We start from the raw sequence: 68156 nt of genomic DNA, 5'->3' as shown, positions 1-68156 counted from the left end.
AGCCCTCGGGCTCCTGCTGGGGGCCAGGGTGGAGGTGGGGGAAAGCCCTTGCCCTGGGCAAGGCTGAAGGCAGCAGCCGAGAACTTGCCCCCTGAGTGAGGACCCCTAGAAGTGGTGAGTAGATGTGAGTCCCAGGCAGGTCCCTCAGCGCCCCCTCAGTCCGTCTCTTCACCCCCTGATGGCTGGGAGGATAAACGGAGTAAGGCATACGGCATCTGGCAGCCAGGCCGTTCAGGAAGTGCCGGAAGGTGAAGATGATGGAGGCGCCGCCGTCTGGGAGGAATGTTCCAGACCCACTTGCCCCCAGACCGGTCCAGCCCTGCCCAGTTAGAGGGTTTAGCTGCATCCGGATTACTGACTCGGGAGGGTGGCCACTGAAATGGGGGGCCCAGGCTTCTGACCAAGCAGCCCCTGAAGTGTGGGGTGTCCTCGCCAGCCCCGCTAGGCTCCACAGGCCCCTCACAGACTCAGACGCCCCTCCCCTCCCCCCCCCCCTTTGCTGTCACCACACTGGGGGTTTCCTCCTCTGTGAGGTGGCTCCTTCTCGGGTCTCAGCTGAAATGTCCTCTCTTTGGGAGGCCCACCCTGGCCCCTGGCATCCTCTGTTGGCCCGTTTTCTCATTTGTCCTCTGTCCCTTCCCCGGACTGGGCTCTAGGGGAGGACCTCATTTATGCATCTTGTTCCCTGCTGCACCCCCAGCTCCAAACCAGGACTGATCTTGCTCTCTCCACCCACCTCAGGCAGGGCAGAGGCACCAGCGACCTGTGAGCCTCACATCCCCCCCCCCCCCCCCCCCGCCCCCCCTCCCCCCTCACCGCCCCAGCCCCTGGGTGCCTTCCCTCCCCGCAGGGCCCAGCCCCGAGCAGGGCAGCTACGTCTCTTGATTCTTCATCCAGCAAATCCATGATTATATGTGGCCCTGTTGACGGGGACACAGTCAGATCCCTGTGCCTGAAATTCCACCTTAGTGCTCATCCCTTTGGCTTGTCCCAGACATTCACTGAATGTCTGGGCCGGGCCCCATGCTGGGCTCCGGGAACACAGGGTCAGCCTGACTTGGAGAATCACAGTGTGGGAATGGAATGAACAGGGCCGGGGACAAGGCCAGTCGCTGCTGAAGTTTACTGTGACAGGGCAGAAGCAGGGGTTGGGAGAGACATGATCTCCGGCTCGGTGGCCGCCAGTCACGCTTGGGTGGCTGCCACCCTCTCCTCCCACCTCTGCCCCAGCAGCCCCGGCACCCCTGCTGGGACGCGTCCACATACCCTCTCTGGACCACGGAGGGGATGCAGGCAAGAGGCACGGCCAGCTCCTGGCATGGCTGTTCCCCAAGGCCCCGGCTGTGAGTGTGGCCATCAAGAGCCCTTGCAGCCCTTCTGAGATGGACGTCCACCTCTGCCCGGCTGGGGGTTTTAGACCTTTTTTTAGTATAGAAGTTTTTCTGCAAACGAAATCTTAGGAGAAACTCTAATGTATGAAATTGAAAAGCTGAGAGAGCATCTTCTTGATTGTTTCTGGCGGGCTGTCCCTGGCTTCGTTACTTCTCCCCGTCGTCATCTGGTCCCAGGAGCACCCTGGGGATTCCCCAGAACCTGGTTTGGGGACACCTGTTCTCAGTGCCCACAGAGCCCTTTCTGTGGGATGTTGGTCTGTGTCTGCATTGAGCCCCCTCTTCCCCTCCCCAAAGCCACCCACGAGGAGTCCCTGCTTCCTCCTCAGATGCCGCAGTCTCCCTCCTGTGGCAAACATTCACCCGCCCCTCACCAGATATTGTTTCATCCCTACCAGGTGGTCGCTCTCTCAGGCAGTGTTCCAAACACTTTAAATACATGAAATCCTCACCGCAGCCCTGTGACCTGAACACGGTGGCCCCACCTTGCTGCCTCTGCACAATGAGGCCCAGCCCCCTGCACCCTTAGGTGCCCCCCCTCCCCGGGCTTGGGCTCAGCTCCTCTGTGGCTCTGCTCCTCCCCTTCCTCCTTCCCAGACTTTCCCAGGTCCCACCTCCAGCCCACGTCTTCCCCTGAGGCTGGGACCCTCCTCCTGCTCCCTCCCTCTGTCACCCCAGCTGCTCACCGCTCACCGCTCAGCGCCACTCCCCACCCTGGCCCTAGGTCCCAGGCTGGATGCCCCAGGCTGCCTCCTCGCCTCCTGTACCCTCCCCTCTGCTCCTGCTGCCTCCTCCCAAGCCCAGCCCCACCATTCCCCCAGGGCTGGTGCGGTCAGCCCAGCCCCCTGCCCCGTCCTCCCCAGTCCTCCCCAGTCCCGTCTAAACCTGCGCGCTCCAATTCCATAGCAGCTAGCACATGTGGCTACTAGACTAAAATTCAAATTAAGTTAAATTATAAATTAGTTCCTCCGTCTCCCAGTCAATTTCAAGTGCTCGGTAGCCACGTGGGGCTAGCGGCTGGTGTGTTGGACAGCATAGCCTGGCTGTTTCCACTGTCACGGAGAGTGCTGCTGGGTCGCTCTGGAAGCCGCTACTGGTCACCCTCGGGCACAGGGGTTGCTCCGCTCAGAGCCTTCAGGGGTCTGGGGCTCAGGCCAATGGCACCACCCCCCGTAAGTGGAGGCCGCGTGGGTGTGCACAGGTGAGCAGAGGAATGCTCTGCAAGTTGCTTTGCCCTCTGAGCTTCGGTTTCCTCATCTGTAAAGTGAGGATAATAAGTCCTACCTCCAAGGGTGGCTGGGAGGGTCAAGTGTATGTAAAACATATGCCGACAGCTGGTGCATATCTAAGCGTGTGATGAGTGGTGGCCATGACCTTAACATGAATAAGGCAAGGTAGGGCCAGATGTCAGGAGGCAGGGGTCACAACAGCCATGAGCCTGAGTGCGGGACAGTGGGAGCCACTGCAGGCTTCTGAGCCGTTGGCTGACGCCTGAGCATGACTAATCTGTTTAGCCTCCAGCACTGTCCAATAGAGTATTCTGAGCTGGTGGAAATGTTCTTTGTCTTCACTACCCATGGGCCTCTGGGGACCAGACACTGATGTCCTCGGTGGGCCAATGACCAGTGGGGAAAGAGGAGAAGGCCCCGGGGAGCTGAGGGCAGGTCCCAGCCTTGGGAACCACTTTCTCAGGCACATGCTAACAGCCACTCTGTGGGAAAGTTCTCAGGCGTCTGGCAGGGGGCTGGAATCAGGCCGAGTGGGAAGGGGGTTGGAGCAAGGAGAGAGGGCCAGGGCACACGGGCTGGTTGTGGGGGAGGGGGACGGGTGGGATTCACCATGGAAAGGGCTCCTGAGCGTGAGCATTGGGCTGAAGCTTCAGCCAGCCCCCTGCCCTGGAGCTAAGCCAGCAAGAAAGAGTAGGGCCCAGATTCTTGTGCCCAGGGGAGTGGCCTGGGCACCCCATCTGGCTGGTCCAAGAATGGCTCCCAGTGTAGCTGTGCCTCTCTTTTGGGCCTTTTTTCTTATCTGTGGATGGGAGCAGCAGCAGTTCTCCCACCCGCCTCATGGTGAACAGGGTTTGCCAGGACTTTCCAGTTCCTGGGCAGCTGGGGTCCTTGGCCAGGGCTGGCCCTTTGAGCCGACTTCTCTCTGGGGAGTGCTGGGGAGTAGAAGTCCTGGGGACTGGGGATCAGGGTACATCAGACCCTCCCTTAGCTAAGCTGTTCGTGGGTAGCCTCAGACTGAACCCCCAAATATGCAGCCCCACTGGGCCCCAGGTCTACCTGTCGGCAGGTGCAGCATGCTTGGGGAATCTTGGTTCCCATCTGCTTCATTCCCACAAGCCCTGTGTGGCTGAGCGAGTAGCTTAACCTTGAAGCGTCCATTTCCTCGTTTATAAAATGGAGACTCACATACCTTCCTGCAGGGTGGGCCCCAGGAAGGGCCCCCAATTTCTCCAGCTGTTGCAAGGGCAGCGCCTGGCACACTGCAGGGTCTTGGGAAATGTCCACCAGTAGCCTGGATGATGCGCTGGCTGTGGGGTGACCCCCGCATGTAGGCTTGACCCTTATGGAGCTCTGCCTGATGGATAGGAGCTGAAGGAATGAATAAAATGATGAAAGCTAAAGAAATAAACAGAGCGTCAGTTGTTTCTCGCATCTTGCCAGAATTCTGGAATTTGTCGGACTCCGTAGCTGCCTCCTCTGCCCGTCTCTCCGTGTAGGATCGTGGAACCTCACATTAGAAGGACTCTTTTTTTGCCTCGGAGTCTTCTGATTCCTCAGGCGCTGCCTTGCTCTGCCTAACCCCAAGGAAGGACCCGGAAGCAGTTGCAGAAGCTCCAGGGAGGCTGATTTAGGTCAATAGGAGGAAGAATTTCTACCAGCCCAACGTGCTTGGAATGGGTGGCTCTAAGAATTGGACAAGCAGAGGCCAGATGGGCACTTGGCAGGAGCACTGGCCTGGGGTGAGGGTTTGGACAATATTCTTACTCCGGGGCCCTTCAGACCCCGGGACAGGAGTCTGGAACCTCTGTGGGGCTCCAGGTTCCCTGGGCTCCGAAAGCCAGATGAGTCACTGAGATTGCCCGGTAGGGTGTTGGGTGCCAGTCAGTAGTAAGCAGCCTTCCAACTGGCTCAGTCCTTTAACAAAGCCAGCCAGGAGCAAGCCTGGCGTGTTTAGTCATGTCATCTGCATTTGGTTGCCTGGCAGGAAAGGCAAATGGAAGGAAAGAAACAGGCATTTTTAGAGCATCTACCAAGTGCTGGGCTCCATGCAGGATGCTTTGATACCACGGCTCATCCAGATCTCCCGACAGGACTGCAAGGGAGAGGATATCTTCCTTCTACGGCTAAGACTGAGGCTCAGAGAGGCTAAGTAACTTGCCTGAGGGCACACAGTAAATTACAGCACTGGGGTTCAAGCCAAATCTTCCTGATTTCCAGTGACAATGAAGGTCAATGTTCACTGAGCACCTACTTGATGCATAGACACAGTTACTAGTCCTTTGCATGGATTAAGTCATTTGTTATACCTCCATTTTACAGAGAAGGGGAACTGAGGCCGGGAAAGGTAGGATAACTTGCCAAGGTCAGGGGCAGTGTTCAGATCTGACGTCACAACCACTGTGCCTACCCTGTGTCTTAGGCAGAGTTTGCTGCCAAGATACACCTCCTGCCTCCCTCATGGAGATGGGCAGAGCCCTTGGGTCACATAGGGTAAGACTGGAATGGGGTGGAGGTGAGCACAGGGAGGCGGACTTCAGCTCAAAATCAAGATGCCCTTTCTTTCTTTTTTTTTTTTAAGATTAATCTATTTATTTGACAGAGAGAGACACAGCGAAGAGGGAACACAAGCGGGGGGAGTGGGAGAGGGAGAAGCAGGCTTCCTGCGGAGCAGGGAGCCCGATGCGGGGCTCGAATGTGGGGTGCATTCAGAGGTGCTCCCAGGTGGGGTTTGTAGATGGGCCATTTCCTGCCCAAGAGTGGAGATGAAGTGAGCTGTGCAACCTCCCAAGATTTCCCCTCATGGCATTTCCAGAGCGTCCTGAGCACCTACTAGGTGCTCTTTGCTGCTGGACGCAGAACACAGCTGATCCCTTCACCCAGTGTAGGAGTTGAGTGCCCCGTGGCTGCTGCAGAACTGAGGACACTGGGGATCAGGTGTCATGAGGCAGGCAGGGAAGGGGGCCAGAGAATGGTGGGCAGGGGAAGTGGCCATTAAGACATGAGCCACTGAACCACGGAGGAGGCTGGCAGGGGCCAATGAGAGGCTGGTGGAGGCCATTCCCAGGGCTGAACTAGGACCGTGGTCAGCGCAGGCAAGCTCAGGACCATGGAGAGCTCCACAGGAGCCTCCCGTCACTCCGATGACAGCTGTCAGGGTATGTCTGCATCCATGAGGCTACTGTCAGCCTGGCCAGGCCCACAGTCATAGCCTGTGGTCTCCAGGGAGCACCTGTCCTCTCTGCCCAAGAGCCACCCCCCAGACAGCCTGAGCCCTGACCCTGAGATTATGGATGGGTTGTGGGGTTTGGGCTCATCTGCTTTCTTCCCTTACCCAGTCAACCTTCTAAGCAGAGCCCAGAGAAAGAGGGCGCAAGGAGGAGAAGGAAAGAGTAGGAAGAGGAGGGAAGGAAGAAAACCTGCCCAAGGGCACCTTCTGGGGCATGGCCACAGCCACAAGTCAGCACAAGAAGAGGAGGCCCAGGGTGGGCTGATCCTGCCACCATCCTGGGTCAGGGTCAGCCTTAGCCTGCCCCATCCCTGATTATCTGTTACCAGGAAGCACCCAGCACCCCACCCCCACCTTCACGCAGGAGACCCAGGCCCCTGGGTGTGTGTATGTTGGGTGGGGGTGCTGGGGAGGCTCTTAGAGAGCCTGAAATTCCTCCTTTCCCCGGCTCCCCAGGAAGCAGGGCGCCCTTCCCCAGCCCCTCCACCATCCGGCTCAGTTTCTACCTAGGCTTCACTTGCTGAGCCCCTGCTCTGCTCCTTGCTCCTCTGAGACGGGACAGCACCCATCAAGGCCCAGGCTTTGCCAGGGGCTCACCTCCAAGCTTTTACTCTTGCCGTGCCCCCACCCAAAGGTTCTCTCTGCCAGGCTGGGATATAGCAACAGGAGTAAGAAGAGTTATAGTGTATTTCGTACTCACTATGCGCCAGGCACTTTATATGGATTATTGAACCCTCATTTTATAGATGAAAAAAAGGAGGAAAGTTGTGAACTTGCCCAAGGCTACACAGGAGATGGCAGAGCCAGGATTTGGAGTCTTGTTCCAGAGTCTGTGTGTATGGAAGTGATGGTGAGCACATTGAGGAGGCCCAGGGCAATGCAGGGTGCTTTTGTTGAGCACCTTCTGTGTACAGCTCCCTGCCCCAGGTTGCTGGTAGCCCAGCTGGGGAGACAGAGGTCAGGGAAGGTGAGCTCAGCATGGTGAGCATTGGCAACAGGGCAGGGCTATGGACTGGTCTCTCTGATTTGGTGTCTCATATAAAATAGGCAGGACAGGAATGATTATATCCATTTTATAGATGGGGGAGTTGAAGCTCAGAGAGGCCAAGCACTCTTGAGACTCAGGTTGACAGTGGCTATATAAACCCAGAGGCTGATGCAGGGAGTCAGGAGGAGGGTTGGCAGAACTCAGTATGGTTCTTTCAGGTCCTGACCCGGGGCAGAAGCCACTTGGTTTCAAGAGAGGCCGGCCCTGACACAAAGCAAGCACTGGAGAAATATCCAGTGAATTTTACGGAAATGAGTAAGGGCCTAAGTATGGCCTCTGAGCTGCCTAAGGTCATCCTCAGCAGCAGGAGGGACCCAGACAGGGGTTTTGTCCTTAGGGAACTGCCTGCCTAGTAGGCCTTAGAGGGCAGTGGGCCAGCCCATTAGAGACCCCAAGTCCTTCCTCAGCTAACTTGCTTCTCCAGGCAGGTCCTGGCCACTGCACCCCACCTGGGGTCCTGAGTTCCCAGAGGGGCTCAAGCTAATGCATGCCAGCCAGCAGGAGTAGGGAGTGGAGAATGGTGAGCTGGACAATGCTCCCCAACCCAGCTCCTCCTCCCAGAGCCCACAGGGGGACGTCAGATCCAAAGCATTGCTCACCCCACCCCCATCTACCCTGTGAAGCTTCTAGACCAAGCATACTGTGGAAAGGACATGAGATTTGGATCCAGAGACCAAAGTCAACAGCCAGGCTCTGCCATTAGCCGGCGAAGCGACTGGCCACGCCCCTCACTCAGCCTCAGTGTTTGCATCTGCTGGGAGGGATGCTGCTTGAGGGTGAGAGCGAGGACCTGCTGTCAAAGCCCAGCTCTGTTGTTCACCCATCTCCGTGAAGGCTGTTGAGAGGTGGCCCCCACCCCAGTCAAAGGCTTCTCCGTCCTTCTCGGTCCAGACTCCTTGCTCACACTTCACACCCAGGTCTTCAGCAAATCCAACAGAACCTAAGCGCTTTCTTCACGGCTCTCACCGTGGTTCAAGCCGCCCCCATCACACCTGGATGGTGCTGAGGTCTCCTCACCACGCTCCCTGCTCCACCCTGCAGCCAACCGTGTCCTCTCAACAGAGCAGCCCGAGTGAGTCTGTGCAGACCAAAGTCAGGTCATGTTCCTCCTCTGCCCAGAATCCTCCTGTGAAAGCCACATTTCCTGCTGTGACCCCAGGCGCCGTGTGATCTGGGCCCATCCTGTCCGCCTCCCTCCTGAGCACCAGCTGTTCCTTCTTCCCAGAACCTTCTTCCCCTGCCCCCTCGTCTTTGTCAAGTCTCCGTCTTCTCAGTTAAGCCTGCACTGGGCACCCTGTTTGTCACCGAGCCCACTCTACCTCCTTGCCTTTACCCAGCTTTTTCTCTGGAGCATGACTCTTTCTAATGTGCAGTATTACTTGACTCATTTATTTCTAATTTATTGCAGTCCCTTGTCCTGTTCACCCCCGGGTACACTGCACGGAGGTGGGGTCCTCGTTTGCCTTGTCTCCTGGGCTCCCAGGGCCTAGCACAGTGCCTGGCACACAGCGGGCTCTTGATAAGTAGTTGCTTCGTGAGTGGGTGATATGGGTCAGGTGGGCACCCTGTGGGGTATTGTGTGGGTCAAATGTGATGGTGGCTCTTCCATCCCCTGGCTTGTCTTCACTGGTCACCAGTAGACTCTTCATGGGTGTCACCCTACTTGGGTTGAATGTGGCAGATGGAAGGGGCTCAGGACAGATTTACCACTGGACCCCACAGAGTCTGACCCTTACTAATTGTGTGACACTGGGTAAGTTATGTCATTTTCTGGCCTCGGTGTCCTCATCTGTAAGATGGGTATGACAACGGTGCCTGCTTCGTGTTGAGAAGATTCAATAAGGTCTAGTGTGGAATGTGCTTGGGACAGTCACTGGTTTGTGAGCGTCAAAGACCATCAGCTTTGCTGTGATACCTGATGGGTTCTCGACGAAGCTTTATAACGGAGGTAGAAATTCTGCCAGCTGGGGCCTAATTTGGTTCCGCGGATTTAGCCCACAGCTGGGCCACCTGGAGCGCTCATCTCAGCTGTAAGGAGGGAGGGAGGTGCTGGCACGGGAACAGAACTGTCCTAATGGCCTTTGGGAAAAGCCTTGTCATCTTTCTGAATCTCCGTTTCCCCATCTGTAAAATGGGTGGTTACAGTAACCTCCCAGGGTACATGAGATTTGCATGAGACCTCAGGAGCCCATGCTTTATTTATTTAGTTTCCTATTTAGATGCCACTCAGTGGGGAAAAAAATATTTCAAGCATTTATTAAAGAAATACATGAAGATAAGATAAAAAGGGATCGGGGAGTAAGAGTGAAGGAGGAGTAAGAGTGAAGCTGAAAGTGAAGGTGTCCCAGAAAATCTGGTCTGTGAGGCACTGACTTGCTCCAGGCCGACCACCGTGTGCTTCGGCATTTTCTAAGCAGCCCAAGTAATGAAATTAGCCACACACACTTCTTTGATTCTCTGCAGCAAGCCAGGCTGGAGCCTCATCAAGGGGCCTCACTCTGAAAGCCCCAGTGAAAGGGGGATCCCAAGCACTGGTGAGTCTGTCCTCCGAAGGGCACATCTGGCCAGGTGTGACCAGGTCCTGAAAGCCAGCCTGGCCGGGGAGCCGAGGGGCAGCTGGACCAGGGTGACCCTGGCGAGGCTATAGGGGCCCTTCGCGCCCAGCAGGGCCACTGCTGCTGGGGGAATGAGCGGGAGCGGCAGCCTGGCCCCGCCCTCCTCAGCTCATGGGCTAGTTCAGTCCAACAAGGGCCAGGATTGGGGTGTACTCCATAGAGGCTGATTCCAAGTGGGAAAGAAGAGCCTGCCAGAAGGATCAGGGCTGCCTTCCTAGGTCCTCAGGGCCCTCTGGCGGGTCAGTCTGGAGGCTTCTGCTGTGCTGACCTCCCATCTGCAGTGTTGCCTGATGCCTAGCCTTGCCACAGCAGGAACTCCTATCTACCGGTCTTTATTGCGCCTCACCCCTCTGCCCCACCACTCACCCTGCTGGCCTGGTCTGCCTGGTCTCACTTTGCCAGAGTAGGGCTGGGATCCCTTAGAGAGAGAGGAGCCCAGAAGACCTACTTACAAATGTTGCCAAGGAGCAGCCCCTCCCTCCCACCTTCCCAAAAGCCAGTGGAGACCAGCAGCAAACCGCCCCCGCCCTGGGACAGCTGACATTTAGCAGAGGCCAGGTCCTCCGCCCCAACTGTCCTACCCGACTGCCGGCAGTCAGCTGTGCCAGCCACCCTCGGGCAGGCTCCAGGAGGGCTGGGCATTCAAACTGGAGGAGGTGGGTCCCCTTGGACCTGATAGTGCAAGTACCCCGGCCAGGGGACTTGGCAGCCACTCCACTGTTCCTCACCACCCTGCTCAGGACTCCTCACCAACGTGAGGCTGGGAAGGGGGTGGAACAGGAGGCAAGCCACCCAGGTTCCTGCCCCAGCTTTGTAACATCAGGCGGGTCCCTGAAGCCCCCTGGGTCCTGGTTTCCTCCTCTGTAAAATTAGGAGGTTGGAGGAGGTGGTTCTTAAAATTTGTTCTAGATCAAACATTTCATGATTCTGTGCCTTATGACCACATAGCTTAGAGAAAAGTATGTTGGAATCTTCCAGCCTTGAAAGGACGGAAGTTTATTGAGCACCTGCTGCCCACCGGGGACGCTATACCCATTTCACAGGTGTAGAAACTGAGGTTTAGAATGGCGAGGAGCCTTGCTTAAGATCACAGAAGTTTGAAGCCAAGTGTGCATCTTTCCACTCTCCCCTGCTGTCCTCAGAGTTAGGAAGTGGAGGGGAGTGTATGGCAGCAAGGCACCCAAATGACCCAGAGAAGTAAGGAGAAGCCACAGAAAGGAACATTTGAAGGGAAAGAATGTTCTACGTGGAGGGACAGTGCCTCACTCATGGGGATCTATGGAAGGGAAAATGCAAACACCAGATGCCAAAGGCCAGTTTCTGTCCTAGCCCCTCCCAAGACTCGATAGATCATCCAACCATCATTGGTCCTACTTGGCCCAGTGAGTGTAGCCTCCCAGCCTGCCTGCCCACCTCCCTGGGCTCTAGGACAAAACAAGCTGGAGGATTATGGTCAGAAGTGTGTTCTTGCTCCGCAGGTTCATTCATGAGATAAATAGCACATCTGAATGAAGTATGGACGTCAGTTAATAGTAATGCGGCCATTTCAATTTTCGAGTTATGACAAATGTATCATGGTGGTGTAAGACATTAACCACGGGGGAGACCGAGCGAGGAGTGTAAGGGAACCCTCTGTACTATCTTTGCAACTTTTCCGATATTCTGCAATAGAAAGTTTACTTAAATTGTAAAAAACAATATACAAGGCTCTCCATTCCACAGCCATAAGCTAATTGCTAAATCGAACTGTGTAAATGAATAGAAAGAATGGTTATACTCATGAGTCACTCATGAATAGAGAGTGATTCATTCAAAATAACCATGGAATATTGTGTGGGATTTAAAAGGAAATGGTAGATTTATTACTACAGATACGAAAATCTCTTTATCATTGATTGAGGAAAACAACTTGATTGTACTTAATATCCAATATGATAATATTTATGAAAAATAGGAAATCAAAAACAAATACTGCATATAAAACCAGCAACACACCTCAAACAGATCAAACTGTTTATGCCTGGAGATTGGTCTAGTAAAGGGGTAATGAAGGGGAACTTTTACTTATTCTTTTAAATATGTTAGAATTAAATGTGTTTCCTTGAGACCTGTGAATTTTTTCAGTGAAAAGGAATTAAAAAGATATGTCAAGCGCATCTGGGTGGCTCAGTCGGTTAGGCATCTGCCTTTGGCTTGCATCTTGATCCTGGGGTCCTGGGGTAGAGCCCCGCATCGCGCTCCCTGCTCAGCTGGGGGTCTGCTTCTCCCTCTGCCCCCCCCCCCCCCCCGCTCATGCGCTCTCACTCTCTCTCAAATAAATAAATAAAATCGTTAAAAAAAAAAAAAAGATTTGTCAACATATCCACAAAAGAAAGAAAGAAAGAAATGAAAAGAAAAGAGAGGAAAGCACCCTGGGCAGGGCAGGGAGGGGACGGACCCACGTTGGCAGCCTGCAGCCCCCTCTGCCCCTCCCTTGGGGCAGGTTCTGCACTGCAGAGTTGAGCTTTTCCCAGGCTGCATTGTTCCTAGAGCAAAGCCTAGCGGTGAAGCCGAAGCCGTTCTGGTCAGGGGAAGCAGGCCAGGTGGAGGATCAGGCTGCAGCGGGGGTGGGTGTGGGTGGGTGTGGTGACCTGGTGCTCTCTGAGGGGAAGGGAGGAGGTCCTGAGCCAGGAGGGGAATTTCCTTGTTGCCTCGCCTTCCAGGGGTACTTGGTACAGCGAGTTGGGACTCACAGGCTGGACTCGTGGGGGCCAGGAGGTGACTTCCTGTAGGGGCGCCAGGCACTGGCCAGGACGTTCACAGACACGGTGGCTGCAAAGGCCTCCCTGGGGTCCCTCCTTTAGGAGAGGGGCCTCAGGCTGTCCTCACCCAGGTCTGCAGACCCCTGACCCGTCCACTCTATCCCTCTTCACTGCAGGATGAAGATGAGACGCTACAAGCTCTTTCTCATGTTCTGTATGGCCGGCCTGTGCCTCATCTCCTTCCTGCACTTCTTTAAGACCCTGTCCTATGTCACCTTCCCTCGAGAACTGGCCTCCCTCAGCCCGAACCTCGTGTCCAGCTTCTTCTGGAACAATGCCCCCGTCACGCCCCAGGCCAGCCCGGAGCCGGGCAGCCCCGACCTGCTGCGAACGCCGCTCTATTCCCACTCGCCCCTGCTCCAGCCGTTGTCACCAAGCAAGGCCACCGAAGAGCTCCACCGGATGGACTTCGTGCTGCCCGAGGACACCACCGAGTATTTCGTCCGCACCAAGGCGGGAGGCGTCTGCTTCAAACCAGGCACCAAGATGCTGGAGAAGCCCCTCTCGGGGCGGCCCGAGGAGAAGGCCGAGGGCGCCGACGGCTCCTCGGCCCGGGGCCCGGCCCGGCACCTACTGAGCGCCCGCGAGCGCCCAGGGGCCCGCGGCCCACGGCGCAAGTGGGTGGAGTGCGTGTGCCTCCCGGGCTGGCACGGGCCCAGCTGCGGCGTGCCCACCGTGGTGCAGTACTCCAACCTGCCCACCAAGGAGCGCCTGGTGCCCCGCGAGGTGCCGCGGCGGGTCATCAACGCCATCAACATCAACCACGAGTTCGACCTGCTGGACGTGCGCTTCCACGAGCTGGGCGACGTGGTGGACGCCTTCGTGGTGTGCGAGTCCAACTTCACGGCCTACGGGGAGCCGCGGCCGCTCAAGTTCCGCGAGATGCTCACCAACGGCACCTTCGAGTACATCCGGCACAAGGTGCTCTACGTCTTCCTGGACCACTTCCCGCTGGGCGGGCGGCAGGACGGCTGGATCGCCGACGACTACCTGCGCACCTTCCTGACACAGGACGGCGTGTCGCGCCTGCGCAACCTGCGGCCCGACGACGTCTTCATCATCGACGACGCCGACGAGATCCCCGCGCGCGACGGCGTGCTCTTCCTCAAGCTCTTTGACGGCTGGACCGAGCCGTTCGCCTTCCACATGCGCAAGTCGCTGTACGGCTTCTTCTGGAAGCAGCCGGGCACCCTGGAGGTGGTGTCGGGCTGCACGGTGGACATGCTGCAGACGGTGTACGGGCTGGACGGCATCCGCCTGCGGCGCCGTCAATACTACACCATGCCCAACTTCCGGCACTACGAGAACCGCACGGGCCACATCCTGGTGCAGTGGTCGCTCGGCAGCCCGCTGCACTTCGCCGGCTGGCACTGCTCCTGGTGCTTCACGCCCGAGGGCATCTACTTCAAGCTCGTGTCCGCCCAGAACGGCGACTTCCCCCGCTGGGGCGACTACGAGGACAAGCGGGACCTCAATTACATCCGGAGCTTGATCCGCACCGGGGGCTGGTTTGACGGCACGCAGCAGGAGTACCCGCCGGCCGACCCCAGTGAACACATGTATGCCCCCAAGTACCTGCTCAACAACTACGCGCAGTTCCGCTACCTGCTGGACAACCCCTACCAGGAGCCCAAGAGCACAGCGGCAGGTGGGCGGCGGATCAGGGGTCCCGAGGGAAGGCCACCCGCCAGGGGCAAATTGGATGTGGTTGAAGGCTAAGGCTGCGTGATCTTAGAGGGCCAGTGGCAGGGTGGGGGGCGGCGGCTGCCCCTCCTGGTATTTTCCTGCCTCCCTCTGCCCTCTGGCTGGTTCTTGAGAAGACCAGGAGTGGAGGGGTGGAGGAGTCGTCCCTACTCAGGCCCTCGTGAATCAAGGGTCAGGCCTGTGAGCTCACAAAACATCCTTCCTCATCAGGAGAGGGGAGTCCAGCCCTTCTGACCACCAAGAGCCCTGTGGCAGGGGGGAGTGCCAGCCGAGAGTGCATGATGGTTACTGGGTAGCAAGGGAGGGCGGGCAGGGTGGGGAAGGGAACCTGCAGGAGCTCCCCAGGGCCACCAGGTGGGAGCTGCGGCCCCTGCCAGGAAGAAACCTACCATTTGGCCTCCTGGGGCTTTGGACCGGCAGCGGAAAAGTGGACGTGTCAGGAGGGCCTGGGGCTCTGTAAATAGATGCTTTGGGGTCCAGGAGGAAAAGGGGACACCAAGATGGGAGGGGATGAAAAACAGCAGCCAGCTGGGAAGAACTGCAGTGTCCTCAGAAGAGCTGAGCCAGAGGGAGCTGAGAACTCTGCCCCATAGGCCACCCCTGTGCTGGATAGCACCTTTGGGGTAGGCAGGGGTCTGCGGAAGTCCAAGGAGTCTTCCTTTTGGTTCCAAACCTGGCCTTGACATTCCTTCTTTCTTTTATATTGCTGTCTTGTGGGCTGCCCACTCAGTCCTTGCAAGGCCAAGAGTCCAGTTCTCAGGGTGGGATGGGAGCCAGAGGCTGGACCATCTACCAGCCTCATAGGTCGGGCCTGGGAGGGGGCGTGGGGGAGGAGGCGGTTCCCCATTACCCCATCCCCAGCTCCCCACCGTCTCTGGTAGAGTCACCCTTGCGCCCCTTCCTGGGGCTGGCTAGAGCCAGGAAGGGCCCACGGGGCTGCCCTGGACCCAGGAGGGACTTGAAAGCTAGCTGTATGTCATCTCATTCCTCTTTGCCTCATGAGGGCAGGGGATGTATTGGTTAGATTCTAAGCTGCTCTAATTAAGAAGCCCCAAAATACAGTGGTTTAAGCAAGACAAGCTTGTTTCTAGCTTAACTGTCTAGAGAGAGATGGTCCAGATCTGGTAAGGCAGCTCTGCTTTCCTTCATATGCACCTTCCAATTCTGGATAGAGTGGTTGCTTCAGCTCCCACCATCACATGTGCATCCCAGCCCAGGGGAAGCAGAGAACGGCAAGAGAAGTACATGCCCTTTCCTTATAAGGGCATTGAGCCTGAACCGGCAAGTTCACTTCTGATCACATCTCACAGGCCAGGTCTTAGTCACATGGCCACAAGTAGCTACAAGGGAAGCTGGGAAAGGTAGTCTTCAGCCACATGCCCAGCCTCAGCCTGAGAGTTCTCTTAGTAAAGGAAGGAGGAGGGAATGGAGACAGGAGACAAGAGCGTCTCTGGCACAGAGGGAGGGGAATGGGGAGAGAGAGCGTAGGAATGACTAACGCAGTCCTAGGATCCTACTCTCACATTCAGAACTCCTAGAAGCACCTGCTCCTGCCCCCACTCACTGCCAGCCCAGGGTTGGGGGGCAGTTAGAGCCTGTAGTTGTAGGAGGGGTGATAACACCCCCCCTCCCGAGGCCCCGTAGATGTTCACCCAGTGATGCCAGGATGCAGAGCCTGCCTGTGGGACGGTACATGTTTGTGCGTGTGTGTGTGTGTGTATTTATGGGCATGTGTGCATGCTTGGTGTGTACTTGTACGTGTCTGTATTGGGGTGTCCCTGTAAATATATGCTTCTGTATGGATGTGGGGGCAGGGCCCAGGCCTCCCCTTCCCCAGGACCTGGAGCCTGTGGCCACACCTCCTTGCGGCTCCCACAAAGTAACTGAGGCAGAAAGCCCTTATGGAGCCTAGAAAGCAAGGCTAAAGGGGGTGCGGGGTCTGTCTGTCCATCCGTCTTTCAGTCCAAGGAATGAGAATCCTCCTGACTTGAGGGCTGAACATCTGAGAGCTCACTACTTCTCCAGCCCATCTTGGTCCCAACCATATCCTTCCATCCGGTCCCACCCAGCGTCGAGCCTGGACTTTCTCTGGATGTCTTATTGGGGTTTCCTGATGGGCCAGGAGAGAAGGGCGTCTCCTTTGCCACAGCTCCGTCCAAGGAAATGTCTGGCGTGGGCATGGTCTGGGGTGCTGGCCGCAGAACAGCCTCTGGTGGGCAGGCATGAAGCAGGCGGAGGGGGCTCTCTGGCCTCCACTGTCCCTCCCCAAGGGAGTCCGTGGCGTGCCCCGAGGGAACCCCTCCCTTGGAGTTATAACAGCTGCTCTCCCAGTCCCTCTTGGAGCTGAGAAGTGGCGAAAGAGGTCAGAATGTCCCTGTGGCTCTGGGCCAACTCAGGCCAGGGCCTGCCTTCCCAGCCACCTCTGCTCACCTCCTGGACCGGCGGTCTCTGGGGGCTCCTGAATCATGCCTGAGCCCTAGCCCAGGGTGGGCTTCCTCATCCCATGCCCCCGGCACACTCAGCTGCTGTGGGGACGCCCCCTCCCCAGGCTGGCGGGGGTCCCTGGCCTCCAGTTCACCAGCTCCAGGGCAGGGGAAGGAAAAGGGGGGGGAGCTCAGACCTGCCAGGCCCCACCTTCCCTCTCAGACCCAGAGCATGTTTGTGGTCACTGCCAAGGGGAGACCTGGCCATTGGGTGGAGAGGGCGGCCATCAGAGGGGTGGGGGGGCCGAGGTGTGGGGTTGAAGAGTTTCACTTACACTCACATCATACACTGGGAATTTGGGGGGGCAGGGGAGCCCTGGGCCACTCCCGCAGTATGAAAGGAAACCAAACTGTGAATGGGAGTGCGGGCACGCTGCTGGCCCTGTCACCATCACTAGGTGTCTTTCCCTGGGAACCACTGGCCCTATGACCTCCAGAATCAGGAGGCTCAGCCCACCCACAGGTCATGTCAGTTCATGGGGGCAGGTTTGCAGCGGTGGACATGGGAGAGCTTTGGGGGCAAAGGTGGCAGGCGGGGAGGGGAGACAGGACTTCTCCAAGTGGAAGGCAGGGCCCTGGGAAATGCATAATTTAAGGACGCCAATGATAATAGTACTATTTTTTTTGTAAGGGAAAATCAATATGTACATTCTGAAATCATTTTCTCTGTAAATGGTTGGATTTCATTTCACCCTTAAAGGGATGCTTAAAGGAAAAGATAATATTAATAATAAAAACAGCTACAAAGTCTGAAAGGTACGCGTGTGGGGCCAGTTTGGGGGTGCTCTGGGTCAGGGAGGGGTGCAAGGGAGTGGTTCTGGTCTTCTTAAAGACCTCCTCACTGCCAGGGCTAGGCCAGTGGGGTGCGAGCCTCCCCATGAACCGGGTGGCTGCTGGGGAGAAGGGGGACATGCAGAGCCCCTTCACGGAGGGATGCAGTCACACATGTGCGCGCGCGCGCACACACACACACACGCATACACACACGCACGCCGCCAGGGGAGCTTCCTGCCCCACCCCACCCACACCTGGTGGAAACGCCGGACAGGGGAAAGTGCTGGAAGGAGGGCCACAGGAAGAAGAAGTGGGCCCAGGACTGGCGACATTCACCCTCCCGGGTAGGCCGGTACCCCTGCTGTCTCTGCCCAGAGGGGAGACATCCCCCCAGTCCTGCTCTCGGGTCATCCAGACAAACGCTCGCGCCTCAGTGCTCTTCCCCTCTATACCTGTCACAGGTTCCCTTTTTTTTTTCTTTTAAGATTTTATTTTTTTAAAAGATTTTATTTATTCATTTGAGACACAGAGATACAGAGAGAGAGAGAGCATGAGCAGTGGGAGAGGCAGAGGGAGAGGGAGAGGGAGAGGAAGAAGCAGACTCCCCGCTGAGTCAGGAGCCCGACGTGGGGCTCGATCCCAGGACCCTGGGATCATGACCTGAGCCGAAGGCAGACGCTTAACCATCTGAGCCACCCAGGCGCCCAAGATTTTATTTTTTTAAGTAATCTCTACACCCAACATGGGGTTTGAACCTACAACCCCAAGATCAAGAGTCCCATGATCCACCTACTGAACCAGCCAGGCTCCCCCATCACAGGTTCAAAGGTCACACAGCTACTGGCTGGCAGAAGAGGGACCGCACCTGGAGCTCCAGCACTGGTCCTGTCACCGGCCCTTTGGGGGCAGGTGAGGATGGCAGCGTCTCTCCTGTGGACTTGTGCTCTGATGGCGCCTGGGGCCGTGGAAGGTGAGGGGGCTTCCTGGAGGCTTTCTCTGGGCCCGTGGATGATGGTATTGTCCTGGGGAAGGAACCCTCTGGGTATTTTCTAAGGAAAGTCTCAGAGATGGTGGGAGTGGGCACACTTTGAACTCTGCCTCCGTCCCCTGTGGGGTGGCTGGGCAGCCACCCCGTTAGATGGGGAGACCGAGGCTGGAGACAGGGAGGAGAGCCAGTGTTGGTGGCTATAGCAGGGGCTAATGTCCCCTGAGCACCCACATGCGTGACTCAGACACTTGGACTCTGGCCACACTCCCAAAGCCCAGGAAGGCACCTGCTGCAGGTGCTTGGGGTAGGTGGGGTGGGGAGTCAGGTCCAGGTCAGGCCTGAGCAGGTGGGCACATCCTTGCAGTGACTGCCCATGTGCAACTGGGCAGAAGAACCCAACCATTCAGTTGAGCCCGGATCGAAATATGGAACTGTCGGCAAATAATTTGCTGTTTTATCTATTAAATTTCAGGATGGTTTGTGTTGAAGCAATAAATATTTGATGGCAGGCTCCGTGGCCTTGGAGGGGATGCATATTCCCTCCAGATTCAATCTCCTGTCTACAAAATTGGTCCATAGAAAGCTTTCAGAACTTAACATCCAGAGGATAACATAAAATACAGGGACATGCTCCGCAGCCTGGAAAGCCCCATCAGGTCGGGGAGACAAGGGCAGCAATCAGTGAGGCACTCGTGTGGTTGCTTTCCGGGTTGGGGCTTGAGCTGTGGGCAATTAAAACCCCCACATCCTCAAGGCCCGTCATCCTGGAGCCCACTGGAAGTCCCCACCCAGGCACCCCAAATCATGGAACGTCCACAAATCTCTGGTTACAGTTCAAAGCAGTGAAAAGCCTTGCCTGGGGCCAGCCCCCTGGGCAGCATCCTTGGCCCCTCATGTGCCGTTCTAGTGAATTCCCAGACGCTCAGTTACAGCAGGAAATCACTCCTTTAAATTACAATAATTGTTAAAGTTTTATGTTTTAGTTTACTCTATCAAATATTTATTGCTTCAACACAAATCACCCTGAAATTTAATAGATAAAACAGCAAATTATTTGCCGACATTTCCATATTTCGATCCGGGCTCAACTGAATGGTTGGGTTCTTCTGCCCAGTTGCACGAGGGCAGTCACTGCAAGGATGTGCCCACCTGCTCAGGCCTGACCTGGATTACTGGTGACAAAGGAAGGGATAAGGCACAAAAGAATGAGGCGGTCAACCAGTCAATGACTGCGCACCAGACAAGGGGGACATTAACACACACAGGCCCCCCCTGGCCTCACGGACCCACTGAGGTGAGACTCTGAGAAGGACCTCACGTCACCTCTGAGGTCTCCCGCCAAAAAAAACGTGACTTGAACCTAATCTCAAGGAAGCATCACACAAACTCAAGTTGAGGTACAATCTGCCCCCAAACCTGACCTCCCCCGTGCTCCTGATTTCCTGTAACCCTGTCCTTTGGCAGAAAAAGTCCAACCCCACATTGGTACCACAAACCACCTTTCAAATACCTATCCTAGACTGCTGAAAGCTTCTAGAGACAAACCATCAACAGTGGCACCAGTCATTGCCACTGTGGCCTTGGCATGTGGTTTGGTGGTTCCCATCATCGCAGCCGACCACCGCGGTGTGTGAGCCTAGCCAAGACCAGGAGAGCTTCCTCGCCGAGTTCAGCCTAAACATTAATCCAGTCTTGTGAGCTCAATTGCTCTGGCCACTGGGGTGGTTTGTTACACAGCCTAATTGTGGCCATAAGATGACTGACACAGTTTGCTTTCGGCTAATGACAGAAAAGCCAACCCAAATGAGTAAAGCAGAGAAGAAATTTATCGGCTTGCTAACAGGTTACTTTAGTCACAGCAAAGGCTTCAGGTACAGCTTGAGGTGGAGCTCACTGTCATGTTGTCATCCAGCTCTCTCTGTGGCTCAGCTCAGCTCCACTTCCTATCTCGTGTTGTCTCCGTTCCCAGACAGCCTTAATCCTCATGCCTGCAAGATGGCTGCAGCAGCTCCAGGCCTCACAGCATCTCATCTTGTGAACTTAGCACAGAAGAAACAGAGCTCCTCTCCCTAAAAGTCCTGGGCCTGTGTCTCAGTGACTTAGAGAAATAAAGTCATGTGATCATCCCTGGGCCAATTGGTGAGACTGGAGGGGGGGATGGGTAGAATATGCTGATCAGCTTAGATCTTCCAGAGGAAGGAGGATGCCCCAAAGAAATGTGGGTTGCAGAGGTCACCACCTGCACAACCTCAGCTGCCTCCATCAGGTCTTTCACCAGCCCTTGGCCAAGTCCTTCTCCAGCATGCTCATCTGCAAAATGAAGATCTTCATGGGACAGGCCTCCGGAGTGGTTGTGAGTGTGCTCAGAACTTGGAACAGAGCCCAGAGCATCGGGAGAGCCTCAAAAGTGTGAGCCATCACCATCATGACCACGGCCTCACCCTCCATTCCCTCATGTGGTGCATCTGACGCAGGGTCACACTTTCCGTCTCCACACTCCCTCCCTCAGCCTCTGTGACTTCCTCTTCCTCCTTCCTGATGTTCCTTCCTGGGATCCTTTTATTCCATGTACCCCTTCAATAAGGGGGCTCCCCAGGACTTAATCCTGGACCCACTGCTCTGCCTACTCTTCTTGATTCTCGCCCAGGTGGTGCTGGATCAGTCTCTCCAGGGAGTCCTCCCTCCTGGGCATCCAGCCCGTGGATCCAACAGCTTGTTGGATTAGTAGTCCTCAAGGTCAAGGTCGCCTCAAATACCATGCGACCAAATGAACTCAGCTTCCCCCCCCCCACCCCTGCCCAGGGCTGTTCTCTCTGTTCTGTATTCTCCATCCCATTGATGACCCCTCATCTACCCATGCAACAGCTGGAAATCTGGGAGTCATCCTTGAATTCTTCCTAACAGTAGCTACCATTTATTTAGTGCCTACAGTGTGCCGGAGACTGTGTTAGATGACCACCCGGGGTCCAAATCCCAGGTCCCCACTTGTTAATCACCTGACCCCGGATGTGTTCCTCAGACTTAAGCCCTCATTTCAGCATTTGTAAAGTGGAGATGATGAGTCCCACCTCAAAGTATCGAGGGGCTTAAAGGATGCATGAAAAGCAGCTAGCACAGAGCTGGGCATGCAGTAGGCACTCAGTAAATGCTGGCTGTAGTGGACATTTGCAGTCGCTCTTCTCAGGATCTCTTCCTACCAGAACTTATTAATCGTGCATTTGGGTGAGATTGACGCACACGCACAAATGTGCACACTCACACATGCACACACCCAGCTCTTGGGGTAGCCCTGAATGGCTACACCAGTTGGTACACCCACTGCCTGGTCAGGGCAATTACTTTAGGGATGGACAATCCAGGTTAGTGATACAGAAGAAAAAATTGCTGGAAGCTCCTGGAAAAGTTCTTCAAGAATGATGGGAAAAGAGCCCCCACCACCAGAAATAAGAGGGAGGAGTATATAGCTTCTAGCATTGGCTGCGGGTAGAGCCTCACCCAAAACCCGCAGTTAGGACTTCTCAATTATGTGAGCCCATAAATTCCCTTTGTGAGAGACACTTTGAGCTGGGTTTTCTGCTACTTATAACCAAAAGCCTTGTTGCTCCTCTAAAGAAAACCTTCCTGAGTTCATGCACACTATTCTCTTGGCCCAGAACCTTCTGCCGCCATTTTGTACCTAACTCTTACTCACTCTTTCAGGCTCCACTCGTGTGTCAGGTTCTCCAGGAGGCCTTGCTGGGAAGGCCTCCACCTCTGCCTCCCCACGCCCAGGGTAGGTGCTGATCCTCTGAGCTCCCGTTACGTCTCGAACATCTCCAGCACGGCCCTTTCCACATGGTTTTAGGATGGTCTGCTTTTGTGTTTGTCTCCCACACTTGTAAGCAAACAGTTCCTGGCACAACTCAACAGCTATTTATGGAATGGATGCTGCTAGTAAGTAGAGGCACTGAGATTTGAACCCAGGACCATCTCCTATGCTGTCCAATAACCCCCACTTCCCAGATACCCTGCTCCCTGAATGTCCCACTCTGCCTGACTTCTATTGCATACAACCTACCTGCCCACCTGAGGACAGTAGGTATTCTATGACCCAAACTTCCTCTTCTGTAGGGCCTTGCCCACAGGATTAGCTGCCCTCCCACCCCCAGCTCAGTTACTGGCCCAGCCTGGCCAAGACTTGCCACTCCTGTCGAGTATCACACTGCATCAGTGCCCATGGTATAATGAGAACCTTTGGTGTGTCCTGCTGGGCAGCCTTTCTGAACACCCAGCATGCCTCACACCAGGCCTGTTTGGATGCTCTGCCTTCTAGAAGTTCACGTGGGACAAGGCCAGGCCCTTGTCCACATGACTGTCCATCACATAGTCAAAAATAACTGTCTCCATTCCCTATTCTGCTCTGCCAGTCGGTCCACTGCTATCCAGTAATGGGACTTGTAGACTGTTTACCATTTGGTTCTACAAATAGTGGCCAGGGTCTGGGGTGCAGGTTGGTGGTGGGAAGAACACACAACATTCTTGAGATTTGTAGGAGGCAGAGAACTTCCTGACTCAGCCAGTCCAGCCCATTGTGACATCCTGGGGCAGGGGCTCCGAAGGGGGGCACTCAGTTCTTCTATAAAGCTCTCGAAGGGTCCCCTTGATCACCAGCATTTAAAGCAATCTGATGAGGATGCTTAGAAGCAATTTTGTTTTTGCAAATTAAGTTCATCTCTCAGGAAGCCCCCAGGCTAATGCAGTTAGGCGTTTGACCCCACTCTATGAATTAGTCTTTTTGGTCTGACACCCTCAGTTCTGCCCCCCCCCGCCCCGTATCCATGCCACTTCTTGTCACAGCTCACTTTTCAGCTCAACCCCGCACTCACTCACTCACTGCACACCGTGATGGGCCTCAGGGAAGATACAGAAATGAAGACACATTTTCTGCCCTCTAGGAGCTCAAAATTGATTGTGAGTAACTGATTGCGGGTTTCTCGACCTCAGCACTAGTGACAATGTGGCCAGATAATTCTGCGTTGGGGGGCTGTCTTGTGCATTGCAGGGTGTTAGCAGCATCCCTGACCCCTACTCATTAGATGAATCCACTCCCCCAAGCGTGACAACCAAATATGTCCCCAGATATTGTTAAATGTCCCCCCGGGGGGATAAAATCACTCTTGTGGTTAAGGACCACTACTGTAGGAGTATACAACTATTGAGCACCTACTGTATACATGCCAGGCACTTTGCATACATTACTTCATGTAATATAAATGGTATTTGGGGGGGGATTCTTCCCCCTTACCAGCCTGCAAGATTGTGGGGGTGGGGAGGCTAGGATTTGGGGAGATTAAGGATATAAGTAAATTGCTCAAAGGCACACAGCTTCCGGTGGGAGTTGGGACCAGGGCCTCCGCCACCCCTTCTCACGGTGCTGTGCTGCCTCCTAGTGGGAGAGCCAGGAACGGCCACAACCAGCAGTGCAGGCCTGCCTTCTCTTCTTCCCTCTCTTCCAACTGGACGTCAGGTGGGATTTGAGGCAGCGTGTCCAAGTACACCCCACAAAAATGGAAAGATGTATATAGCTAATTAGACTCACAGAAAATTACAAAGAAAAAAGAAAACCAAGACTAGGAAAAATGCACAATGGTGAAGGCAATGCTAGGGGAACGTGCAAGTGTTGAAGGCGTGCAGGGCAAAGGGGTACGTGTTCTTCTTCTCCCCTTTTGCAGTCGAGGAGCTCTGAAGGTTCCAGAGCTCACACAGGAGGTGGCGGAGCTTGGAGGATGAACACCTCTGGAACATCTGCTGCCTACACAGCCGGGCTGGGCGTGTCTTCCTCACCTGTGTGTCCCCAGCACTCTCTGCCCAGGCCCGGCAGCTCTCACCAAATCCTGCTGAACTGTCCCAACACGGTGTGCACGTAACAACTCACTCTTCCTCAGAGCTGCTGTCTCCCAGACCCCACTCGCACTAATAGATGTTGATATCCACCCCCTGGCACATCCCCAGTGGGGCCCCAAAGACCCCTGCACTCTGCCACCTTCCTTAGGGTTCATCTGTCCCCCTTCCGAGTCACCGAGCATGGAGGCCCACCGCTCTGCATCAACACGAGGCTTTGCCAGCCAGTGTCATCAACACCCTTAGAAGTTACCAAGCACAGCCCAGGATGGTGCTGGGTTTTGCCTCAGTGATCTGGTAAGAGGGGCCTCAGGTCTGCTTGTGGCTGCCTGCCCTTCCAGCTGGGTAGATGTTTCCTCCCCTGCCCATCTGATATGAGAAGGTGGTGAGAATGGCTTTCCCGTTAGGGAGCCATGTCTAGAGAGGATTCCTCCATTCTCTAGTCTGTGCCGGGCTGTGGGATTGCAGAGACGCCTGGGGGAGGAGAGGCTCTTCTGCTGATCAGTGAGCACGAGGACATTGGGGGGTCAAGTTCTAAGACTCAAAGGACCAAGAACATGCACAAACATTACAACTCATCCTCTAAACTGCACTCAGGGTCATCCCAAGCTCTGTGCATCCTCTGGAATGTATCTTGTCTTAATTACTGTGTTGCCATACACCCCAGACTCTGACCTGGAAATGCAGACATGCCTTGCTCTCCCTCTTCTCCCTTTCCCTGGCCAATCTATCCTTTAAGGTAGGGTCACTGCCAGCCCATGCAGGCTTCTGTGCAAATTGAGAAAGGCATCCCTTCGCCCAAGACATTTTATTTCCACCTATTGGAAAATTGCCGTAATGTACTGATTTCATTAGAAAAAGACAATTCACTGTCTTCTGCCAAAGAAATGTCATAGGAAACATACAACTCCACAAGGTCTATGATGTGAAAGGTGCCCCTTGGATGTGGTGCCCTTGTGCAGTGTGTAACATGAACCACCACACTGAGCAGCCCTGCCTGTACCTTATAGATCTGATCCAATCACCACCTGCTCCCAACTTTAAAATAGTCTATGGTTCCCCATCACTTACAGTAGCAAGTCAAAGTTCTTGATGTAGCTCCAGGGAGTCTTGCTATCTTTTTTTTTTTTTTTTTAAAGATTTTATTTATTTATTTGAGACAGAGAGAATGAGAGACAGAGAGCATGAGAGGGAGGAGGGTCAGAGGGAGAAGCAGACTCCCTGCCGAGCAGGGAGCCTGATGTGGGACTCGATCCCAGGACTCCAGGATCATGACCTGAGCCGAAGGCAGTCGCTTAACCAACTGAGCCACCCAGGCGCCCTCTTGCTATCTTTTTATCTTCCTTGTCCCACCTCCTTGGACTGGGGTAGAAAACTTACTGAAAATCACCTACAGGCTCAGCAGCACTATTCATGACATGGCTTGGTTTGAAGAGGTGAGCTGGGCCAATCAGAGGAAGCAGGTTGGAAGGGGGGCAAATGACACAGGTGCAGAGAGAAGCAGCCATGAGATCAGCCTCCAGTACCTGGCTCTGGTCATCCTTAGGACCAACCCAACCTGAGTTGGTTTCAGTGGAGCTCTCACCCCCCAACAACTCAAAGAAGCCCTATCAGAGCTGTGACTTGGAAGAGGTCACACTGACCCAGGAGACAGCAAATTTGAAGTATCATGAAAATGGGGTCCTTAAATACACACAGGAATTTAGTATATGATATAGATGACACCGGGGGAAGGAAAGATTATTTCATAAATATCTGACAGCCATTGAGAAGAAAGACTACAATCCCTACCTCACTCCTTACACCAGAGTGAATTCCAGATGAATACACCAAAGTTATAAATTTTTTAAGAAGTATGATTTGGCCAGTCTCTTCTCTCTCTGGGTGTCTGTATGGGTGTGTGTGTGTATGTGTGTGTGTGTGTGTATGCGCATATGTGTGCATGCACCCTGGGACCAGCACAGAGGGGCTGAACTGGATAAACTCTCAAGTGTCTAACAGCTGTGACCCTCACGAGGCCTCAGGTCTTAGCAGACTCAGCAGACCACAGGAGCCCAATGGGTAATGTAATGTACATGAGGGAGCACCAGTGGATGAGACAATAGGGCATGGTGGCGAATAGGGTGAACTGGGGAGCTCAAACTCTGTCCAAAGGTGGTGGCTGCTCCTTAGCATAAGTGGGGAACCCAGTGCTGCCAGATCATTGAATATTTGAGCAAAGCTGGAAAGCGGTCTTTTATAATTTTCTGGGTCTTGCAAAGCTCTTTGTGAAGAGAACAGTTCTTGGTCCAGTCCAGCATGGAGGCCTCCAGTTTACCCCTAGAGGAGGTGGAGGCTATAGTCAGCCTGAGTGGAGCTGCCTCATCTGTAAAGTGGGTACCCTGCTACCCAGCCCTCGCAGGACCGTAGTAGGGATCAGTGGGTATAAATAAAGGACGAAAAGAGACATTGACGGACATTCACTGAGTGACTGCTCTGGGCAGGGCACTGTACTCCCAGAGGGGGCACACGTGGGCAGAGGTAGAGCCCCTGTGCATCTGCCAGCCCTGAGCCCCGCTCCTGCACCTGCCAGAGGGAGGGTATTCAGTGAATGAGCTCACTGAATACCCTCTGCTCTGTTCGGCACCACCTAGCACAACGTGGGCAGCAAAGCATTCACAGGCTAATGGGGGAACCTCACTCCTGTCCAGGGATATCAGGTTTTAGTCTGGTGAACACAGGATCGATGACCTCAGATGACAGCAAACTCCATTAGGAGGGAGGCGCTCACTCTGAGAGTGATTTCCGGGTCCCTGGCCAGCTCACATCCCGGAGCTTTGCTGATCCAGTTACAGCCAGCTCCTCCATTACTCCATCAGCCCAGGTAAAAGGGTCTCAATTTTATAAGGCATCCTGCTGGGCAGAGTAAAGGGCATGAGACTCGTCAGACCCTGGTCGCAGGGACTCACCTTCTCTGCCTTTGGTCGGGAAGCCGGGGGCTTTCCCTCCCCCTGCCCCCTGGGTGAGCAGCATCTGTGACTTCGCTCCGGTGAAGTGACTTCGCTCACTGTCTCTGGGGCTTTTAACTCCTCTGCCTGGACTGGCTCCTCTCCTCCCCTCCTCAGGCTGGAACACGTACCAGCTCACCGCCACCCCACCCTGCCCTTTTCCTCCCTCCAACTGGCCTCTCCTTTCACCCTTTCCCCTCCCAGCAAAGTCACTGTCTCCCTTTCCACCTTCGCATGTACTCTTTCACCCCTGGGCTCTCACTGAAGTGAGAGAGTCTGGGACCAGCCCCTAATTGGGCAAAGCTGGTCTCAGACTGGCTGGAGCACCGGCCTCTGTGGCCACACCCTCCTCTCCCCAAGCCTCCAGGACACCCCTGTCTTCTGCAGTGTCTTCTGCTTCCTCGGCCTTAGACATCAGTATCCCCAGATCTCCCCTTCCGTGTCCTCTTCTCCACCCTTGCCCCGAGTGACTTCATCTATCCCAGGGGACCCTTCAATCCCCAGAGCGGAGTTCAGATCCTAGTCCTGCCGCTTATGGCTCTTCGAGGTCCTGCCTCCTTGGATGGACGTAACAGGGGCAGTGACAGTCTTATCCCCACATGGCTGTGATGAGGGTCAGGCGACTGTATGTGCAAGTGTCAACACACAAAGAGCCATGCTCACTCCTACTGTCTGCTGATGGCTCTCAAGGGGCACCACAGTGGCCTGGGGACCGATCTCCTGCAGGTCTCAGCCCATCAGTCTAGTCCCTGTAAAGGGACCAAGAATCTCTTTCCCAGACGAAGTCTGAGCCTAGCTCGAACTTCCCTCTTGCTGTTGGCTCAGGGTCAAAGTCCTGGCTGTGGCCTGCTAGGCCCTGCCTTCCTCCCCCGTCTCATCTCGGGCCTCTCCTTCCTGAGTTCTCCTGCTCTCATTCTTTGAACTCTGCAATGGGCAGAGACCCCATCCTCTGCCGGGACCACTCCTGCCCCCATACCATCACCTGAACTCCCTAAGGCCTCAGCCATAGTTTTATTTCTCATTACAGATATACCCTTAATACATACACCGATATACACTGCTTCACTCTCCCTCTATCTTAGTTAGCATGAGTGGATTTCAAGGTCAGATTGCTTAGGTACTTTAATTAATCCCCATTTAAACCAAGACTCAGAGCTGTTCAGAAACTTGCTGAAGGTCCCCCAGCTGTCAGATAGCAGAGCTGGGATTCAAACCCATGACTGACTGCAGACTAAGGGCGCCAGCATAACAGCCCAGAGCACACCTTGCGGACTATCACCTCGTCCCCGGGAAACCTTGGCATGCTCGCCGTCCAGCTTTGGGTCTCATCCCTTCGCCTCCCTATCCAGCTGGTGCCCATGCAACCCTGCTTCTGCACTGGCGAAGGCTCCTCTCCGAGCGACTGTCTGTGCACCTGTCTGCCCCCATCCTGACCCTGGCCCTCTTGAGGACAGGAACTGTGTGTTTTCCTCTACATTCCCCACTCTAGTCCTGGCTCACGCTAGGTGCTCACTACATGCTGAACGACAGACTGCTTGGGAGCAACAGTGTTAATCCTCATGGCTCATATTTTTGTTCATTTCATTCCAGTATCCTGCCTTCACCCTCTGGGGCCCAGACCCCTGACCACTGAGGCTTTCCAGGGCCAGAAAACCATAGCTTGAGACTTCCCCGAGTTTCTGCCCTGGAACTGGTGTCCTGCGTTTTCAAAGTCTGTTTGTGAGCCAATATTCCCATGTCCCTATCCACACACGAGAAAGAGAGAGAGAGAGAGAGACCTCATAATAACACAAGTCTCTGCTTACTGTGCGTTCACCAGGTGTCAGGCTCCCGATGATCCCTTGCACGCCCTCTCACATTTAATCCTCAACAGCCCAAGGAGGCAGTTCCTTTAACTCCATCTCCAGGGCACCTGGGTGGCTCAGTTGGTTAAGCGACTGCCTTCGGCTCAGGTCATGATCCTGGAGTCCCTGGATCGAGTCCCGCATCGGGCTCCCTGCTCGGCAGGGAGTCTGCTTCTCCCTCTCCCACTCCCCCTGCTTGTGTTCCCTCTCTCGCTGTGTCTTTCTCTGTCAAATAAATAAATAAAATCTTAAAAAAAAAAAAAATAGTTTAACTCCATCTCCAGCTCACAGATGAGGAAACCAAGGCACGTGAAGCTTAAATCACTTGCCCCATGCCCACCACCATCCCACTGCCTCTTTCAATTCAACTGGATTTGACTGGCCTGACTTGGGGAAATGGTCCCACTCTTCCAGGCCCTGTCTTTCTGGGAAATATTCATTCATTCATTCATTCATTTGTTTGTTCACTCATTCCATAATTAAATATTTACTACTGGTGTGAGTCACTGCTCTGGTCAACAAGGGCTTCCCACTCACCCTCTATCCATGACCCCAGAAGACGCCATTGCCAACATCCAGATTATGTCAAAGCTGCAGTATCTGAGAGATCCCAGAGGGCCCCTTGTCTCATCAACCCGGCGGGGCCCTGATATTTGGGTCAGTGCTCCTTGCCAGGGGTCTCGGGCCTACAAAGGCACCATGGATGCATGTGGGTCCCAGATGCCTGCCTCACTGCCCTCCCCCATTGTCATGGGAGACTGAGAGCAGGAATGAGTGCTGTGAGTCTGGAAGTAAAGAGAAGACCCAGAAGAGTCTAGGGGGAGCTGATCTGAAAGGCAGGCCCGCAGGGAGCCTCTCCCCTCCTAAAAATAATATTTTATAGAGCAGGAGGGTCAGGAGGGCTATGAAAGGTCACCTGGTCTTCCAGCTGGAAATGTTACCAATTAGATTTATTTGGGTCACAAACATTTCTTTTTTTTTTTTTTTAAATTTTTTATTTATTTGCGAGAGAGAGAATGAGAGACAGAGAGCATGAGAGGGAGGAGGGTCAGAGGGAGAAGCAGACTCCCTGCTGAGCAGGGAGCCCGATGCGGGACTCGATCCCGGGACTCCAGGATCATGACCTGAGCCAAAGGCAGTCGCTCAACCAACTGAGCCACCCAGGCGCCCCCACAAACATTTCTTTATCAAGCAAAGTAGGGCAGCCCAGAAGGGTGGAAAGAACACACGTTTTGGGGTAAGACAGACATGAGTTCTACTGGGAGTTTCTCAGTTGCCTAGGTCAGTGTCAGAGAAATGGGCAAACCTCTCTCAGTCTTGGATTTCCCATCTATAAAATGGGGATAAAGATGCCTACCAAGCAGGACCGCTGGGATTAGACATAATACAATGTTTGTAAAGCATTCAGTCCCGATGTCTGACACACAAGAAGTGCTTCATAAAGGCGGCTGTACGTGCCCAGTGCTCCCACACTGTGAGTGTGAGGGGAGAGAATTGCTGAATCTCATCCTGGTCTCCCCATGCCAAGCTGGCCCCGGGGGATCCTAGCCTAAGAGCCCCGACTCCACACCATCATTGCTCCTAAGTCTTAAGCCTCCCTCCTTGAGGCCCCCAACTTGGCCCTCCCTTTCCCGGAAGCCCTAGGGGTTCACCACCTCTCCAGTGCTGCCGGGCTCCCTACAACACAGGGAAGTCGCCCCTTATCTAAGCGGAGACCTGAGGCCTCTGGAAAACAGCCTTCTGCTGGCAATTTGGAACACTTGGAATATGCTCCTAACTAAGCTGGTGGAGGGAGGCAGCAGGGCAGTTGCTCAGGTGGAACCCCAAAGCCACGGTGACCCTTCTCTCTCACACCCCACACAAGCAGTGGCTTTCCCTCCAAAGACTTCCAGGATCTGGCCACTCCTTCCCTCCGCTGCTGTCTCCCTGGTTTGAGCCCCTGTCCTGTCCCCCCCAGGGTTCTGCCACAGCTTTCTGACCAGTCTCCCTGCTTTAGCCCTTGGTGCATTCAGTCCTCCTCCAGCCAGACTGATCCTCTGGCAATGCAACTCGGGGACCCTTTGCACGAAGATGGAGCTGAAAGTGAAGACAGCTCCTGGTTCTCCTAAAGTGGAAGCCATAGCAAAGGCTTTGAAGGTCAAGAAGGCAGCACTGAATGGTGTCCACGGCCACAAGAAAAAGGGAAGATCCACATGTCACCCACGCCATGTAGGACAGCCACCCCCTCCGCCCCACCACACTCCCCTCACCCCATCCTGTCACCCAGCGGCGGTCCTCCTAGCTGGTCTCACCTCCTGTGTCAGCCCTGGCTAGAAGACAGGACCCCATCATTCCTTGCCCCGCAATACCTGAGGCAGTGCCTGGCCCATTAGAGACCCCTGATAAGGATTTGCTGCAGGAATCAATAAAGTGGCTGGGCAATTGCTCCCTAAGTGCCCACCTGCTCCTCTAGATACTTTTTAATTCTCAGAGTCCCCGGCTGAGGTTAGGGAACTTGGCGGAGGGCAGTCCTTAAGCGGTGGAGCTGGAACTGGGAGCCCCCGGGCGCCGGACTCCAAACCTTGCTTGCCTGGCCTCCCTGGGCACCATGGAGATGCGGTGGGGAGGGGACTTAAGGATTCCGTAAGACATGGGTCCTGCCCTCGAATCTAGTGAGAGATAGAAAAGCAAATCGATAAATTAAGTAACAGTGCCCCAAATAACTGGTGCCAATAAATACATTTTGTCATCGAAAGGCTTAGGAGCCCCAATGGCAGTGTGCAGACATTTCTGCGCGGCCCTAAGGAGGCGCCCTTGTCGGACACCTGATGACTTCCGGACGGAACATTTGAGGTGGACCTTCAAGGGTAGGAGTCTGTCAGGAGCCAAAGGGCCTGGGGAGCAGGAAGAGCACGGAGGGATGAAAAAAGAAAGCGAGCTGAGAAAGCGATCTGGATTTGGGGGAGCTGTGAAAGCCAAGACGGAGGGTATTATTAGTGTCAGAATCCCCCAGGTACCCCCACGGCCCCAGCCCGAGCTCGGCAGTCGGTGCTGGGGTCTCGCCTGACCCCCCGACAGACCACGAGGCCGGCAGAAGGTGGAGGCCTACCCCACACAGCGGGCTCGCGGGACTGAGCGGCCAACCCGGGTCCTTCGACCCTCCGTCCACTCCCGCCCACCGCACCGCGGCTCTCGGGTTGAGCAGGGCCCGAACGGCCTCCGCAGGCCGGTCCTTGGTGACGTCACGCACGGAGGCGGGACGGACTCCGCCTGAGGGGGCGCGGCCCGATGAAGCTCCAGGCCCCGCCCCGAGAGAGGTCGCGGCAGGGAAGAACGGAAGTCCTCCCGCCTCCGCCCGCCCCCACGCTCCCTTCAGTCCCTCCCCTCAACTCCGTGCGCAAGGTCGTGTCCCGGAAGTGAAGGGGCCATGTTGGTGGGTGACCCCGGGAGAGGTACCGGGCGAGAGGCGAATCCCGAGGAGTGGTAGCGCGCGCAGTCCGCGGGTGAGTGAGGGGAGGAGCGGGGCCAGGGGCCCGGGGCTCGCCGAGCCTCCGCTCAGGGCCGCGGCCGGCGCCCCCCAACCTGGCCACCGGGGGTCTCGCGCCAGACCGCTCTGGTTTTCCCCCCGGAATGCCGCTCTGTGGCCCCGCCCCAGCCTCCGGAGGCTTCCCGGGGCCCCCGATCCGGCCTCACCTAGCCCGGGGTCTCCCCATCCCGCCTCGGCCTCGTCCCGCAGAGTCGAGGCAGGACCTGGGAACCGACCAGGGCTCAGTCGCTCAATTGCCGAGCGACCTTGTAGTAACAGCCTTCCCGTGACAGTCGCCTCAAACCTCATAAAGCACTTTTCCTGTTGATTTCTGGATTCATCTCTCCCCACTCCGGGGGGCCCTTGGGGCCGAGAGGTGCCCCTCTATAGTTGAGGGAAAAAGGACAGGGACGGTGGCTTGCTCAGGCTCGCGCAGGAAGTTAGGCCAGACGCTGATGGCTAACTGACTTTGGGCCCAAAGTTCAGATCTTTTTACCAAAGACCTCCCCCATTCAGTCTCATTTTTTTTATATCTGAAATAGAGGTGATCATTGCTTCCACATAGGGACGTTGTTTCTTTCCTCCAGCTTATTTTGGGGGGCCCTTATATGTGCTGGGAAAGTTTGTAGAGCACCCATGCTCTCCATGGTAAGGCCCCAGCAAATGGTAACTATCCCTAGAGAGGCAGGCAGAGTTGGGGTCAGGAATGCAGCTTTCCTCCTTTCCAGCTGTGTGCCCGTGGGCAAGTTACTTCCCTCTGGGAGCTTCAATTTCCTCCACTTAAAATGGGGATAATGACACTGGGTTTGTTGATAGAGTGAGATGGGACATTCTGTGGGATGTGCTTGGAACTTGAATGGTATATAGTATACACTCAGTCAGTGTTCATTGTCATTGTTTGGACCCCTGACCACCTCATGGGTTCCTTAATTTAAATGTAGTAATGGATGACAAAGCGTTTTATAAAAGACACTCTGTACCTGTGTAAAGGTTCATTGTTACTGAAAGGAGATGGTGGCGGTTTATGTATAACTAAATCTAGTATTTTTGAGTACTTACAAACCAGGCTAGGCCCCACTAGAAATAGCTAACCCTGATCGAGTGCTTAGTATGTACCAAGTACTATTCTAAACACATTTATATACATTAACTTATTTAATTTTCATGCCAACCATGTGGGCAGAATACAGTCTTAATCCTCATTTTATAGATGGAGAACTGAGGTAAGCACAGAGGTTAAGAAACTTGCCCAAGGTAATCATCATGCGTGGTGGTGCCAGGATTCAAGTATGGCTGAGAGTCCTTGCCTTCAACCACTCTAGACCACCCCTTGTGGTGAAGTTCTATTACAGATGCTTTACATGGGTTATCTCACGCAGTTCTCAAAATAACCGTAAGCGGTAGGTAGGTACTGTAACATAATATCATCTCCATTTTACAACTGAGGAAGCTGGTGCTCAGAAGGATTAAGTACTTTGCCCAAAGTCATATGGCTGGTAAATGGCAGAGCCAAGATTGAAACCCTGGCCCGTCAACATAACCTGTATTTTCCCAGAAGAGGGGATTGAGAGGCTGGGGTCTACTCCTAGACCTGCCGCTAAGTCATAGTGTGACCTTGGTGGGTCTCTGAGACCCAGATTAAGAACTCCTGAATTTTAGATGGTCTCTATAGCCCCTTCCATCATTAATTCTGATTCTAGGCTTCTGTTTTTTCCCTTCTGCTTATAGCTTCACGCCCAGCCCCTGCCTGTCCCCCATGGCCCCATGGAGCCGAGAGGCGGTGCTCAGTCTCTACCGGGCCCTGCTGCGCCAGGGTCGAGAGCTTCGCTACACTGACCGAGACTTCTACCTTGCCTCCATACGCCGTGAGTTCCGGAAAAATCAGAAGCTAGAGGATCCTGAGGCCCGGGAGAGGCAGCTGGAAAAGGGCCTGGTCTTCCTCCACAGCAAATTGGGGGGAATTATTTAGGATCCCCTCCTTTCCCTTCTCATCCTAATTCCAAGGGAAAGAGAACAAAGGTGTCTTCCGTAGACACTCCTGCTCTTTCCCATTCCTACCTCACAGATGCAGTAAGAAACCTAAGGTAGGTAGACAATCCTATAGGTTTCTTTTTTTTTTTTTGGATGTAGGGGACCAGGAGAGGGGAACCATAGTCACTAGAAATCAATGGAGGAAATACAGACGTTAACAGAAGTAGGTTTCCTTATTGAGAAAAAATAGGCCCTGAGTTTCAAGCCCCACCAGAACAGAATTATTATCACCATCTTATTTCATGGAACATTTTACATACGAAAATGTTAGAAAAGATAATGGTTAAAACTATTAGAGCTCAGTTCTAGGCTGGCTCATTCTCCAGTGGATTCAGTTACCTTGTGGGTCAGATCATATTCTCCAGACATAACTAGATTCTGTTACAGCACAGTCTATAAAGCAAGCATAGTGTGTAGACTGCAAAGGACCGTGTCTGGGTTCAAATCCCAGCACTGCTGCTAATAGCTGTGGGACTTAGGGCAAATCACTAGACTTTTCCAGGCCTCCATTTCCTCATTTGTAAAGTGGAGAGAATGGTACCTTCTTTGTCCAGTTATTTTGAAAATTAAATGAGACCGTGCACACACAGCATTTGGAACGGTGCTTAGTAGGTGGTATGTTAGCTCTGTTGACTCCTGATAGCAGTGTTCTCAAGAAGTCCTGCTCTAACCTAATGAGTATATCTATTTCAGCAACTTTTCCAGAGGGCCTTCTATGGCCCTGGCATTCTGGCAGGCCTTGGGATAAAGGTGAATGATATGGTCCATCAGGGGAGCCAGTCTAATGTGGAGATCAACAGGAAGTAATCCCAGTGAAAGCAGCTCTGTACTAGAGGGCCATATAAAGACCCTTGGAGATGGGGATGAGGACAGGATTCTGCCTGAAGTTGGGTGGTGGTAGGGGAATCATGGGTGGCTGTAGAAAAGGGGATGTTTGAGGACTGCCTCAAGTGAGAAAAGCTTGCCAGGCAGATGGGCAAGAATAAGCAAATATGGTGGTGGAAACTGTGTTTGGTAGTCTGCTGTGGCTAGAATGGCAGACCTGTATAGCAAGGGCCGGAGTTGAGGCTGGGCCAAGTTGGCAAGGACACTGACTCCCCTGCTGAAGAGATGGTGACATCTGAGAGGAGGGGGACAGGCACAGAGGAGGGATTGTGGCAGTGGCAGCATGGAGAAGTTGGTGAGAGATCTTAGGGGCAGCAGATCTGGCCAGACAACACGGAGCGATGGAGGGGGTAGGGTGGCTGCCCGTAAATACAGTGTGCGCCGCAGTGGGGCTTGGTGACCAGTTGGCTGAGGCTGGAGGAGGAGAAAGGAAAATGAAAACTAACTGAGATGTAAGGCTTGCCAGCTGGGTGAGGATGCTGTTTTTGATAGAGAGGGAAAGTGGGTGGGGGGAGCAGGGAGCCTTGTGTAATGGCTTTTGGTTCGCCTCAGCCACTTAGGTTGACTGGCAGACTGGCCTTCAGCGGTGGGGGCCCAAGGGAGGGCTGATGCCCATGGGAGCCTGCCTGCACAGGGAAGGGTAGTGGATCTAGAAGGGAACTAGTGAGTTACTGAGTCTTTGCGTTCTTAATCTAGTTTGACTGTGAATTGGGTTATAAATCGCCATCACCATCTCCTCAAAAAACCAAAAATAACCCCATAGGGTTAATAGCTCATTTGTGCAATGAACATGTACTAAGTGTCAAACACTGCTGGCCCTGGGGACATGGCAGTGAGTGTGCCGGAATGCCTCCAAGAAGTGTACGATCTCCTGGTTAATAGAGAGGAGATGTGAGCAGGTGGGGTTGCAAGCCAATTGGGACTCCTTAAACTACTTCTCCCCAGCAGCAGGAGCTCCAGGTTCCAATCTTGGAGCTTACTGACCCCATAACCTTGGGCCATTACTTCCCCTCTGCCTCCGTTTCGTCATCTGTAAGTTGGAGAGAACACTACGACTGACCTCGTGGTGGTGGTGGTGGTGGTGGTGTGAGGAGATGTGTCAGATGCCCAGCACGTGGTACACACTCGGTGCACGTTCGCTGGCCTCACATGTACTCAAGCCAGACAAGTTTAAGTCCTAGGACTTTCTCAAGTAAAATAAGTTGGAATTTTCATAGTTCTGTGCTGTCATCCTGGGAAGCTATTGGACCACCATGACTCATCATCCCTACTACATCAGGGTAATGAGTATTTCTATTCCCATTTTTGTATCTGGGTAGACAGGTTAAAAAATTTGCCCAAAAAGTTGGTGGGGCTGAGACTCTCCATCCCCAGCCCTGCCTGCCATGTTGGTGTTCCTTCTCCTTCTCCTCCTACTTTGTCATCTTTTTTAAAAAATATTTTAACCGGGGCGCCTGGGTGGCTCAGTCGTTAAGCGTCTGCCTTCCGCTCAGGTCATGATCCCAGGGTCCTGGGTTCAAGCCCCACATCGGGCTCCCTGCTCCGCGGGAAGCCTCGGAGGGGCTTCCCGCGGAGCAGGGAGGGGAAGCCTGCTTCTCCCTCTCCCACTCCCCCTGCTTGTGTTCCCTCTCTCGCTGTGTCTCTCTCTGTCAAATAAATAAATAAATATTTAAAAAAAAAATTTTTTTTAACCATTTTTTAGTGTGCAGTTCAGTAGTGTTAGGACTATTCATATTGTTGTGTCACAGAGCTCCAGAACTTTTTCATCTTGCAAGACTGAAACTCTGTACCCATTAAACAACAGTGCTTCTCCTTGCTTGCACTGAGGAGCCAGGCTCCCCCTCCTTGCAGGGTGGATTTCTGTCTCCTAATAGGCAAGCTAGTGCAGTAGAACCTGAGTGGACAATGTGCAGTGGTTAAGCAGTTTCAACTGGAACAAATTAGTTTTAGAACAAGAACTTTTAGGGGCACCTGGGTGGCTCAGTCGGTTAAGCATCTGCCTTGGGCTCAGGTCATGATCCCAGCGTCCTGGAATCGAGTTCTGCATCAGGCTCCTTGCTCAGTGGGGAGCCTGCTTCTCCCTCTCCTTGCCACTCCCCCTGCTTGTGCTCTCACTCTCTCTCTCTCTGACAAATAAATAAGTAAAGTCTTAAAAAAAAAAAAAAAAGAACAAGAACTTTTATCTCCTTGTTGAAGCTCGTGGAAGGACTCTCCTCTCCCAGGTCACCAAGTCTTGACATCATCTGGTCCTTGGATGGGGGAGCACATTGCTCTAGAGGAGGAAAGGCCTTCTCTCAAGCCTACCCAACTTAATCATTTTGGTCTCAAGCCAGAATAGCATCAATGTGCGTTTTAGAGGTCATTCTTTTTTTTTTTTTTTTAAAGATTTTATTTATTTATTTTTTAGAGAGCGAGCGAGAGAGAAACAGCATGAGAGGGGAGAGGGTCAGAGGGAGAAGCAGGCTCCCCGTTGAGCCGGGAGCCCGATGTGGGACTTGATCCCAGGACCCTGGGATCATGACCTGAGCCGAAGGCAGACGCTTAACCATCTGAGCCACCCAGGCGCCCTTAGAGGTCATTCTTAACTCCATCTCAGAAGGAAAAATGTAACTCAGGATAGTCTGGATTGCTGACTGTCTTCTGGAAGTTGACCTTTTGTCCTATTGATGGAAATCATAAAAGACTTAATGATAGCCAGTATTCGTGGAGTACTTTTACAGTTTATAAGGTGTTCACATGTAGTATTTTTGTAGATGTTCTTTCCTCGCTACAACCTTATGATTCAGGCCATGCAGGCATAATTATCCCCTTTTCATAGCTGAGAGGTGAAGTAACTTGTGGAAGTCACCCGGCTAATAAGTCAGGGCTCAAAGACAAATACTCATCCTCAGGATTTCTGGCTCAAAAACTCAGGCTCTTTTCTATTATGCCACGTCACTGCCTTGTTCTTACCAGTCATCACATGGGCCCAGGGAGGCTTCTTCTGGTTTTTGCTTGGGGGGAGGATATCTCCTGGTCCTGCTGTATCACATGCAGGAAGTGCCTGTATCCAGGGGTTCTCTTATATCAGTAAAGGTTCTTTGGTTGTTTTTAAAAAATAAAACAGTGGTCATTGTTAGGTGTGGGGAGCTGTGTAAAGTTCTCGTTTGTCCTGATTGGATTACTCTGCCTTGGCTGAGTTTGATCTTTCTCTGTGGCCACTGGAGGGAGGGGAGTAGCGTTCTCGCCTGACCTCCTCACCTGTAACATAGTTGAACTCTTCTCCCTGGCCTTGCTTGCTCTTTGCATATTATGAAGTGGGAACTTATTTCAGTTGGCCAAGTAGTCTCCCATTATGTCCCTAAACCTAAAGCTTCTGCTGACTATAAGAGCCACCAAGGTTGTGAACTCTAGTTAGGGATAAATATTTTTGGACTCCACAGTGAGTCTTCCTTAATAACTCAATTGTTGGAATAAATAGAGTCAGAAATCTCTTTCTTTCTTGGGGAGGGGAAGGATAGAGGCAAGGGGATGTGAAGCCAGCAATATCCAGTTGCAGTGGTATTAGAAAGGAGGTTACTTACACTGGAAAACGCACCCAGGAATCCTCTCTCTCCTCCCATCCTGGGTGTGTTGGGACCCTGGCTGGCATACAGCTGGTTTTCCCTGTGTAACTCCTGGTGAACTGGACACGGGAGGCAGGGGAGAGTAGCAGTGGTGGGAGCAGTACTCAGATCTGAACCACTTTGCCATCCTTTATCTGTGTGGGGCCCAGGGTTCTAACTTGCTGGGAATTGGGCTTGTTTGGGGAACTTCAGTCGGGATGACTCCATTGTTGTTGGGGAGTACATGTGCACTCCCCTTGCTTGTGTGCTGGACGAGAGGCCAGCCTCTTTGGTATGGAGCCCATGAACTCCCTTTTAGGTGACCACATTTTTAGTTCATTTTCCAAGTGCATTTGGGCAGATGGAGTTTTTTTGTTTTTTCCCCCCGGTTAAGAGCCAAGATTACAGTGTCCTTGGCATTTATTCTCTGTTACGGGGCCAGCCTCACCTGAGCTTCTTGTAGCCCCCCTGAACACTTTCCCCAAGAAGCAAAGCATCTGTCAAGTGGGAGTGTCCACAGAGAGTTATTTTTCCCTTCGGACCTTTCTCATGTGCGGACCTGAGGTTATGTCTCCGTGTGCAGTGGTCTGGTCCGTGTTATCTTGTGGGGGTTGTTTTGTTTTGTCTTGTTTTTTGCAGAAAGTAGAATAGGAAAGTTTGTTGTGGGTAATTGTAATAAACATGATGTGGTAGGAAAAGCATCATACTGGGAGCTGGGAGTCCTGAGTTCTGGAGATGGCTCTGCCATTCCTTGTCGCTGGGACCTCTGGCAAGGGAGGGAGTCACCTCCCTATGTGTGAAGCGACAGCACAGGACTGGATGAGCATCTTCTATCCTAATCTAGTAGATGAGACCTTCTCAAATCTCACCTTATAGGAAGTAGTAGCCAAAGGATCAAAACACGATCTACATTATACTGACGGGGAGGGAGAGGGAGAGGGTTGAATTGCATGGGCGGGTACTTCACACTAATATAAGAAAGGATTGACAGTGAGCTGAGGCTTTCTAGTTCTATAATCTCAGTAGATTGGTGGAGAGGTTTTTTTCACAATTAGCGTGAGCCACTCTTCCCCCTCGCATGCAGATACGCCACGGAGCCTGGTGTCTCTGTCTTGACCCGAGAGCCTGCAGTGCTAGAGGCAGGAAGATTTGGGTCTCTGGCATTCACAGAACACCCTGTGCTTGCTGGGGGCTGGCCTCGCAGGGGGGGGGGGGGGATGGCTCTCGAAGTCCCAGGTGGTGATGGCCGTGTTGTGCCTTTGTCCTCAGGTGAATGATGGCAGGCTCTGGTGAGCGCAAGGGCAAGAAGGATGACAATGGCATCGGCACGGCCATTGATTTTGTGCTCTCCAACGCCCGGCTGGTGCTGGGGGTGGGCGGGGCGGCCGTGCTGGGCATTGCCACACTGGCGGTTAAGCGGGTAAGTGCGTGCGGCCGGGGCGGGGGCCGGGGCAGGGCTGGGAGAGGGGCTGAGGCTGCCCCTGCACAGTGCAGCTGACCTGGAACCGGGACTCTGATACTGATGGGCTGCTCGTCTGGCATTTTAAGATGAGCCTTGAGGAAAATTCACTAAGTCCACTTCTGGGACTCTGCCCTAAAGAAATCGTTGGAGATACAAATAGATTGCAAATAACCAAAACATCCTTCCTTAATTACCTTATTTAAAATAGCAACACTCCACCACATATACACTTCCTACTTCCGTTTCCTACTGTATTTATCTTAACATTTATCTCTGTCTGCATACTTCACATTTGACTTGTTAATTATGTATTACCTGTATCCCTCTCCTGGCCTGGAAACTCCGTGAGGGCAGGGTTGGGTCTCTTTGGTTTCCTGCTTTATTCTGTGCGCCTAGAACGATGGCTGGCACACAGTATCCACTCAGTGTCTGTGAAGTAAGTGAATCCGTGTTTAACGTTACGGTACATTCGTGAGGTGCAGTGTTGTATAGTCAGAAAAGGTGCTGTAATGTTGAACACTGGTTCATTTTTAGTTGCATGGGGAAATGATAAAAGTGATCAGTGAAAAAATCCAGTTCCAAAAGTATATATAGAGTCAGATCCTAATTATATAAAATATATTTCCAGAAAGAACTAGACCAGTATATTAAGTGGTCTCTGTGTTGTAACATTATGGTAGATTGGTTTCTTATTTGTATCCTTCAGTATTTCCTAAGATTTTCCGCGTGAAGCAAAGTATTCCATAATCTAGAATAAAACGAAGTTACTGAAAAATAGTAGTTGAACTCCTGAGGGCAGAGCTGCTGGGAAGAAGGGCAACGGGCAGGAAGCTACCTATGCCGGTCCTCTGCTGTTTCAGATGTACGATCGGGCCATCAGCGCCCCTACCAGCCCCACCCGCCTGAGCCATTCAGGGAAAAGGAGCTGGGAAGAACCAAACTGGATGGGCTCCCCCCGGTTGCTGAATAAGGACATGAAGACAGGCCTGAGCCGGTCCCTGCAGACCCTTCCCACAGACTCCTCAGCCTTTGACACGGGTGAGGAAAAGGCTGTCACCCCTCTGGGACTCCTTTCTGGGCTCTCAGTACTACATCGGCCTTCAGCAAATGTTTCTTGAGCACGTGTATGCCAGGCACTGTGCAAGCACTTGTCTTGTGTGCCAGGCCCTTCTTTCTGGGGCCAAGGCAGCTATGGACTAAGCAAGCATGGGAAGAGCTCACGTGCCTCTCTCTCTTGCCTTGGCAGATACATTCTGCCCGCCCTGGCCCAAGCCATTGGCCAGGAAGGGCCAGGTAGACTTGAAGAAGTCACGACTCCGCATGTCCCTGCAGGAGAAACTTCTCACTTACTACCGGAACCGGGCAGCCATCCCTGCTGGCGAGCAGGCTCGGGCCAAGCAAGCTGCTGTGGACATATGTGCCGAGCTCCGGAGCTTTCTGCGGGCCAAGTTGCCTGACATGCCACTTCGGGACATGTACCTGAGTGGCAGCCTCTATGATGACCTGCAGGTAACAAGGCGGTTCCCACGAAGGGTAGGGTTGGGTGCTGACTGGGATGCTTCTCAAGAGTGTTGTTGATACCAAAGATCAGCGTCCCAGGCTTGCCAGAAAGACCAAGGGCTTCCTGCTTCTGGATTCTGCCCACTGGGGTAGCACTTGTTGGGTCTTCTTAACCCTTTCTTGTTCTGACAGACATGTTTTTTTTTTTTTTTAAGATAATTTATTCATTTAACAGAGAGAGAGATTGAGCACAAGTAGGCAGAGCACAGGCAGAGGGAGAGGGAGAAGCAGGCTCCCCACTGAGCAGAGAGCCCTATGCGGGGCTCAGTCTCAGGACCCTGGGATCATGACCTGAGCCGAAGGCAGACGCTTAACCGACTGAGCCACTCAGGTGCCCCTGACAGACATGGGTTTAAATCGTCACTCTATTTGAATTGGTAATGGTGACATGAATTCCTTTATTGTTGGGGGGAAAATGAGATGGTGGGACCTGTGTTTGGGAATGCTTGTCTCTTGAGCAGATTAAGTCCCTCAAAAGCTTTTTAATTCTGCCCCAACAGGTGGTGACAGCAGACCACATCCAACTCATCGTGCCCCTCGTGCTGGAGCAGAACCTGTGGTCGTGTATCCCTGGTGAGGACACCATCATGAACATCCCTGGCTTCTACCTGGTTCGTCGTGAGAATCCAGAGTACTTTCCTCGGGGTAGCAGTTACTGGGACCGCTGTGTAGTAGGGGGCTACCTCTCCCCAAAGACAGTGGCAGACACATTTGAGAAGGTGGTGGCTGGCTCCATCAATTGGCCAGCCATAGGGTCCCTCTTGGACTATGTGATCCGACCAGCACCACCCCCAGAGGCCCTGACTTTGGAAGTGCAGTATGAGTGTGACAAGCATCTTGTCATTGACTTCCTGCCATCAGTGACCCTTGGCGACACCGTCTTGGTAGCCAGACCACACCGGCTGGCACAGTATGACAACCTATGGCGGCTGAGCCTGCGTCCCGCAGAGACGGCCCGCCTGCGGGCTTTGGACCAGGCCGACTCGGGCTGCCGATCTCTGTGCCTCAAGATCCTCAAGGCCATATGCAAGTCCACTCCGGCTCTGGGCCACCTCACTGCCAGCCAGCTCACTAACGTCATCCTCCACTTGGCCCAGGAGGAGGCTGACTGGTCTCCAGATATGCTGGCAGACCGATTCTTACAGGCCCTGAGGGGACTCATCAGCTACTTGGAGGCCGGAGTCCTGCCCAGTGCCCTAAACCCCAAGGTGAACTTACTTGCAGAGCTCACTCCTGAAGAAATAGATGAACTGGGATATACTCTCTATTGCTCGCTGTCTGAGCCGGAGGTGCTGCTGCACACGTAGGGCGGGCGAAGGCGGTCACACCCTGGCTGCTCCGTTAGCAACACGGGGCTGCGTAGTTGGTGCCTCACGGGGTTCCTAGGTGCCTCCTATCTTGCTGGTCATCGGCCCGATCACTTCATGCTCATCAGAATGCCATCTCCTTGTCTCCTATTTTCTCACCCAGCCCTTTCCGTTTCTGTTACCAAACACTGTGCTCCTACTCCTCCCCTCCCCCTTGCTCCAGGCTAATTTTTCTGGAATGAATTGAGAAGGTGGAGCGCTGGCCTGAGCTGGTGTTTTGCACTGTGGCCCAGGTTTTCTGTCCCTGTCTGTCCTGCCCTTTTGCCTGTTTCTTTTCAGTGTCTTCTCTGTCTTTTCCTCTTGTTCACACCTTCTGTTTTGCTCTTTACCCTGGAGCGTATCTGCCTAGTCAAGATGTTGCCTTTTCCTTGAATGTCACTGGAGAGTTACGATTGCACGTTTCCAAGCTGAGCTCTGCAGAGTGAGTGCTCAGACAGTATTTAGAGTTTCTGGGAGTAAAGCTGGTGGAAGAGCTGGCCTTTGACCCAGGTTCCTGGAGAAGAAGCCCATTTCCCCCGCCTCCTGACCAGCTCCAATTCCTAAGTGCTGAGAAGGTCTCATGGGAACACTGTTATTGACCCACACAGGAGGGAGGCTCAATATAAACTGGATGAGATTGCTTGGAGACTGTGTTCTTTGGTGGCCACCAGAGACACTGCAGTGGGGGAGCCGGCGGTGGTGAAGAGGGCCTAGGGAAGGGTGTGTGTGCCCGATGGCTGAGCCTCACCCTTGGCTGGTCCAGATCAGCGCTGCTGTGTGAGCAGCTGGGGGAAGACAGGGAGGGAGGGGGCTGTTGTTCAGCCCCTTCCTTGCCTTATTGCCAATTAGGACGAAGCCTTCAAGGACACAGTGTTTGTGGTAGAGGTTGAAGGGAGGTTGACAGGCAGCAAACACCAGCTGAAAAATCCAGTCACCGGTTGAGGCTTGGCGACCGTGTTTCTTCCCCATGAGGCCCTGCCTTTCCAGGACGTTGCCTGAGCGCGGGAACAGGCCCACAGCCAGCCTTTCATTCCCCAGCGTCTGCCATAGGAACATGAGGGGGCGTTTGCTGAACTCTCCAGGCCCTGCCAGAGGCCAGAGGGCAAGCAGACCTGTGCTGACCTCTTTCCCGTCCTGTCTCACCCCGCGCCTGGGGAGACTGGTGCTACCCAGGAAGAGCGCGCATGGATAAGACACATAGGAGAGGGATGCGGGGCTTCCTACGCTCCCTCTGGTTTCCTGCTGCTAAAACTGCACTGCGTGTTGCAACGACAAAGGTATCCTGGTGGCGGGGAGGAGGGTCTCACGCACGTCGTCAGTGCAGCTGCTTGTTTTGTGCTTTCTTCCTGTTCGTGGCAAAAAGCCAGTAATAATTCTGTTTCTGATCTGCCAGTATTTTGTTCTCCCATCAAGTTTTATTTTTTCTCTTCTTACTACCTCTCCATCAGTGAGATTCTGGTGAAGCTCCCGCAGCTGTCTCATTCCTTCCCAATGACAGCAGCATGAAATGACTCTTTAAATAGCATTGAAACCTCAGCTGTGCTTTGAATTTAGGGTAGAGATTCCTGTACCCTTTTTGTCATGGATTAGGAGGTTGTGAACTAGGGTTAACCTTGGCTATATTTGGAAAATTTTCCTGCTTCTCTCATAGATCTGCAAAGGTTCCTTAAAGTGGTTTAGTTGCCATATGTATGAAGCCACTGAGAGAGAATGAAAAATATAAAGCCCAGAACCCCGAGAGAGATCCTCCATCCTGGCTGTTCATCAGAGTCAGATTAGAGTTTAAAGAAATGCTCTGTGCCTGAGTGCTACCCTAGGTGACTGGCAGAGAGGGTACGGGGCAGGACCTGGCATCGAACATTCCTGTGCACCTGTCTGGTATCCATTAGAGGGAAGGAAGAGGGGAGGTTGCAAAAGCATGGGTTAGGCTTCGTTGAGATAAAGGATTTGGTTTTCCTAATGTATTAGAGGACCTAGTTTTCCCAAGCTGGCATCTCTGACCAAATTCCATATTAAAACATTGGAAGGAGAGCTGGAAAAAACAAGCGGTTTTAAAGACGAAGTCCCCAATTATCAAAGCCAGGTGTAATTGTGATTTGATTTTATGTCCTTTCTTAAAAGAGCATCTTTCTAAGGGCATCTCTGTCTCTTAACTATGTTTTTCACAAAACCAAAAACCGTAACTTTCCCATTTCACAAGCAAGAACCACCCGGAAGTCCTCAGAACTAGAAGCAGTGGGAGTTCTTGGCCCTGGTCCTGGTGGGTTTGCTGACTGAGGCTGGGCCAGCCTTGTAAAACATGGAAGATAGTCTAGTGCTTGGAGGTTCTTGGATGGAAGAGGGCAACGCTCTGCCCCAACCCCCACCCCCCACTCCGCCCCCCCTCCGTCCAATTTTTTTAATCTTTGGGGAAGGATGTTTTGCCTCTCCCTGCCATTCTGCCTTTCTACTCAGTAACTCCCACCTTTGCCTGAAGTTTTTCGCACCATCTAGGTTAGCAAACCATGAGTTAGCCTAATGCTTAAAAAATATACTCATTACCTTGAAAGCCTAATCAATTCCAAAGCGTATTTTGGTTTTTTCCCTGTTGGCCCGTCCTAAAAAATGAGTTCAGGATAACAGTATTTTATATGCTTGGTTGTGACTTTTTTTTTCCTCAAATAAATAATCAAAAACTAATGTCTGGAAAAACCGTTGAGGCCTACAGTCTTTCTCCTTGGTCTCAGCCCCTGGTGGTCACCCTGTTCACACTCCAGATTAGCTGGTTTTGCTCCCTTGTACTCCACTCAAGTTGAGAACTCTCATTTTTTTTTTTTTTTAAGATTTTATTTATTTGAAAGAGAGCACAAGCAAGGGGAAGAGCAGAAGCAGAGGGAGGGGGACAAGGAGATTCCCTGCTGAGCGGGGAACCAGATGCGGGGCTCAATCCCAGGACCCTGAGATCATGACCAAAAGCTTTTTTTTTTTTTTTTTTTTTTTAAGTAGGCTCCATGCCCAGCATGGAGCTCAGTGCAGGGCTTGAACTGAGGACCCTGAGATCAAGAGCCAGACATTTAACCAACTGAGCCACCCAGGCACCCCTTGAGAACTCACATGTTTTGACAAGGAATCAGCTTCAGGATCACAAGGTCCTGGAGAGGCCCCAGGAGGAGTTCTGCAAGTAGGGAACCCCGCATGTGTCTTAGTCCTCTGCCATGGTACATCTTCCTTGATACTGTGACCCTGGCTGAAAACTGCTCACAGGGTTGGTTATCACTCTGCCCGTCCTGTTAAAGCTCAAGGCCAAAGAGAATGGTAAAGACACCTGGGACTAGAGCTGTCAGGCTGTGTCCCTTTTACACACTGCTGATTCTAAGTGGCCAAAACACCAGATGTGGGTTTTGAGGCTGTGTCCAGCGTGTTTACCTTTTCATTCGGATCACCTTGTAGTCTTTAAATTCTTGGCCAAGGATACAACTTGCCTTCTAGTCACTTGCCTGCCCTTCAGTAGCAGTGGATGCATTCAGCTGGTAGATCTGGAATCCGTCACTGGTCTTTCTGTCCCACCTTGGCTAGGTCCACATAGAAGCAGCTTAGCCCTGAGACCCAGAGAACTCTTTTTTCTCCTTGAGGGAGGAAATAAAGCTGGGGAACATGAGGACCTTCCACAGCATGGAAAGAAAAAAATAAAAGTCTCCTTTCCAATAGCTTTGACTTCTGTGTGTGGTATGAAACATTTTCCTACAGGAGTGATCCTCCTCCATTTTCAGCCAGAAGAACCTTTTAAGTGCTTGATCTGGGTCTTCATGATAGAATGGATGGGACAAGCTGCCACTGGAGTCATTCATCTGTGACCTCCTGCAGTGTCAAAACTGGGGCAATATTACTTTAATTCTCAGCCTTCTGCATGGTCGTCCGTAAGGAGGCACTGGCAGGTCTCCTGATACAGCAAAAGGAGGACGTGCCCCATGGGTCCTTAGTTACACCTTGGAAGACTTGTGTAATGGCTCAGAGATACTTACTGCCTTTGTACTGAAAGACCAGACAACTTCGTTATATCTTGACATTTGTGATTCTCCAAGGCAGTAGAAAAACCATTCTTGTCCCAGTATGCAGTGTACTTTGCATGTACCAGTTGTTGCTGATTTCATTTCAGTCAAGAAGAGGAGGCCTCTGAGGAAGCAGGATGTAAGGAAGATGTGGAGTGGGGAGTTCAGGATCAGAAGACCCTGAGTTCTAATAATGGTAATAATAGGCAACCGTTTATTGAGCACTTACCAGCACTTTGCTCAGTGCTTTCCAAATATGATCTTCATTCTAAGGAGGAGGATACTCATCATTAGCCTCATTTTACAGATGAGGAAACTGGCTTAGCAAGGATAAACTGCTTAACCAAAACGTCTCAGCTACTAAATGGAAGAGCCAGGATTCTTGGGATTGCCTCAAAAATTTGTCTTCCAAGGCCTGTCCCATACCGCCTCCACTGGCAACTATGTGACTTTGGGCCACACACCCCGCCCCATTAGTTGTTTGGCCTAAAGAAATTGTTGGGCTAGCTAGACTGAATCAAAGCAATGAATGGTTTGTAGTTATCAAAGACAGTGTTTCCCCAATTTTCTGACCTCACCGCCCTCCTACAGATACTTGAATGGCCCACTGAAATGGGAGGCAGAAACAAGGTTTCTGCCCCTACAGGCCCCGACTGTGAAGGACACGGGAGGACGATGGAGACCTTTCTTGGCACTCTTCACAGCTCCCCAGTAGAGAGCAAGTTGCAGGCCTTGAGCTGGACTGCTGCTTCCAAACACGATGCTCCGCGAGAAGCCTCAAGCTTCTCCCGCCACATCAGCGCCATTAGGCGGACGTGCTGGGAAGTGGTTAGGATGGATACACCGGGCAGTTGCAGACTTGGGAGAGCGGCAGATACCAGTTTAACAAAATCTCGTCAGGGAACTGCATCTGCATAAACCAAAAGAAGTTGCCCTGTGATAGACTGAATACTCTTAATAAAACAGCAAACATTTTAGCAGGCTGCGTATGTAAAAATACCCTAAGTTGGGCTAGAGATTATGTATCTTCCCGACTGGCCTTGAGAGTTCACGGTAAGGATGTAGAGTTGGCCCTTGATCGTAGGTGCGCGCGGAGCGTTTGAGATCCCGACTGAGATCCTCAGTCCCCCCTTTCAGCTATTTAAGGGCTTGCGTGACACGAAATGCCACTTCCTTTTGCCTAGTTTCGGCCTGAACTTGGTCGCTAATTCGGAGCTTGACGGAGGGCGACAGGAAGGGACCACAAGGGCCGGGGCCTGACGCGACCGTTTGGGACTACCCAGGTTAAAGCAGCTCGGAGAAGGAGCCAGGACAGTCACGGACGGCTACGGGTGTGCCGAGCTGAGGAGGCCAGTGCAGACATTATTCACCGAGACGCGACAGTACAGGACAGGGAACCGCACTGGCCGCTCCCCTCCTTCCCGCTCTGACCGGGCGTCCCTCACCGAACAGCCCGCCCATGTCGGGGTCTGAGCCAATAGAAAATCGAGATATATATGACTCACCATGACTAGCCAATCAGCTCGACGCTCGCTCTCCGCCAGTATCTCGCGCGATAACCAGGTGGCTTCGGACTTCACAATAAAAACCTTCCTTGGGCTGAAAGACTTCTCTCCCCGCCCACCAAGCTAACACCGGAAACGAGGTATGTCTGAAGAATCCCTCCGCGCCATCCGGCGGCGGAGGGAAGAGTGACACTTTGATCTTAGTAGCCTTGCAAAGTAGTGCGCCTTTTTCCTTTCTTGAGGCCTTGAAAATAACTCCTGTTCTCTTCACAGCTACGCCCTGGGAATGAAAGTCGTGAGTTGGACACGGTGGGGCATCGGATAGGAGAAAACGAATGGGTGGGAGGTGCTGGTCACGTGACCGCGGCGGAAGGATGTGCAGTGTGATGCGTCCTCAGAGAGGCAAAGTCTATAAAGGACCCTCGGGCGGCGCTCCGCCGCCATTTCTCTTCCTCCCGCCTATAAATGTAGATCCTTCCCGCAAGTGCGCGCATTCCCTCCAATCCCCGCAGGGTCCGCGGCCGCCATGGCGTATTAGAGGCAGCAGTGCCTGCGGCAGCATTGGCCTTTGCAGCGGCGGCAGCAGCACCAGGCTCTGCAGCGGCACCCTCCAGCGGCTTAAGCCATGGCGTAAGTACCGGGCCGCCCCGGCCGTGCTCCCCTGAGTCGGCAAGGGCAGTCAGCTCGCTTGGGCGCGGCCTGCGGCCGGGCGGCGTCGCGGAAGGGGAAGCGGTTTTACGAGCGCCCGGGACGCGTGACCCCTGTTTGCGTGTCCTCTAGACGCCGACGCCTCTGGGTCGGGAGGCCGCGGCCCGGCGGGAGTGGGGGTAGAAGCCCTCGGCGGCCCCGGCCCCTGAACCCGGCGGCGTCCCGCCCGGCGCCCCGCGAAACGTGGCAGGGGCCAAGATGGCGGCGGGGCAAGGCGGCAGGAGCGCGGCGTGAGTCCCGGGCGGGCGTGGGCGGGGCCGGGCGGCCCGGGCCGTATTTGGACATGAGCAGGGCGCGCCTTCTGGCGGCGGCGGCGGCGGCGAGGGGAGGAGCGGCCCAGCCCCGACGGCGTCCATCTTGAGCGGGCCGCGGGAAGGTGGACGCCATGGCTCTGGGGCCGCATGTGCCGGATCCTTTGCTCCCGAGTGGGGTTCTAGTTTGGCCATCCTCTCTCCGGGACGGAGAGATGAACTTCTCGGGTCGGCTGATGTCTGAGGGGACTTGGTTTCTGATTGCTTCTCAGGCTTTTCACGGCATCCAGCAGCAGCGTTGCTGTAACCGACAAAGACACCTTCGAATTAAGCACATTCCTCGATTCCAGTAAAGTACCGCGACATGGCCGAGATGAGTTTCCTGAGCAGCGAGGTGTTGGTGGGGGACTTGATGTCCCCCTTCGACCAGTCGGGTTTGGGGGCTGAGGAAAGCCTAGGTCTCTTAGACGACTACCTGGAGGTGGCCAAGCACTTCAAACCTCATGGGTTCTCCAGCGATAAGGCTAAGGCGGGCTCCTCCGAATGGCTGGCTGTGGATGGGTTGGTCAGTGCCTCAGACAACGGCAAGGGTGAGTGAGAGTCGTTTGCCCCTGGGGTCTGGTCTAGGGCTTTGCTGCGGCAGTGTGCGTCTGACTTCACTGGTTCTCTTTTGCAGAGGATGCCTTCTCCGGGACAGATTGGATGGTGGAGAAAATGGATCTGAAGGAGTTTGATTTTGATTCTCTGTTCAGTATAGATGACCTGGAAACCATGCCAGATGAGCTTTTGGCCACGTTGGATGACACGTGTGATCTCTTTGACCCCCTAGTCCAGGAGACTAATAAGGAGCCCCCCCAGACTGTGAACCCAATTGGCCATCTTCCAGAAAGTTTACAAAAAACAGACCAGATTGCCCCTTTTACCTTCCTCCAACCACTTCCCCTCTCCCCAGGGGCCCTGTCCTCCACTCCAGATCATTCCTTTAGTTTAGAGCTAGGCAGTGAAGTGGATATTTCTGAAGGAGATAGAAAGTCAGACTCCGCCACTTACAGTAACCTGATCCCTCAGTGCATCAAGGAGGAGGATGCCCCCTCAGATAATGATAGTGGCATCTGTATGAGTCCTGAGTCCTATCTGGGGTCCCCCCAGCATAGCCCCTCTACCTCCAGGGGCTCTCCAAATAGGAGCCTGCTGTCTCCAGGTTCCCTCTGTGGTTCTGCCCGCCCCAAACCCTATGACCCTCCTGGAGAGAAGACAGAAGCAAAAGTAAAGGTGGAGAAACTAGATAAGAAGCTGAAAAAAATGGAGCAGAACAAGACAGCAGCCACTCGGTACCGCCAGAAGAAGAGGGCTGAGCAGGAGGCCCTCACTGGCGAGTGTAAAGAGCTGGAAAAGCAGAATGAGGCTCTGAAAGAGAGGGCAGATTCTTTAGCCAAGGAGATCCAGTATCTGAAAGATTTGATAGAAGAGGTCCGAAAGGCGAGGGAGAAGAAAAGGGTCCCCTAGTTGGGGTAATCCGGAGTGTGTGTGCTTGTACATAGGCTTGCGCTAAAGCTGTGTGTTGTAATAAATTATTTTGTAGTGAAAGTACTTGAATTGCCGTGTGCCTGCTTTCTGGTCTCAATCCACCTTGGCCTGGCTGTTGCAAGGCGAGTGGGGTTGGTTCAGCCCTGTTGGGCCATAGGTCAGGACCACTGTTGATTCTGTTGGACTCCCAGGCTGGAGGGAGTTGGGCTTTGGGCCCCCATAGGTGGCTGGGTGGGGCTGGGGAGCTTTACCCTTGAGGGAGTTGGGTGATCAGGAGCCACAGGCCCCACCTGGGCACTAAGTGATTAAATTCCACTTTTTTTTACAGTTCTGTAGAGCGCTTCCCCAGAACTCTAGAGAAAAGTAGGTCTTCGGTTTTTGCTGGAATAAACGAGTTGGGGGTTCAAGATGTGGCTTGCAGAAGTTCCTGGCCAGAGCTGGGCTCAAAGGCTGGCAGATCTGTCCATAGGTGATGTCAGGACAGCACCGGGAAGCCTTGATGTTCATCTGAATGGCAATGCGGACCCCCCGAGTGTGGCACCAGGCAGTGTTCTAAGCACTCTACTACGTGCATTCTCCCAGTTCCTGTGGTAACCCAGTGGGGCCTTTCCCCTGTGGGAAATAGGTGCAGGAGGAAGCATTGGGCTCTTGACCCATTTGCCTTTGGAAGAACTTGAGAACAAGGGAAGAGAGGGCCCATGTTTCCCTGACCTACTTCGCAATGCTGGGCATTGAGAGCCAGCTTGCTGTTGGAATACAACCAGCTGTGACCCGGATGGGAACATTTCCTCAGACACCAGAGGGAGTGGAGGTCCTGCCCTGAGGTGGTAGCATTCCTTTCAAGGCCATGGGCCTCCATCTTACTCAGCAGGGACCACCCATCTAGGTAGTAGAATTATCACGGACAAGATCTCTCACCTCTAAGCAGCTGAACTGTTAGCAGCTAAGTATGTGGGGATTTACTGGTTGGAAAAACAGCATCTACTCAGCTACATGCACTGATGTTGTGAAAGCTTAAAAAATTTATTTTGTAATAATCACAAGGTGGGACTCAAAACAACTCTTAAGATCAAAGAGTCTAGCAGGTGTCCCCAAAATGCTTTTTTCATAAGGATCACCTCATCTTCCGCATTTTACAAATGAGGGAACTAAAGCTTGGAGCGGTTGTGTAACCTGCACAGCTGCCCGGTGGATTCAAACCCAGGCAGTCTGACTTCAGAGTGCACTTAGTGTGGCTCTAGATTTCCTTACAGGCAGGATTAGAGGGGGACCCTGGATACTCATCAAAGCTGGGGGTTCAGAGAAAGCACGTGTGGGCGCTAATGTGTGTTACAGATCAGTACAAATGTGCAGGCTTAAGATCACATCAGTTCTCTACATGGCTCATGTGGGGCGAGGAGCTGGAGGAGAGTGGGGAGCCTAAGGCCACTGCCAAAGGCCCACACGTGAGCACGACTGCCATCTGCAATCCCTGTTCTATTCCTCACTTCTGTGTTGTGACCTTAAGAGTTTTTTATCCAAGATAGGAAATAAAAATCTACAACCACAAACACTGCTTCCTTCTGTCCACCCCCCCCAGTGTCTTACGCTTTGCACAACGGGCAGCTGCCCAAGCCTGGGGCATGTGGGGTGGGGGCAGGAGGAGGACATGGAGAGTTGAGGCGAGAGAGACCGAGGCCCTGGAAGTGACCCAGCCACCTTGCCGCATCCAGTGCCAGTGAGACCCTCTGCCCTTGGAGCAGGCCCTCGGAGACAGTGGCCCACTTCTCCATTTGACAGATGGGAAACCTTTCCCTGGGGTGCCCTGAGGGGCAGTGCCGGCTGGAGGCCAAAGGCCAGGACACTGAGCTATGCCCCTTCCCAGGCCCCTGCGGCTAAGGACTCCCCAAACCCAAAAGGCAGGAATGGGATGGGTAGCAAGTTCCCTGCAGAGCTACGTGTAGGCTCAGACCACACTCAGCTTTTACCCCCCTTCACTCTTCACTGTACTCCAGCCACTATGACCTTCCTGCAGTTCTCTGCTAAGCTCATTCCTGCCTCAGGGCCTTTGCACTTGTTCCCTCTACCTGCAAGATTTTTCCAGGGCTCCTTTTCCCTCTCATGTAGGCCTCATATGTCACCCCAAACACCTTCCAAGATGACTCTGCTAATGTCCCAGCCCTTCTGCTTTGCCGTTTTATTTTTTTACATAACCTTATCTCTAGTTGAACCTATTTGCATACATGTTTATTTTCTATTTCCCATTCCCCAATGACAATGTAATTAAGCTCTTTGATGGCAGAGATCTTGCTGTCTTGTTCATTCCCATATTTCCAGGACCTACAACAGTGCCTGGCAAGTAATAATGATTACAACTAAGAGTTTTTATTTAGAGTTCTGAGGCACGGCTCTGAGTGCTTTCCGGTTATTAGCTCATAATCTGCATTAGGAGTGGTAAGGAGGATCTTATGATTGCACCTTTTTTAACGAGGCAAGCCTGCAGGTGGACGCTGGCCCAGGGCCAGCCGGTATAGACCATGACAGAGGCCTTGCTCAGCACGTGTGGTCTCAGTGTTTGAAAGCCCCCCACAGAGGGAATGGGAATGAGACGAAGTCCAGCTCCACTGCTGTGGGGCCCTGCTGGGCCTTGGTCAGCCCTGGGGCTGGGCTCTCCCCCTGCTGCAGTGGGGGACAGGGTGCTCCTGGTTCAGTGCCAAGCCCTCTGCGGCCCACACCTAGAGGCTGGAGCCGCGCAGCTCTCCCCACTGCATGCCTGTTTTGACTCCTAGGATGAGGCTGCGGGTCCTGGAGATCAGAAACAGGCCTTGTTTCTCTACAACTATTCATGAGCACCCACCGCAGGCTAGACATCATTCTGGGTGCTGAGCATTCAGTGGTGAGGAAAACAGACAAAAATCTCCGCTCTCGTTCTGGCAAGGGAGGCTGCCAATAAGGCATCTAACGTGCCATGGCAGTGGGCATGCTGAGCACTGGGGCGGGGCTGGATTTGCCCATTCAGGATGGGTGTTCAGGGAGGCCCTCTCTGGGAGGTGAGGGAGTAAGCCCGCAGTGCCTGTGGCGGGGGCCGGCACACGTGGTCCAGGGCCTTGTCACCGTGATGGGACTTGAGAGTCTCCATGTGACTTGGGGAGTCTCTGGAGTAGGAGTGATACAGGGGTTGCTATTTGAAGAGGGCTCCTCAGACAGCCTGGGGAGGGGGGGGGGGGGGGGGGGGCAGGGAAAGAGGACCAGGCTGGGGTCAGCACAGGTGAGCCAGGAGAGCTGGTCAGGGCCTGGATAGATCCTCAAGGTCAAGCAAGTCAGGCTCCGATGGCGGATGTGTGAGAGGGGACAGAATGGTGGCTGAGCAACTGGAAGGACGGAGTTTCCATTTCTTGAGATGGAGAAAATCAGGTGAGGAGCAGGGACTCTTCATTTCAACTCTTGGATGCTGGCCGAGGGTGTGTCCGGTCTTGGCAAATGTCTTCGGCAAGCAGGTGGGGACGGAGGGGGCAGCGGACTTTGAGGCCGGAGACCAGGAGAAGGTCCAGCTGGAGACACGAAGCCCCCGTAGGGGCACCTGAGTGCCTGCACACCTGTGCCAGGGACCACAGCTGCTGAGGGGAAGGCAGCTCAGGGTCCAGTGGGAGGGCAGTAGGTAGATGCTCACACCAAGTAGAAAGTGACAGCTCCGGGAGTCAGGACTGTAGAGCTGGCTGACCCCAGTGGAAGGAGCAGGGACTCTTGGGTGGGAGGTCACAGCAGGCTGCCTGGAGGAAAGGGTGCCTGTTCTGGGCTTCAAAGGATTCGGAAGCTGTGAATGTAGAGAATGGGGAGGCATCCCCAAGAAAGCTGGCCCAGAAAACTCACGAAGGGGCACGTGCTGTGAGTGCCACAGTCCCACCTACCTGTTCCAAGAGGGCTCCCCACCCCAGCTCTGCGACAGGAAGTCACCTGATGGGGACCCACCCAGCTCCTGCAGGAACTCAGGCCTCTGTCCGCACAAACTCTGCGCAGGCCTGGTGGGCAGGCCTGTGGTTGTGCCCTAGCCGGGTCCCACGGGCAGGCCTCCCCACTCTTGCCCCGCGCCCCGGCCAACCCGTCCGGTCACAAAGGACCAGGAAGTGTGGATGCCTCAAACAGCCCACCCTGCTGGGAAGTCACAGGGAGCCTTGGCTGGGCCCTCCCACCGGTCACCACGTGCGTTCCTCCAGCTTTGCTCATGGAGGTCCACATCGGCCAGCTGCCCCAAACCACAGGGGACGCAAATGCTTCCAGGCGCTTCGTGTCACTTGCGATGTCTCGACTGAGGAGGGCCTTCTCCTCCTGGGTCTTTTTAGACCCGGCATGAAGGTGGCAACTCAGTGTCCTCTTATTTGAGCCCCGTCCCTTCCTTTCCCAGCTGGTTTGTCAGTCGCCAGGTCTTGGAGCACATGGTCAGCAAGCCCCATCTTTGACTTCTGCACACATGCCTCCCCTAATGGTGGCACATCCTCCATCCTCCGGCGCCTCTCCCAGGCCCTCTGCCGCCTTCTAAGCCCTAGCACCGGAACTGTCCAGGGTGACTGTTTTTCTTTTCTTTTCTTTAAGATTTTGTTTGAGAGAGAGAGACAGAGAGTGAGCACAAGGTGGGGGACAGAGAGGGAGAAGCACACTCCCCACTGAGCAGGGAGCCTGATCCCGGGACCTGGAGATCACGACCTGAGCCGAAGCCAGACCCTTAACCGCCTGAGCCACGCAGGCGCCTCTGTCCAGGGTGACCGTTATGAGCACGTCCCAGAGTCCTACCCTGACCTCCTGGACCAGAATCTCAGAAGTGAGCACTAACTTTGGTCACTCAAGGAGAGCACGGACACCGTCACTGGTGCTACGTGGAACGAACGGAACGTACCCACCAGCAGAGAAGTGGCAGACCCTGCTCTCACACCTGCCAACTCCCTGCCCCGGAGCCGGGCCCGTCACTCTATGCCTGGGAAGGGACACCCGTAGGTGCTTAGGGCACAGTGGGCGTGTCCTTGTCAGAAAGGGGTCTGGAGCTCGAGGGCCGGTGAGGTGAGCAAGAGGGCACCCGCACAGCGGAGATGAAGGGAAGGAGTCTCCGGGGATATCCAAGTTTGCCTCTCTCCCCGCAGGGGTTACGAAAGCTCAGCAGGCAGGAGCGAGAATGTGAGATACCAGCCTTTCCCTTCTTTGGAACAAGCCCATGCGAGGAAGGTGGGTCCGTAACGGTTTGGAGTCACAGCTCCCTCCTCTCCTGCCCCCTTGGCCTCCTGGATGGATGGTCTGCTTCCTGCTGCTGGGACGGATGCCACCTGCAGGCAGGACGGGCTCCACCTCTGCCTCAGCCAGGTCCGCGGTCCCTGCTGTCCCCACTTAGGATGCAAAGCTAGTTAACCACCAGGAGCAGACCCCCCGGGGCAGTGTGGGGGGTGCGGCACCCTCTCCCCTCTGGCCATAAGGACCCACTGTGGGGTTGGCAGACTGTGGCCCCCCAGCCGGCCCAGCCACAGGAGGGCCCCTCCGCAAGTCCTCTGCCAGACGAGGCCCTGACCTAAGGAGCCCGGGACACAGGGAAGCAGAGAGTTGGATGGAGCTGCCCAAAGGCAAGCAGGGCCCTCTCTGCACGGGGAAGAAGGGGCTCCTGGACTTCCAGAACTTGTCGTCTCCTCCACAGTGAAGACCCATCCAGTCAGCACATCCGCTCACTCAGGCACTCGCTCTCCACATACCCGTCCCTGGCACATGCCTGCTGGGAAGGGACCAGCCCGACCCCAGCCCCGGCTTCCTGCCTGGGCACACACCTGAGCGTGACGCCGTTTCTTGAGGTCACCTCCTGAGCTGCCCCCCTCCCCACAAGAGCACAAGCCTTGGGTGCCAGGGCAGCCACACCCCCGCTTCCCGAACCCCGAGTCGGCTGCCCTGGAAGCCCCCAGCCGCAGTGGATACTACTCTGTCTCCAGGGCTGCCTGGTCAGCTGTGGCCGCCACCCCCAGGGGAGGAGGGCTCCTCTCAGCCCATGAGCAGATGCTGGGTGCTCCCCGGGGGCCAGCTGCACTGGGGCTGGACGGGAGGACTTCTGACCCGGAGCCCTAAGCATGGGGGATGGCGAAAGGCCCTTGGTGCCAGAGGAGATGGGAGACGCCCCGGCAGCACACACTCTGCTCTTGGGTCCACGTTTATTAGAACCTGAAGTCGGCCCAGCAGCCTTCCCTCCTAGAGGCCTGGCCCCGAGGGCCTAGGAACTGGCCTCTCCGGAGCGAACAGCCCAGAGGCCCTACTTGGGCCAAAGCAAATGAAGCAGTCAGAAATGTTTTCTAGCAGGTAGATGGTTCCTCCCGAGCCTGCAGATGTCAGCTCTGGTCTGAGTGCATTTCCTCCCCCGGGCGTCGGCTCCCCAGCTCCACGCTAGCCACCCTGCTCCGGCCATGGGGCCAGCAGAGGCTGTGAGGTCAGAGAAGGAGACTGCAGCTGAGTGCCTTTCCCACTGTGTCCTCCTGGGAGCCTAGCTGCCGAAGTATTCCTGCTGGAACTTCTGGAAGTCTTCCTCGGTGAACACGGTGCCCTCAGCCTTCTTCTTCTTCTTCGTCTTGGCTACAGGCCGGTCACAGGCCTTGCGGCCCCGGTTCTGACGCACAATCTGGGGATGTGGGATCGGGGGGGGGTGTCAGGATCCCTTGGTGGTTTCTCTCTGCACATGAGGGACCACCCCTTGGAGCTGCACAACCTAGCAGAGCTGACTGAGTCCTACCTTCTCACTGGGCCCTCACGCTGTTCCAGGAGGCAGGGTGTACCATTTCCACTTACAGAGGAACAAACCAAGGCCCACAAGGGTCACAGGGGAGTAAGGCCAGGCCCAGCCTCCCAACAGCCCCGCTCTGCTCTTTGCCATCTAGAGGGGTGGCCCAACCTCTGCTCTGTGCTTAGGGCAGAGACTCCCATGGGTCCCAGAAACAGCCCTGGCTCTCCCCACCCAGGTTCTGCCCCACAGCCCACTCCTGACAAACCTGCTGGGTGACTGACTCCGCCACGGTACTTCTTGCACTGGTCATAAACTTCAGGTTTACTCCAAGGTAGCCTCGACACTCTCGCTTCTGGAACTCAGCTGTGGATGGCAGGCAGGGAGGCATCGTTTCAGATGTACTCCCTGGAAGCCGCTGGGTCCCCTTCCGACAGCTCTTCCCCGTCCCCCCACCAGCCATGCCAAAGGCCCTGTGTCCCCTCCCTAGGTTAACTCCAGCATGCCGGGCTCTTTTCTGTCCAATCCACTTTCCATTCGATCCTACTGAAAGCATCCCCCACCCCTGCCCCCAGCTCCCTGATGCTCAAGGGGCTTATGCAACAAACAAGTCCTGACCATTTACTGTGCGGCAGACACTGTTGTAGATGCAGGGCATACAGCAGAAAACAGCAAAAACTCCCGCCCTCATGGAGCTTACATTCCAGAGCAAAGAAACACGGTAAACAAGATAAATAGTATTTTAGAGAGTGATACATTTTATGAAGAAAAACACCACAGTAAAGAGAAATGAGGAATGCCAGGGGCGCCTGGGTGGCTCAGTCATTAAGCATCTGCCTTCGGCTCAGGTCATGATCCCAGCGTCCTGGGATCGAGCCCCACATCGGGCTCTTTGCTCTGCGGGAAGCCTGCTTCTCCCTCTCCCATTCCCCCTGCTTGTGTTCCCTCTCTCGCTGTGTCTCTCTCTGTCAAATAAATAAATAAAATCTTTAAAAAAAAAAAAAAGAGAAATGAGGAATGCCAGCGGTGGAGGGTTGCAATTCTAAATACGAGGGTCTGAGCAGGCCTCAGTGAAATGAGGTTTTAGCAAACACTCAAGGGAGAGTGTGTGGATATCGGGGGAAAGATCATTCTAAGCCAGTGCAAAGAACCTGAAGAAGTGCGATTAATGTGTTTGGAGAACAGAAAATGGCTAGAACGGGGAGGGGAGAGCAGTAGGAGATGAAGATGGAGATAGGGCAGACCACATGGGGCCTCACTGGGTAGCAAGTCTGATGAAAGCCACCGGAGGGTGTGGGGCCGGGAGAGACAGGTCCCGCTTACTGCTTCACGGGATCATTCTGGCTGCCTCGGTGAAAACAAGATTACCGGGTGGGGGAGTGGAGGTTAAGAGGCTTCTGAAATAATCCAAGCAAGAGATGATGCGGCTCACACCGAGGTGGCCCCAGAGTCCCCTCATCATCTGTTAGGTAGCGTGACAGGGAGGGGGACAAGGGCTGGGATACAGGAGGTGACCCCTGGCACCCTAGGCTCCTGTTTCACACCAACATCACTGTTGCTCACGCCGTTTCCTGCTTGGAATTCATAGTTCTTTCAACAAATATCTGAACACCTTTTATGTACCAGGCTCCGGGGGTTCAAAGACACACTAGGAGCTCACCAAGCCCTGCCACATGTCAAAAGACCCCACCATCCAGCCCACATCTGTCCCTCCTCAAGGCTGTCTGACCCGTTACATGGCATCCTATCTCCCAAGATGCTCTACTAGAAAGTGGGCTCTGTCCTCGGTGTCTCCCTCTTCCTCCATCCTTGCAGCCAATTCACCACTGAAGCCCAGCAATGCTCCCTCTCCCACCCCCTCATATCCTTGCACCATCGCGGCTGCCCAGGCCACCGTGCCTCCCACCCTAACGGAGTAGGTGAGAGCAAATCTCTCCTCAGACACACTGCCTGGTTTCCACCTGTGCGATCTGGGCCGGTGCCCATTTCTGCATCTGACAAATGGGGGTCACGACAGTACTGACCTCACAGGGTCGTGTGAGGAACCAAACGAGGGAATATTTATTTATACAGGCTTTAGAACAGCACCAGGCACGCAGAACATTCACGGCTTGTTAAGCGCTCCATCTCTGACTCCTGCCCGCTCCGTCACCTTGTCCAGGCACCTTTCTGGCCAATTCTCAAAGCAACGAACTTTTTCCTAACTCTGCATGAGCTATTTTCTCCAGAGCGCTCTTCCCCTGGCTCACTCTTACACTTCCTTCAGGTACGGGCTTAAATGTCGTTTCCGCAGAGCAGTCTGATTTGGCTTTTTATTCTAAAGCCCTCCAGAGCACTCCAGTCTTACCCCACAGGCCTCATCACACTGAGCAATTACTCCCTGCCTCCGAAATTCTTTGGTGCTTCTCTCCCCACTAGGGCAGTAGCCCACGAGGACCGGGACGACGTGTTTCGTCCACCTCCGTACTCCCAGGACCCGGCTCCGCGCCAGGCGCACACCTGCTATTCCAGAAAATGCCCGGCCACCCTTTCAAGCTCAGCCTCCAGCGCCCCCTCCTCCTGGGTGCCGCCCCTTTCCCGAGCTCACCGAGCGCGGACTTGGGCACCTTTCCCTTGGCCGAGTTCCGCAGTTTCTGGGCTTGGGTCGCCTTCGCCTTCCGGGTCCGCTTCGCCGAAGCCCCGTTCGGCTTGGCCTGGCCTGGCGCGGCCCGGGGGGCTGCAGGGGAAGAGAGAGAGGGACCGACCCGGGTCAGAGGGCGCGCAGGGTTTCCATCCCACCAGGGCCAAGCCTGGCTTGGATCGTCCCGTACCCTCTGGGCTCCCGCCCGCAGCCCCTGCCGTCCCTCCGCCCGCGCTGCGCGGCCCCGGCCAGGCCCGTCTCACCCTCCGGCGCCCCCAGCAGCTCCAGGCCCCGCCGCAGCAGGGCGGCCGACATGGCTGCGCTTAGCTCCGCCTACACACCACGCTACTTCCGTCTTGGCCGCCCTGGTCCTCTCGGCGGAAACCCGAGCGAGAACAGAAGGTTCCGGAGTGAGCGGGCGGAAGTGCCCGCCTGCCTTAGGACGCATGCGTTTGGGGTCGCCACTTTACTACCGAGAGGAAATAGGGGCGGGAACTGGAGGCGGGGCCAACCTGCAGAAGGACACATTTGTTGTCCAATCCTAAGAAGGCCACGCCTTCTTCCAGAAGCCGTCCGTAACCAGCCCGGGCTGGTTGGTCAACTTTCCCGAGTCCCGAAGCTCCCTAGTGGGCGAGGCGGGGGCCGGAGCAGAGTGTTCGTATTATCAATTTTTTCGACAAAGGGAAGTGTACAGCCGGGTTCTTTTTCACGTACATCAACCAAGGTAACATATCGGTGGAGTACGGCATGAGAATCCAACTTGTCTTCCATTATGTCAGACCTGAAAGACATTTGCAAAAAAATGCAAAACCGTGTCAGTGTTTTCCCGCTATTTTGTTTTGCGTTGGAAAATACAACCATTTTCATTAGAAATATTTGTTCAGCATAGAGCAGGCAAAAAGCATGTCTGACGTCACTGGGCCACAGGGTCCCCCACAGCCCTTTATTTATAAAATGCAGTGGGGTTGCTTTTGTTTTTAAAAATGAATTAATAAATAAAACGTATTAACTTACTAAATTTTAAAAATTAAAAATTTCTCGGGGCGCCTGGGTGGCTCAGTCGTTAGGCGTCTGCCTTCGGCTCAGGTCATGATCCCGGGGTCGTGGAATCGAGCCCCGCATCGGGCTCCCTGCTCAGCGGGAGGCCTGCTTCTCCCTCTCCCACTCCCCCTGCTTGTGCTCCCTCTCTCGCTGTATCTCTCTCTGTCAAATAAATAAAATCTTTAAAAAAAAAAAAATTCTCAGTTTTAGTTTCTAATATGGTAAATATCAGTAGGTATTTACACATGGTAAAGCTCTTTGGGATCCTGAACTTTTTTTAAGAGTGTCAGGAATTTCTTGGACCAAAAAGTTAGAGAACTTCTGGCCTAGAAATTACTCTTCTTTTTTTTTTTTTTTTAAGATTTTTAAAAATGTATTTATTTGACAGAGAGATAGAAGCCCGAGTAGGCAGAGAGGCAGGCAGAGGGAGAGGGAGAAGCAGGCTCTCTGCTGAGCAGGGAGCCTGATGCTGGACTTGATCCTAGGACCCTGGGATTACAACCCAAGCCGATGGCAGCTGTTTAACTGACTGAGCCACCCAGGTGCCCCTAGAAATTACTCTTCTTGCAGTGGGGAAGAATCCTGCCTATTCACAGCTCCATCTGCAGCTCTTAGCCCAGTATCTGGCATGCAGAAGGAACTCAATAGATGAGTGGTGAATGATGAGGAATATGATTTGAGAGCCTTTCGTATGCCCTACGCTGTTGAGGTGGGGCATGGGGATGACTCAGCTGGACATTCCTGGATGAACCTCACTGTCTAACCGCCATGAGCTAGTCCTGGGGGGAAAGAACACCTAAATAGACGTTAATAATAGCAAACACTATGTTAAGGTACTGTTAACATTTGTTAACTCATTTACCTCCCACCACCCGTAACTCTGAGGTAGGAGCAACTGTTTCCCCCATTTTACAGATGAGGAAACAGTGGCACAGAGCCAAGGAACCTGTCCAGGTCACGCACGTTGGTGTCCGTGCGGGGAATCAAGACACAGCTGAGTGTGTATGTGTGTGTGTGTGTGTGCTGCATCTTGCCCCAGCCTCCCAGGAGATTAGTGCTGTGGTGCTGGGTGGGGCCTGACAAGCCCACAGGATCAAGAGATCTCTGGAGAAGAGGAGCTACTCATGTGGGAGGGGAGAGTCCCAGGAAGGAGGACCCCTTAGTGAAGGCACATGCCTGGGACAGGAGTGGCCCCAGAGGGGTGACTAGGGAAGAGTGGGGTTTTTTGATTTTTTTAAAAATATTTTATTTATTTGAAAGAGAAAGCTAGAGAGAGAGAGCAAGAGTGGGATAAGGGGCAGAGGGAGAAGCAGACTCCCCGCTGAGCAGGGAGCTGGGGCTCATGACCTGTGATGAAGGCAGAGCTTAACCAACTGAGCCACCCAGGCACCCCAGGGAAAGGTGTTCTAATTTGCATTCAACTCCATGAATTTGCCTAAAGGACTGTGGGGGGTCGTGGAACACAGTTACATTGTCAGACATGCTCTTTTTATCTGCTTCTAAAATAGCCAGATTATTTTCTTACTATGTTTATTTTTTATTGTCTTTCCCCCCACCCACACCCCACTGTATGCTCCATAAGGGCAGGAATCTTTGTTTTGTTCATGGTTATATCTCTAGCTCCTGGAACATATAGTAAGCACTCCATAAATGTACGGATCAGATGGATGAAGTTTGAGTTTGGGATGCCTGTGGGAGGCTAGGTAGAGATGTGCAGGTGATTGTAGGATGTGTGAGTCTGTCTCTCAAGAGGGCAAAGGACCAAGCTCTATCGTATTCCCTTCCTCCTCCCCATCTGGGGTGGTCAGCACACGGTCCCCAGGGTGGAGGAGTTCTTTGTATTCCAATGTCCCGGCGAACAGGGACGCCAGTCATGGTTGGATTCCTGCAGCGTCCTCAGCTCAACCCGTTGCTCAGCGGACTCTGGAGGGGTCCGGCTGCCTCTTCGGCCACTAGGTGGCGCCGCAGGACAGCTTTCTTGCACAGCGCGCCTCCGCGATCCTGGTTGGGGTTTCGGGGTAGGAGTGTGGGGTTGGGGCACCCTTCGGCCTCAGCTGGCTCTTTGCAGCCAGCACCGCGTGGCCCCGGCTTCCTGCCGCCTCTGCTTTGCGGCCTTCCGAGACCGGGCTAGACACCCCTCCTGGGCCTGCGGAGGTCAAGCCACCAGGCCGGGCTGGGCAGGGGCGGGGGTAGGGGGGTTGCGGAGGAGGAGGAGGCCCTCCTCTGAAAAGGGTTGTAAAGGGCAGCAGGTGGGCACTCACTGTGGGGAAGTCTCCAGTTACCCTAGGCAGTCCCTTAACAGAGAGTGCCTCAGTTTCCTCATCTGTTAAATGGGGTTTGGCTTCCTAATACGGTGGGAGTGAGGAGCTGGTAAATTAATACTGGTGAAGCATCTAGAACAGGGACTGGAGGGTAAGCACCCAGCGACTGTTTGCGGTGGATTATTACAGAGGTGCACTCCCATTCTGGGCAGGAAGGAGGCGCCCAGGAGGTTGCCGCCTTCTTATCCCCTGTCACCCATTTACCTCATCGCTGTCTCCTTCCTGGCCTTCCTGGAACAGCTTAACCTCACCAGGCCTCAGAGGGACCAAAGGCTCAGAGGGAGGCGAGGTGACTTCTAAAGTCACACAGTATTTCAAGAGCAGAGGCAGGACTAGAACCCGGGTCTCTGAGTCCTGAGCAAGAGTGTGTGAGTACCTATGAGGTTGTGTGTGTGTGTGTGTGTGTGTGCAAGTGTGAGTGTGTGTGCTGGGGGGGGGCACCTGGCATCCTGTGCTTTGCTTTTGCTTCTCTCCATCTTTCTTCCGTCTCTGTGTATCTCTGTCTCCTTGTCCTTGTCTCTGGCTCTTGTCCTTGTGTCTGTGCGTCCGTCCTCCCTTCTCTGTCCCTGAGTCCTCTCTCCATCTCTCCCTCGGTCACCGCACCCACCCCCAGCCCCCAAGCTCCTGGCCTCTCTCCACCTTCAAATTGAAAACCCAAATTGGAATTTCCAATTGCCTTTCCGAGTGGTGATTGCCAGTCTCCACGTGTCCAGCCCTCTCTTGTCTGTGCCGCCCGGCCCTGAGTTACTGCCGAGTCCCTCCCTCTCGCCTCCGCCTCTGACTCCTGCCCTCTGTGGCTTTGAAGTGTGTTTACCTGAGGGCTCCAGAAGGAATCCATTTCTGCCCCCTCTGGTTCTCAGCTGATGTGTGTGTGTGTGTGTGGGGGGGCTCCTTTCAGGCTCTGGTCTCCCCTGTCCCTCTCGGGGTCTCTTGGGCTTGTGTCTCATGCCTCGTTCCCTCCTGACCACGCTGTCACCAGGCAGTCACTCCTCGGTTTCCCAGATCAAGGACAGAGCTGGGGGAGGGAGCGTCCCCAGGGGTCCGAGGCTGACACAGATGCTCTAGGTTCCACAGACTGGGCTCACAAGGCTGTGTGCCCACGAGCAAGCCACCCTCCTCCTCTGGGCCTGTTGCCTCCTCTGCCAGTTGGGCTTTGAGAAGTACTGTCCAGCCTTCCTCCCAGGGCTGAGGGCGGGACGGGGCCAGAGCTTCCTCATTCCTGGGTCCTGAGGTCTGGGGGGAGCTTGGGTTCTGGAGCAGGGCCATGCAGGTTCAAATTATGGCTTTGCCACTCGCTAGCTGTGTGACCTTGAGTAAGGCACACAACCTCTCTGTGCTTCCGTTTCCTCATCTGTGAGTTGACTAATAATAGTCCCTACCTCCTGAGGAGGGTTGCCGTGAGGACTGAGTGCAAAGAGCTTAGAAAGGAAACCTGGGCACAGAGTAAGTGCCGTATGTTTGTAAATGAACGATGGCCATTGGTGCCAGACTGTGTTTGGGGAACCTGTGCTCACATCCATGGGGATGACCTGCGCAGATATGTAGCCACTGGACCTCCGTGCTCTTGTGAGCAGCACATGGGGAGCTTGGGGGCTACAGAGAGTAATGCTCAGGAGCCTGGAGTCTGGCAGGTGTACGTTCACATGCAGCCTTTGCCACTTCTCAGCGTGTGGCCTGGGGAGGCTACGGTCACCTCTCTGAGCTTTGTGGGGGTTTTGGGGGACTGGTGGTGTCTCCCTCCAGGTCTGTTGGAGGGTGCGGTGAGAGACTGTGTGGAAAGCTCAGCACCAGTCCGGACACTTGATCATCTGCTCACTCAACAAACAGCTGCTGAACATGCCCCCCAGGCAGCGGGCAGGGAGGGGGTTCCAGGTGAAGGAGGGGCTGGGTGAGGCTCATGCATTCGTGCGTGTTACACTCTAAACAAATGCCCCTTGAGGGTCTGTGTTTATGACCCCAGGGTTTTCAGGGTTCAGAGTGGTGGCCCAGATACAGGCCCCAGGGACGGCAGCCCCACCTGGGGAGTCCAGGCAGAGGCAGAGTGGATTCTTTTTAACGATTTGAAAAGATGAAATTGTTGGCATGACCGATTTTGAGAACTTAGTGGATACACAGGAAGAAGCTGCTGGAAATCCTCCATGGAGATCTGAGGTCAGACAGGGAGTCTGGGTGGGGGTCAAAGATCAGGTCTGTTTCATCTTAGGCTTGATCCTGACCCGCCAAACTCACAGCTCTGTCACTAAGTTGCTATGCAACCTTGGCACATCCTTCCCCACATGGGCCTCAGTTCCAGGGAGGAGGGTCTCCCAGCCCTACCAGGTCCCCAGGGCCACTGAGACGTCAAGAAGTTACGGGGAGAGTAAGGGTGAGCTTGGAAGACTCAGGGGAAGACTTGAGAGGTCCTCAGCCAGCCAACACCCCTTCCCCGGTCACCTTGTCCCCTGAGCACTCCCTAGCAGGGACGGAGTCAGATGGTAGGGGGTCCCCGAGACAGAGTGGTTGGAGCCCAGACTCTGGGGACTTGGCCTCACTGTGAGACCTTGAGTAAGGCCCTTCTCTGCTGGGAGGGGGGTGGAAACAGGCCCCAGGAGAGCGGGGATATCTGCGGTAGTTAAGTGTCAGGGCAGGGCTGGGCAGGGGATCAGTATCTGGCTCCCAAGGGGAAGGGCAGGGTTTTGTTCCGTCAAGCCTCAGCTTTTTAATTCTAATTACATCTCCATTAAAATGTAAATTTCCGACAAATGCAGGAATGGAGGCCCCGTTGTCGTGGCAACTGGAGTCTGGGTGTGGGGATAGGGGAACCCGTCTCCATCTCCAGATCCTTCCTGCCAAGCTGGGGGCCCCCCTGTTCACCCTGTCAAACTCAGCGTCTTACCCACAGCTTGGGGGTCTCCTACCCTGAGGCTGGGTCTTCAGGGACGAGGAGCTGGGTAACTGCACAAATCATTTCCCCTTGTTGGCCTCAGTTTACCCATCTGTGAACTGGGTATAACATTATAGGTTTCTCTTGCAGGGTCATCCTGGGGATTCAGGAAGTTACTGTGTAGGAGGGGCGCCTGGGTGGCTCAGTCGTTAAGCGCCTGCCTTCGGCTCAGGTCATGATCTCAGAGTCCTGGCATCGAGCCCCACATTGGGCTCCCTGCTCAGTGGGGGGTCTGCTTCTCTCTCTCCCTTTCCCTCTGCCACTCCCCCCTGCTTGTGCTCTCTCCCGCGCTCTCTCTGGCAAATAAATAAAATCTTTTTAAAAAAAGTTACTGTGTAGGGCATCAGGGAAGGGGGAGATGCAAAAGGTACTAGATGAAGGTACCAGACCCTTCCCCATGTGGCTCAAGGTGTGTCCTGCCCTGGAGTTCTAGCATCTGCTCCATCCGGGTTCAAGGAGCCTAAAGACGGCCTGGGAGTGAACTTCAAGTGCCGTGTAGGCTCCGTTCTTCAGGCTGATGCTTCCCTGACTCTAATCCTGTCACCATTTGATCTTGCGAGGGCGATATGAATACCTAAAAACTGAGGGGTGTGTGTGGATCTTCCTGCCCTGATTGACTCTGAAAATAAGAGGATAAGGAAGGAAAGGGAAAAGAGAGTTGGCAAAAGAAGGAGGAAGGGATGAATATATGGAGGAAGAAGTGATTTCTCTTTTTGCCTCTGCCGCTAAGAAGCTCAGACTGAAATGTAGGATTACTGTGTTATTGTGATAAATGCTATTGGTTACATTATTGTCTTACATTACTATATATATATATATATTTTTTAAGATTTTATTTATTTGACAGCGAGAGAGGGAACACAAACAGCGGGAGTGGGAGAGGGAGAAGCAGGCTCCCCATTGAGCAGGGAGCCCAACGCAGGGCTGGATCCCAGGACCCTGGGATCATGACCTGAGCCGAAGGCAGACGCTTAACGACTGAGCCACCCAGGTGCCCCTTACATTACTATATTATTCAACTGTAATAAATGTTCGTTTTAACTTTCTAATCCATTTAGCTCCTTTCTGTTCCCTAAATTATTTCTGATCTCTTATTTTACTTTTTAAGAAATCCTCCTTAGAAATAGCTGGGAATATAAATTATATATTAACAGTGATGACAGAAAGAATGAGC

The 68156-nt window shown here is 53.9% G+C and overlaps 5 protein-coding genes across 6 annotated transcripts in view; 4 read left to right on the top strand and 1 right to left on the bottom strand.

Moving 5' to 3' along the window:
* Positions 1-14092, top strand: part of MGAT3 (beta-1,4-mannosyl-glycoprotein 4-beta-N-acetylglucosaminyltransferase) — a 19179-nt gene extending 5087 nt beyond the window's left edge. The window contains exon 2 of the mRNA XM_021687682.2: positions 12427-14092. Within this exon, the coding sequence (XP_021543357.1) occupies positions 12428-14029 (1602 nt within the window). The 5' untranslated portion in view covers position 12427 and the 3' untranslated portion in view covers positions 14030-14092. The remainder of the gene's footprint in view (positions 1-12426) is intronic.
* An 18286-nt stretch (positions 14093-32378) lies between these two features.
* On the top strand, positions 32379-34537 carry LOC123324890 (MIEF1 upstream open reading frame protein). Its single transcript, XM_044915793.1, has 2 exons — positions 32379-32452; positions 34204-34537. Exon 2 carries the CDS (start codon positions 34232-34234, stop codon positions 34442-34444), a length of 213 nt encoding a protein of 70 aa, XP_044771728.1. The 5' UTR covers positions 32379-32452; positions 34204-34231; the 3' UTR covers positions 34445-34537.
* A 5714-nt stretch (positions 34538-40251) lies between these two features.
* MIEF1 (mitochondrial elongation factor 1) lies at positions 40252-46210 on the top strand. Its single transcript, XM_021687684.2, has 4 exons — positions 40252-40395; positions 41298-41475; positions 41684-41946; positions 42498-46210. The coding sequence occupies exons 1-4, from the start codon at positions 40252-40254 to the stop codon at positions 43302-43304; spliced, it is 1392 nt and encodes a 463-aa protein (XP_021543359.2). The 3' UTR covers positions 43305-46210.
* A 2741-nt stretch (positions 46211-48951) lies between these two features.
* On the top strand, positions 48952-51425 carry ATF4 (activating transcription factor 4). 2 transcript variants are annotated; one of them, XM_044915792.1, is made up of 3 exons: positions 48952-49016; positions 50108-50425; positions 50512-51425. In XM_044915792.1, the coding sequence occupies exons 2-3, from the start codon at positions 50200-50202 to the stop codon at positions 51339-51341; spliced, it is 1056 nt and encodes a 351-aa protein (XP_044771727.1). In that variant the 5' UTR covers positions 48952-49016; positions 50108-50199; the 3' UTR covers positions 51342-51425. The 2 variants fall into 2 exon arrangements, with proteins under 2 accessions (XP_044771727.1, XP_021543360.1); XM_021687685.1 differs by lacking the exon at positions 48952-49016 and adding an exon at positions 49278-49506.
* Positions 51426-57438: 6013 nt separating this feature from the next.
* On the bottom strand, positions 57439-61067 carry RPS19BP1 (ribosomal protein S19 binding protein 1). Its single transcript, XM_021687687.1, has 4 exons — positions 60961-61067; positions 60665-60793; positions 58346-58443; positions 57439-57978 (listed from the first exon to the last, which is right to left on the bottom strand). The coding sequence occupies exons 1-4, from the start codon at positions 61010-61012 to the stop codon at positions 57844-57846; spliced, it is 414 nt and encodes a 137-aa protein (XP_021543362.1). The 5' UTR covers positions 61013-61067; the 3' UTR covers positions 57439-57843.
* Positions 61068-68156: the final 7089 nt, after the last annotated feature.

Source organism: Neomonachus schauinslandi, chromosome 5 (assembly GCF_002201575.2).
Source record: "Neomonachus schauinslandi chromosome 5, ASM220157v2, whole genome shotgun sequence".
NCBI classification, from domain to species: Eukaryota; Metazoa; Chordata; class Mammalia; order Carnivora; family Phocidae; genus Neomonachus; species Neomonachus schauinslandi.
Note: the sequence above shows the minus strand (reverse complement) of the source record. Positions and strands in the feature narration are given on the sequence as shown.

What these genes read in the sequence shown, in the direction of transcription:
- LOC123324890 (XM_044915793.1), top strand. Translation starts at nt 34,232, where the DNA reads ATGGCCCCATGGAGCCGAGAGGCGGTGCTCAGTCTCTACCGGGCCCTG.
- MIEF1 (XM_021687684.2), top strand. Translation starts at nt 40,252, where the DNA reads ATGGCAGGCTCTGGTGAGCGCAAGGGCAAGAAGGATGACAATGGCATC. An exon ending in CTCCTCAGCCTTTGACACGG is followed by an intron (nt 41,476 to 41,683) that starts GTGAGGAAAAGG and finishes TTGCCTTGGCAG; the next exon opens with ATACATTCTGCCCGCCCTGG. An exon ending in GCCTCTATGATGACCTGCAG is followed by an intron (nt 41,947 to 42,497) that starts GTAACAAGGCGG and finishes CTGCCCCAACAG; the next exon opens with GTGGTGACAGCAGACCACAT.
- ATF4 (XM_044915792.1), top strand. Translation starts at nt 50,200, where the DNA reads ATGGCCGAGATGAGTTTCCTGAGCAGCGAGGTGTTGGTGGGGGACTTG. An exon ending in TGCCTCAGACAACGGCAAGG is followed by an intron (nt 50,426 to 50,511) that starts GTGAGTGAGAGT and finishes TCTCTTTTGCAG; the next exon opens with AGGATGCCTTCTCCGGGACA.
- RPS19BP1 (XM_021687687.1), bottom strand. Translation starts at nt 61,012, where the DNA reads ATGTCGGCCGCCCTGCTGCGGCGGGGCCTGGAGCTGCTGGGGGCGCCG. An exon ending in GCTGCTGGGGGCGCCGGAGG is followed by an intron (nt 60,794 to 60,960) that starts GTGAGACGGGCC and finishes CTTCCCCTGCAG; the next exon opens with CCCCCCGGGCCGCGCCAGGC. An exon ending in CGGAGTCAGTCACCCAGCAG is followed by an intron (nt 57,979 to 58,345) that starts GTTTGTCAGGAG and finishes CCACATCCCCAG; the next exon opens with ATTGTGCGTCAGAACCGGGG.